Source organism: Nelumbo nucifera, chromosome 3, assembly GCF_055504915.1.
Source record: "Nelumbo nucifera cultivar China Antique chromosome 3, China Antique-T2T, whole genome shotgun sequence".
Taxonomy (NCBI): Eukaryota; Viridiplantae; Streptophyta; class Magnoliopsida; order Proteales; family Nelumbonaceae; genus Nelumbo; species Nelumbo nucifera.
Genome location: NC_142651.1, coordinates 39,140,821 through 39,201,768, shown reverse-complemented (window position 1 = coordinate 39,201,768; position 60,948 = coordinate 39,140,821). Strand labels below are relative to the sequence as shown.

Sequence of the window (60,948 nt, the reverse complement as noted above, 5' to 3'; positions counted from 1 at the left end):
GATTGCAGTACAAATGAAGTATATTAAGACATGAAGCCAAATAAAGTAAAACCCAACACATAATTGAAGGACAATTTGTATTTTTTCTATTTGCACTAATACAAATAAAATTGCACTGCAATCAAACACAGCCTTAAGTTCATTGGATTAACAATAACAACTTCAAACTCTACAAGGAAGTGCAACTAGCCAACCAGGCAAATTACATGGCGATGGAGGCTCAACGTTTCTGAACGATGGGATTTCGGTCCATCAAATTACACGGGTTTCCAGCCAACATTATGTACGTAATCTATTGAGGACACTCGACCCTGACCTAAGCCAAGGTCAGCCCAAGCTTAAGCCAGCTCAGCTTGGGCTGGGCTTAGGATCAAGTTAGGTCAGGCCAAGCTTGGGCCTTACTGCCTAATGCAGAGTAAAATTGATGTAAAGTATGCATATATTTTATTCACAAATGTACATGCACTGCTACGCATATTTTGTACATATATAAAAGTATGTATAATTAAAAAAATGTTCTTATATGAATATAATGCATATGCGTATGTATTTGTTTGGTATACTTGGGTTGGGCTTGAATTGGGCCTGAACCAGTTAAGACCTTAGCCCAAGCCCAAGCCAAGTTCGGGTCAGGCCCGAATTTTCTAGCCTATATCCAATCTGAAGCTCGAAAACCTAGGCCCAATCTATGAATCTGCAGTTGGGTTGGGTCAGACTCAAGTTACTTACATCCGCCCAAGTTGCAACCCATGAATATCTAGTTTTCTATCCTATTCAATTTTCAATTTTATCCTTCATCACTGTCTCGTGTCTCTCGTCTCTCTCTTAACGATTTCTTTTACACAAATGCATCATTATCATCAAAGCCTTATCCCAATCAAATGGGTCTACATGAACTAAACATCTGTTTAACGCCCTCTCTCTTCAATGACCATAATTCATAAGTGATAACGTACCACTCAATTGGTACCTAAAAAAATTAAAAAGCATGATTGCGTAAAACTCAATACAAAGGTGGGTATATGATTGATATGAAATGGGGGGATTGATAAAGTGGCCAATCGATCGAGTGCGTCCTTTTTGTGTTTGAACCTTGATGGAGGGTTTGAATTTAGGAACCACAAAGTCCACAAGATTCCTCTAGTGACAGTGACAGAGACCGACGGAGAATGGGGTGATGAGAGGAAACTTCCTACTTTGATCGGATTGGAACGAGGCCTTTCTCTCTGTCTGCACTCTCTAAAGATAGACTGGTAAATGGCGACCTCACCATTCACCAAGACCATAGAGCGTCCTGAATCTATTTGCTCAGGATCTGCTGCTATCGTTTGACTGTGTATCATCCACCTCCATTCGCCAACATATTTGCTCAAAATTTGCTTTGATTGGCCAAAAGTCAAAACTCATCGGGTACTATGCCTTTTCGGTATCATAGATTATTTGCACTCTCAATTTAAGTTCCAACTTCAAACAACGCAGAACGTTCATGTATTGCTTTATTAATATTGCATTTAATGATTCTGAAGTCGAAACAATAGGCTGTCAGTACTCGGTAGATGATGGAGGCCTCCGCCTTGAGCCCATCTCTCAGAAGTCAGAAATGAGAAATCTCAACAGGTGAGATAGATGATGTAGCGCAATTACTAGGCAGAAGATGGGGTTTCCTGTCTTGGCCCCTAATTTGCCACCTGTCCCAAGTTTTTCCCCCTTCTCCGCTCCGCAAGCTTGCATTTTTCCCCCTTCTCAGGTAGAGATAGGCTTTCTAAACTTTTTGTCTTCTCTTAAAAATCTCACAGTTTTTACGAGTCTTCTCCAGTAGTAGCAGTAGTTATCGCGGGTCCCATCTTCCCCTCTCCCTAAAACTTAGAAGTCTAAAGTCTAAACCAAAAGCCAAAGGCACCGATTAGATGAGATCATTAATGGGCCCATTTTGAAATTAGAAGGCCGGCCGAGCTAAACGATGGAGAATGAAGAATGCTGTTATGGTCCTTATGGCCTATGGGTTTGTTCTGTTCTTGCGTGTAACGTTCCGAGACTTGCGGTTCCAGAGTCCCGTCAGCACTCTGCACCAGTCACGCCGTTTGATTGATTAATTAACAAATTAAATAATCCGTTAATGAAAATTGAATGGCGCGACCCGGATTTCTTTTAATTATTTAACCATTATCAACTTGACATCACAGCACAGCAAGACCAAGACGATTACCGGAAGGAGTCAGAAGATCATCATCACTGCAAAACTAGCAGCGTTTGTCTTCATTCACATCAACACCGTCCTGATAATGCTATATTAATAATCCACCAACTATATTATCAGTTGGGCCCATCCAACACCAAATTCTCTAAGCTCAAGTTGATCAGACGGTTGTTGTTTGAACTTTTAACTTTGATGGTTACAACTAACAGCCTTTGTTCTGTCCTTTACTTGGAAAGAGTTCTCCCTCTCTCTCTCTCTCTCTCTTTCTACCTTACCAGCTGAACCACCAGTGGCAAAAATCGCAATCTGACCAATCAGCGGTGCTCGACAATATAAACTATACCTCCCTCTAGGCTCTATCGCTATGGATGGACTCGATCAGCACGATAGGTCTCTGAACTGAGTTAACTCCCTGAGCCAGCGAACACATACACGCATACCTATACATCTGGTTAACCATGATCTCCATTCCCAATTAATCCCATATCACATTTTTAGATGCAAACGAAGAACAAAGATCCTCTAGCAACAAAAGAATAAACAAAAGGAGTGAAACAGGAAACTTGGTTGAAGAAAGAGGGACAAAAAAAATGCATTTGTTTGTCGTTTAGTGGTAAACCATCAATCAACACATTTTTTAGGACAAATTTTTTAAAGTATCCTTACTATTTAGTTAATTGATAAACTGTAACTTACTGTTAATTATTGTCTTAAATTATTCCAAGTGTTTTAATAATTGTCATCATAGTTAAATATTAATAAAAAAATAAAATATCAAATTTATCCTTCATTATTTTTCAAATTTTAAAAATAAGACCCAAATGATGACCGACCCATTTTTCGGATGGAAGAGATTCCACATACAGAAACGGAGAGAGAGAGAGAGACATAGAGAAGCTTAAAACTTACATAAGGTTAGAGGGACAAGGCTCTCTTCTTCTTGGAGAGCCACATCGGGTTCGAGGAAAATCTGATTTTGGTTAAGAAATGTGAGATTTTGTTAGGTGAACTCTACTGTAAGTGTTCGTACCTATGACTACGTTTGGAAACAATGCAAATAGAGTGTAAATCTCTGTTCACGGTAAATTTGCACTCTAGCTCAATTTTGCCTGAATTTTGCAATATTATATTTATGCATTGACAAATGACAGAAAATACATTTTCCAATGCATGCTTACATTGATAATAACATCAATAAAAAAAAGTAATTGCATCCAAGTGGACTTTTGATAAAAAAAAGGCATATGCTTTATTGGAATTCGTTTTTGCATCCATTACAGCTAAAAGTCTGTTTGGTGAGAAGATAAATTTGTTAGTGTAAAACTAACCCAACTTTGCAGTTTATATGGACGGTTTTACACTCTACATATTTTCATTCACACTTATTTGCATCGTTTCCAAATGCAGCCTATGGGAAAGTGGAAACTAGGTTGAAAGATTTCATAAAGGGAGGTCTTTAAGGATTCTATAAGTTCTGATTCAAGGGGAAAACCTAAATATTTACAAAGAGCAATGTATTAAAATGAAGTATTCACCATAGAAACTGGAAAGAAAAGCTGCAAAGCGACTCATATTTTCAAGACATCCTATGCGGATGGCGTGAATAAATCGGGATATGGTTTTCCAGCCGATAAGATAAGGGTTTTTAGCAGATAAGGGCAACTTTTTGCTCTGAATATCAATAAAAGATAATATTTCTATAAAATAACAAAAATAGGGTAACTTTTTATAAAAATATCAAGGAAAGGCAATAATACTGTTCATCGTCTTCCTCCACCTACGACCAGTAAAAGAGTGGGTGGGTCAGCCCACATTAATGTAGTTAAAAGGATTTGGTCAGTGGGGTTTTGTGGGCCGCACCGAGCACTAGGCTGGAAGGTGCTCACCAATTCCCAAACTACAATCTCCCATTTGGCTGGCGGGCGGGCGGACGAGCGGTCGATCGGTCAGCAGAACCATCCTCCACCAGCTCCAACGACAACACTGCTTAATAAATACTACTCCCTTCCTCTCCCCTTGTGACCAGTTGAGAGAGGGTTACGCAAGCTAAAGAAATATGAGAGAAAGAAACAGAGGAAGAGCCCCAAAGAGACACTATCAATGGCAACCAAGCAGGAAGAGCAACAAAACAACCAGGCCAGAAGACATCAGGAGGTCCGCCACAAGAGTCTCCTCTAAAGTGATGCTCTCTACCAAGTAAGCAGCTTCTCTTCTTATCTAAATTTATTCTTTCTTCTCTCTCCATACTCATTCTGCTTTTAATTCGAGTTGTTCTTTTTCTTGATAAATCTACCTTTGTTCTGCAGTACATGCTTGAAACCAATGTGTACCCTAGAGAACCAGAGGCCATGAAGGAGCTCCGAGAATTGACAGTGAAACATCCATGGTGGGTCTCAATCCCCTCATCTCATATAATTTTAGGTCCATATTAAACATAGGTTTTCGTGGGACTGCAGAGTCAGGCAGCCATGAAGCTTAGACTTCTCGCCAAGAACAACCAGGACTTGTTTTGTCTTAGTCTAGTGTATTCAGTTGTTCTTTTGCAAGTAGGAGTCACGGTGGCTGTTATTTTGCAAATCTGCGAGGATAACTTGGTTTACCGAACTATGCTAAGCCATGAAGTGGCAATACCACCATTAGTGGCTTTGTCTCAGTCTGGCACGATTCACTTTGTCTCAATCCAGTGTATTCAGATAAATATAGAGGCAGAGGAAGAGGAAGACGATGAACAGTACCATTGCCCTTCCTTGATATTTTTTATAAAAAGTTATCCTAATTTTGTTATTTTATAATAATATTATCTTTTATTGATATTAAGGGCAAAAAGTTGCCCTAGAAACCCATAAGATAATAGAGCAAGGTAACATCAGAAACCTCAAACTTTAATTTAATTTCTTCAATTTTTTTTTTGTCTAAATGAAATCCAACCCATATGCAATTCGAAATAACACGACGGGAAAAATCAAGAATCACTAGCAAAATTGATATATAATCTTCCAAATTTCACTCTGGAAATAGAGAATCACTTTTTATTGATTCTCGAATCTGGAAAGTAGCCTAGCATAATTGCTATTGACAGGAATTAGAATTATGAGAAGAAGGTAAGGAACTATAGTTTTAGCATTTCAAAAAAGACATAAAAGGAAGAGAGAAAAGAAATAGAAAAATAGGTACTATGGCCCAAGAGATGGAGATATTGGAGGTGAAAGAAGACGGCAATGAAGGAAGAAAGTGAACAACACAAACTTCATGGCCATTGCGGGTGAACGTGAAGGAATTGAACCAAACAGAACAAATCGGTTTCAACAACAACAAATTCGACGGTGTCGCCCAAAAGAGGAGAAAGAACGAAGTTATGAGAGCGATCACAGCAAGGATCATCGCAGGACTTGGAGCTGACATTAACGATGTGATTGCTGTTCTGCCGCAAGAGGTTGGCTAGATCATCCTTCCATTTCTTTTCCAACGATGATTAGGCGATGTTATAAGATGTCGCGGTTGTTAAAAGAGTTGTTTCTCCATTCTCCATTCTCTAACACAATAGTTAAAGCTAAATAGTAGAGATAATTTAAAAAAATTGTCAATATTTACATATGGTTCTTCTTTTAGTATATTTAAATATTAAAAGGTTCGCCTTCAAAAAAAAAATATATATATATATATATAATATATATTAAAAGCTTCAAACTTCAAACTTGGACAACGAGAAATCTAAAACGTTTGGTAGATTTTGTGCCTTACTGGGTCATGGGACCCACCGGATGTTGATTACGGTGGTTGGATTCGGCTATTGCTACTGCTCAGACGAGATTTCTTAAAGCCAAAAACCGTACGAATATCTTGAGACCACGAAATCCAGCCGCACATCGGAAATATATTAAAATCACGGGGAGATATTCCCGATTTAAGGATAGATGCCCTGTTCTAAGGTATTCGTATGGTTTTTTGCTCTCAGGAGATCCGGGCTCACTACTGTTTCGCTTTTTTTATTTCTTTGAAATGTTATTCCTCTGAGACTGGTGCGGCTTCGGATTCATTCCAGTCCACCGACGTGCCCATAACCTTCATACTGTTTCTGTGTCTCTTCTTTACCTGTCTTCAACTCTCAACCCAGATAAAACACCTGACTTATCATCCTCCCAGCTCCCAATTCCAAACCAGAGGAGACAAAGTCAGACAGGCAGACAGAAGGAGAACGCTTTCTTTCTTTCCTTTTTTTGTTTCCTTCTTTTCTTCTGAAAAATCCTTTGGGTCTTTCACCTTTGAGGCGTGGTTTTTGATTCCCAAGTGAACGTTTGCATTGTGGCTGAAGAAGGGAGAGCAGGTTAGTCCCTCATATTCTCTCTGCCTCTTACGTGTGTATCCTCTTTGTTTTGCTGCCTCTTCTCACCCCCTTTTCTTTTTGGAGCTTTGTAGAATGTATTGGGAGAATCAATAAAAGTAAATCGGCTTTATTGGAATGGTTCCAGAAAAAGAGATCACTTTGCGTTCATCTTCTTCTCCTCCTCTTGTTGGGCTTCCTTTCATTTTTAGCGGTGTTGAGTCTATTTGCCTCCCAGAAAAGAGGAGCTCCCTGCAATATGGTTGTAACTTGTAAGTGCAGCCAGAATGATGTAATTCGTCTTATTTTTCCTTTGTCATTTTGGATTAACGGATCGATGTTTTCAGTGAGAATTGGGTTTCACGTACTTTCTGTTCTGTTTGCAGAGGGGAACTCGAATTTTCAATATAATTATGGGTTTTTGCACTTATTGCCATTGTTTCTGAGCTTCAAGAACAGAGTTGTTTCGAATGTGAAGTAGATTTTGATTCTTGCTGTAGTGCAGAAGTAGGAGACCAAGTTCCCGTTCTCCACCATGGAAACCATGCCTTCCTTTTCTCCACTCTCTGTCCCTCAACCTCAAGAGGCCTCCACTTATGATGAACTGTCCATGCAGCAGAGCTTGCTTTTCTCAGACAGTCTCAAGGTACTTTTTTGTATTCTCTTTCTTAGTTTATTTATTTATTTATTTTTGGTAAAACCGAATTGGGTATCTGTTATTTGTCAGAAACCAGGGGAATTTTACCTTGATCCGTCGAATGTGCATCAGATTGATGAAACTCAAAATTCAAAATAGGAGGTTATAGTATGGAAACAAAATTTGAAGATTAAAGTATGACATAAATGGCCAATTTTTTTAGTGTTCTCTACCTCTCTCAAAATGATAGCAATTAAGAAGAATTTTGTTGTGTATGGCTAAAATAAAAATGATATTGGACATTGATCAAAAGATTAATTTGCGTCCATCTCTAGCTACATCAGCGTTACCTTCACTATGATTGTGAGGGTTGCTATATATCCCATTTCTTACAACCCCCAATTTCGCCAAGTCATCAGCTAAACCAATGATCTCTCATGAAATCTATTTCATCTTGGTAGTGCACGACTCTGAAGTCAATTTCTTCTCCTTTAGCAGGCATGATATTGGTAGCCTCGAGGACCTCTGCAAATTGCCTTTCCAATCACTGAGCGCTTTATGATGAGTGCCGCCTCTTTGATATTAGATACACCCTCCTAAGCCAAATCTGATTTGCTCTTCTAACTTTTGTTTCAGCACATAGATCCCCACCGCCAGATGTGGGATAGGAAAGCATGGGTGTAAAATTTGATCTTCTAACTTTTGTTTCAGCACATAGATCCCCACCGCCAGATGTGGGATAGGAAAGCATGGGTGTAAAATTTGTTGTGCTTATAATTGTAGTATCCAGAAGCATTGATGATTATTGAAAGAAGGCAATCCATTATGGTTCTGGAATTTCCATCTATTTATTGCATTTGGATTTTCCAGGATTTGAAGAATCTCAGAGCACAGTTGTACTCTGCAGCAGAGTATTTCGAGTTATCTTATACAAATGATGACCAAAAACAGATGTAAGTTTTCTCTAGTTCCTCCTAGTAAGTGGTTTAATATGTTAGGAGAGGATTTTATTTTCTATATTCTTTATTTCCTTGTTCCGTTTTTTATTTTTCTGATTCAAGTTTTGATATTTTAAATATTTAGAGTGGTGGAAACCTTGAAAGATTATGCTATTAAAGCTCTCGTCAATACTGTAGACCATTTGGGTTCTATGACATATAAAGTTAATGGTCTCTTGGATGAGAAGGTTGAGGAAGTTTCGGGAACAGAACTTCGGGTATCTTGTATAGAACAGGTACTCTTTAAAACAGCATCCTTTTTAATCTCTCAATCTGATTTTCACAGGAAAAGAGAAACAAAACTACTCTTGATTTTGGACCTTCAGTATTCACATGCAAGTCTTGGAGTTCTGCATGAAGTTGGATCTGCTATGGAATCTTCTTCTTCTTCTTAGGCTGTGCCATAGATCTAAAATGGGATTAACTTTCTTGAAAAGATGATTTATTTGAATTAGCTTGTTCATAATAGGTTTGAGTCTGAGAGAGGCCACTTCGCTAAAAACAAGTAGGTTATGTCTATATCCAGTCTACCCCTCCCAAGTCTCTGTATAGCCAGGATCAGCATTGGTAACAACCAGTTGTTGATTAAAAAATACAATCTTGTAGCCTGAGCATAATTCAAAAGATACTATCATTGGTGGTTAGTCTTGGTTAGCGGTATAGCCTTTGATGAGGAAATATAACCCAACCCCCCAAATAAAGGCATTGTTATTTCTCATTGTTCACCAAAAATAAGAGGAAATGATTTTCAGCCATGAGAGTATCTACAAACCCTAAACTATCTTCCATATTTGGTTGAATGTGAAAGATTATCCGAGTGCATGGATCAGGAATGGAGGATTGACAGTCTGTCCTGTCATTCTATGCCATTCACTGTTCATTAACTTGGTGGAGTAGGCCTCCAATAATGGTGGTGAATCTATGGTATATGGTTTAGTTGGACTAGTGGATAATCAGCCCAACACAAACATCTATATTGTTAATGTAAGATTGCACACTAAAAAGCCTGTTATGCTTACAAATGATAAGTTACCTGGTCTGCCTTGCTTCATTTTCCACGGAAGACAAATCTACAACAATTGTGTTGAAAAAGATTCTTTTTAACTTGTATTTTAGCGACTAAGGTCGTGCCAAGCATATATTGACCATCAGGGGCTGGCACAACAATCATTGGTGATAACAACTCCAAAGTACCATAAGCGGTACATCCTGCCAGGCAAATATTCTGTACTTACTTCTTTTTCTATTTTATTGAACTTAAAAGTTTGTTTTGCAAAGAATTACTGATGAAAATTGATTACTTTTTTCATTTAATTTTGTGTAGTTGGGGAGACCATGCGTGGCTTAGGCCACCCTGTAACAAAATATCAAGGGTACAATCTAGAAAATGAAGATGGTTGGCATAAATTTAAGAATGGTAATTTTATCATCTTTTCTATTTTATTTCTGATGTTGCCACTGCTTATATGTTCATCCAAGATAATCTGTACTCTGTTTTATTTGTGCTTTGCAAAAGCTGTACGAACATCCATTCGAGAAACCTCAAAATCTTGTATTAGGTATGTAAGGATTAATATTATATTTCTGAAAGATCATGAAATCAAAATTTATTCACTTGTATGTTTTCATTTCTTCACCAATATCATGATTTAATCTATTGATTTTTCCATATAGAAGAGGGCGTTCTCCGTCACCTTCTCCACGGCCTTCCTTGCGACCTGGAATGTTTTCCTTTACAGGTAGTTTTATCCTCAGGGAATTGTTTCTTACAACCCTTTTTCTTTGTTTCTCTTCTAGCTCCCCTTAAAATGAACTACTTTCAGTATGGTGTTATACTTGATACATGTTATTTATGATTTTATTAGAGCATTTCTTCTTGGAATGTTGTACTCATGATTGTGCACTGGTAAATCAGAAAAAAGGACAGTCTCCCCATATCGTTCTTCATTTCCACTTTTACGTTCTGAATCTGTCTCAAGTAGGCCTGGTACACCAGTCTCACATAGGCCGACCACTCCGAACCCTTCTAATGCAAGACGGCGGGTAAATAGAGTAGGAAAAAAAAATTGAAGTTCAATGTTTTCAGTTCTTTTGGTTATTAAAGCCTGATCTTGGAGTTTTTTCTTTCTTTTGTTATAGTACCCTTCAGAGCCTCAGAAATCTGCTTCATTGCGTCTCCATTCTGAAAAGGAAAATCCAAAAGACGCAGAACAGTATCCCAGCAAAAGTAAACGTCTACTTAAAGCATTGCTCAGCAGGCGCAAATCAAAGAAAGATGATACATTGTATACTTACCTGAATGAGTACTAAGAAGCAGATTCACAAACAAGAGAGGGAGGGGAACAGAGAAATGCTCAATGATATGCTTTCCTATTTTCCTCGTCATTTTCTTTTCACTCCAATTTGTGGTTGTACCTATCTCTGTTTTACAGGTGGATAATGTTTTCATTTACCTCGATGCTTGTTTTTCTATCCCAATGAATGTATTTTCCAGTTGCAACTTGCAAGTATATATTAAATTGCTCATACTACGTAAATCCTACAATTTTCATTCATCTAACAATGGTGTATTTACGACCCATATTTTGGTTCATTTTCATCTGATGAAAAATTTATTCGCTTTGTAGGCCTTTCCTAGTTGAAGAAGAGATGCATGGGTTCAGTGATTAGTGGAATTGGTGAATTGTTCTATGCGTTTGGTTGCAGTGCAATTTTATTTTCATGCATTATAAATGCACGGGAATGCAAATTCTGGTTTAACTTTGTTTTGGGTGTTACTTTATTCTGCTTCATATCTTAATTTACTTTATTTGTACTGCAATCAAACAAAATAAGCTAAAATTTAAAAGAAAAATAGGTCAGAATTTACACTCAAATCATTTGCACTGCCATAGTTTTGTATCAGTACAAATTTGTTTGCTTTGCAACCAAACACAGCTGAATGAGATAAAATGAGCATGCCAAGGTGGTAAGACTGCTTGGTTCCTACTTCCTACTTCGTAGGATTGGTGGGTCTTATAAAAAGGGGGTTTTAACCGTTCAGTCCAGCTCTAGGGTGGAGTTAGGATTTCTAGGATGCGGTTTACAAGGCCCCAGGCAGGGTTACTAGTAGACTAGGAGTGGGCTGCAATTCAGATTTTTGAGGGGGATTGCAGTCCAAAAATTCCGAAAAAATAACATCAAGAACAAATTCCTACGAGTTTCAAGAGGCTTAGACCAAGTTTGGGAGTATTTATTTTAAAAATAAGTGCTTATTAGAACAAGTATTTATGACCGTTTGGTGAAAAAGCAAATATTTTAAACAGGGGTAGTATAAGTATTTTTAAAATGACATGGTGGGCCAAGGTAAGAGGAAAATAAGCATTTAAAAATAAATCCAAATTTTGGGCTTTTCAAATAAGTTCTTATTGGTATGATCCCGGCTCAAAATAAGTTGTTATTCAAATAAACACTTATTTTTAAGCACTCCCAAACTTAGCTTAGAAAATGGGCTAAAAGAATGTAAAACGATTAATTGAAGTGATAGTTTAAGGTAGAAGTTATAGAGAGTTCAGACAAAGTATTCATTAGACTTTCTACGCTTCTCGAATGAATCCAGATTTGCTGACTACAATACATTCTTGGCCATGCTCATTTAACCGCATATTGGAAATATTGGTGATGTAAAGTACAAATTCTTACTCTAATTGCGGAATGGCCATGGTAAGCCCTTGTAAAGTTTTATCATGTTTACAAGGCTATTATGTCTGCGGAACTCACAGCCATGAAGCTTGGGCCAGCTCAGTTTATCAGTGCATTACTCTATTATATCTCAGCTGCACATAAGGAATCTCTCTTACTTGCGTGTTGTTGTTTATGGAGAGATTTCCCAATGGATACTGCTGTGACTATGAGATTGGTGTGAGGAATGCTCTATGAGAAATAAATCCCGATTCATCATGGTGTTGTACCAGATTTATGCATTGGAAAATGCCCATTGGAGACCACAAGGCACCACATGGAGAAAATGCCCACACAACCAAAATTGAGTTTCAAGGGTTTTGTTTGCTGTTGTTGGAGGCAAAAGGGTTTTGGAAGAGGGTGGGGCGGCAGGTTTTAGAACTGAAGAATAAAAAAACTTTTACAGCCAGTTGCAGCTAAAAGTTTAGCTGAAATTAGCAATTAGCACCAGATGACATGTCAAAATGTGAGACACCTTTGTTGTGCATGCTCTCTTCAAAACGTCGATGGCTTGCTCTTTCAGCATTGGGTGGGGGGTGGGGGGTGGGGGGGGGGGATTGTCTAAAATTCATCATGGCTTTTCAGCATTTCTCTTAGGGGGTGTTTTTTTTTTGAATTTTGAGAGATAAGAAAGTTGGTCAATAGGAAATCCCATCTTCTTTTTTCAGATTTATGTGGAGACTAGGGAAAGTTTATTTTCTTGGGTAAGTGATACCCATTCCCTACGTGGGTATATAACTTTCCCATCTTGGGGAAAGTTACCAACACTTGAAAGGGACAAAAATGTCCCTTGTAATAATGGACTTTTATGGACAAAATAGTCATTACATTTTTTATAGGGAAATAAAGGAACATGGGTAAATGCACTTACCTGATTAAATCTTTCTTGGAAAACAATTAACTAGGTAAGTGCATTTACCTGGGCAGGGGTGGAGCAGGGGGGACCCAGGGGAGCCATAGCCCCCCCTATGGCCCAAAAATCCCCACTATTTCATGTAAATTTCCCCCTCCCCCATTCCCCACTCCAATGGGTTGGGCCCCCTTATGACCATCCATATTTGTTCCTCCCCCCTCCCCCCAATCCATCTTAGGTTTAGGTCCCCCTCATGAAAATTTCTTAGCTCCGCCCCTGTACCCGGGTAAGTAACTTACTGAAATGCGAACGGAACCTTAAATTCACTATAACTTTTAACGTCCACGGAACCCTATGTCAGTTTTTAGGACCAAAGTGTACATTTCTCTTAAATTCTCTTAGAGCACCGTTAGTGTACATTGGACATAAGTTGCCCATGTCACCATAATTGCAATTTTTATGACCAAACTGCCATAAATGTCAAGTCAGCCTTATTAAATATATTTTTTATGACTAAAATGCCCTTAAGTGCCCAACTGTCTTATATATAAGATTTCTACTTGTTGAGAGACGTTATGCTCTCATTGTGCTGCTTGAAAGTATTCCAAGGAAATTGAAAATTGGTTTTTGGGTCAAATAATAACAAGGGTATTTCTGAAATATTCAAAAATAGGTCAAATATAAAAAAGAGTAATATGGTAATCTACTAAAACCCGTTAGTCTATTTAACGTCAAGTTACTGAACATGGGTTCCCTGGACGTTTTGAAAACTCATGGTGTGTTCAAGAGAAATACTGAAAATTCATGGTGATTTTAGACAATTTCCCCCTTTTTTTGGAAAAATCATCCCTGGATTAAAGCCTATGTTGAGGGTGACCACTATGCTTACCATGGTTTTTAAAACTGACCCGATGATCGAATCAGTCAGAGGTCCAGTTACTAGGTTGAATGATCCGATTGTTCGAATCGAATGCTTGGCCTATTTTGACAAAAAAAAAAAAAACAGTCAAAACCGTTCGAACAGTTAACTGCCCGATTCAGCAGTTCGCTGACCATAATCAACGGTTTTGAAGAGAAATCCGGTTTTTCTAGTCCAACCGTCCGATCCGATCCGATTTTGAAAACCATGATGCTTACTATCCCCCTCAAATTGAAGTAATAAAATCCTTATTAACAAAATAAAAATTCCTCACACCAACCTCACAGCATATCATGGCCACACATTGGGAATATACTGTACTTATATTTATTATTTATGAGGAGATATTCTCAGTACACTGTGGAATGTGGAGCTAATCTTTCATCTTTGGCCGATTTTTTAGCAATAAAGACTGAACATGTACGATTCGGAAAACCTTTGGCTGTTTGGAAAACCTTTACCTAATTGGCTAATTCAGGTCCTTATTTGTATTTTAAATTAAAAAAATATTAATTTTACAATTATTCTTTTATCCACCCTCATGATAGCATGTCTGCTTGGACCTTGGAGGCTCTTACAAATTGTTTTCTCAAAGCAACCAAAACTAAAGTTGAGACAAAATCTATGGTCCATCCATGGTTTTCGAACCATCGTTGATTCAAATGGTCGGGTAGTTCAGCCTGGGAACCGTTTAATAGGGGTGTTAACGGTATTTGAAAATCCGATTTCGAATTCGATATTCAACATAATTGAATTGAATTCGGATAATTCAAATATTTAATCGGTTGAATTTAGATATCTTATTTTTATCGAATAATTAATCAGATTCAAATTCAGATATAACCTGATTCGATCCGATAAATATCTGAATTCGACCGATTATTTAATTCTTATATATAATATAAAATATTTTATATAATTTATATATAATATTTAAGTTATATAAATAATTTATATATTTATATACTTTATATCAATAAAATATTTATTTTATATATTTATTAATTATCTAAAATAATTAATTAATCAAATTTGAACATCAAATTTTCTAATCGGATTCGAATTTGGATATTGTCTGATCCAATTCGAATTCGATCAGTTTACACCCCTACAATCCAAGCAACCAGTTCCGTTTTACCCTAAACCTGATCCCTAGTAAAAAACCATTGAATCGATTAACAATCCATTGACTCGGATAATCAAACCATCAACCCGTTCAACGATTTTTATCATTTTTAATTTTAATTTTTATTGTCAGAATGAACCATGCATTCAAACCAAACAATCGAACCGTCAACCCAAAAACCGATGGTCAGAATAATTCCATTTCTGAATCGTTTAAAACCAAGAAGATAATGGTAAAAAATGTCATAGTTGAACAAATTTTGAAAATATATTTTTCAAAACATAATCCAATGAAAATTAAACAAACTTTCAACGTGCAGCGAATATTAATTAATGTGCTAAAACTCTAAAGTTCAACATATAATGAGTAGACATCATTATCGTTATCATCAGCGTTGTCATCGTCACCATCATTATTATTGTTATTTTGACACCTAGCGGCAATGAGTGTACTCATCAGACATTACCATTTTTAGGAGACATTGAAGACATTGACCAATTATACAAACTCAATCAGACTTTTTTTTTTGAAAAAGCCCTTTTTTAAACTATTTAATCAAGAAATCTCGGTTACATCAGCATCCAAACTGGACAAAGGAAATCGGGTAATATGAACCAAGTCCTTGTATTATGAGAAGAAAGAGCAAATTTAGTCAATCCGTGAACAGCAGCATCATAGGACCTAAGAGTAAAGGTAACTGAGATATTAGGAAGATGAGCTAAGTAACTTACGCAGTTGGTTATAAGCGTGAGAATGCTCCATGGAGGGTGAGGGAGTTACTTCAGTAACTCTGGAAGTTGGTTATGAGCTTGAAAATCCTCCATGGAAGGTGAGAATTAGGAAGATGAGCTACTTCAGTAACTCTGGAAGTTGGTTATGAGCTTGAGAATCTTCCATGGAAGGTGAGTATTAGGAAGATGAGCTACTTCAGTAACTCTGGAAGTTGGTTATGAGCTTGAGAATCCTCCATGGAAGTTGACTATTAGGAAGATGAGCTACTTCAGTAACTCTTGCAGTTGGTTATGAGTTTGAGAATATTCCATGGAAGGTGAGGGTTGTCCTCCAACAAGAGTTTGATCACGTACTGTGCATCACCTTCAAAGGCTTCAATAATGGCTCCGGTAAAAAGTGCGGACTTTAGCTTCCAGCGGAGTTGCACGGGCAAAAACCAAAGCTCCGCTTTCATCTCTTGTGACTATTTCAATCCCTGACTTGGATGAGGAGGTCGTACCATCGATTTTTATTTTCAGAAATCCAGTGGGAGGCTTACACCACCGGCACCGCTGTGGGGTGCTAGTCATTGGCATAATGGTGTATCATCGCCTAAACAAACCACAGTCAACCAGACGGTTAATTCTCCGACGGGTTGGCTTTTATTATTCTGAACGGTAGTTGATTGATTACCGCTTATACCATCACTGTACCTAATCATCTGGAAAAATATAAATGCGAAAATTTTGATTTAACAAGGGTCTTCCTTTTTTGGATTGATTTTAATGTTCTTTTAACACCATATCCCACCTTGAGTTGGAACAAAAGTTGCATATGCATATACATGTGTTCCTTTTTAACCCTAGAATTTGCTTAAAATGGTATACAGCTGTTAAAGAGGTGACACTACACATCAGGAGTCGAGATTCTTTCTTCCATGATCACATCAATAAGATGCTAAACGATAAAAATACATTACAGATAAAACTGAAAGTGAAATGGTACTCTGTAAAATGGTCATGAATGAAGAAATGCAATTACAACTCAAGCTCTGATATCTCATGAATGTGGGGGGTCTCAAATGAAATTACACTTGTCATTTCAAGAAATCAGTTCTGATCAGAAGCTAATTAATAGATGCTATAATTCCATTCCTGATCCAAATTCTTCGATTGTTTTGGTGGAAAGTGTCAGAATGTCCACAAATGCACTGAATGAGGCACGGAGAAATCTAGCTTCCACTGCCTCAAAATGTCTGAAACAAAAGACCATTAAAATAACCCGAGGAAAATGAGAATTTGCATTACATTTCTAAACTGCCATGGCATGAATGATCATCTATTTCATGTTCCCAGAACACATTCTAAACATGTCAAAACCTTGGGCAACAAGTGCAATTGCTCAGCTTATTTATAAACCATTCACAGGGGGCTCAGATGCTATGTGAAAGTAAATAATTTCATTTAAGTTCATAGCATTTTTTGGTAAGTATCTTCCATGGAGTAATTTCTAATTCTGGTTATGAAAAACAAAATAAAATAAGTCCTTGAAATCCCAAAAAGGATCATTGTATCTTTTCTAAACAATCAAAACTGGTTCCATTTTGGATGTTGTCCTCTTAACCAACCAGGAAAAGAAAAAAGATCCCTTCTCCTAAATGCAAATAGAAATTGGCTTCATTTTAGATGTTCAACTTGTCCTCTTAATTAACCAGGAAAAAATCTGCCCTAAATGAAAATAGAAACCCATAATGGAGTCATTTGATTCCAGTTGGTATCCACTAGAGTTCTTTTTCCTTGATCAGCAACACAAATCAGGAATTTTATAAAAGTATAAAATGGCACCCTTGCTGCCAGAAGCTAATAGCAAGGAACAATCAATTTATCCACCAAAGAAGAAAGAAAAAGAAGTACAAATATCTTAACTCTATCACCATTACACTTCATATAGTACAGCTTAAAGCTGACAGATGCACAGAAGTTTGAACAGCTTTAGATTAAATGCTGCAACCCTAGGCCTAGAGTTTCCCAATGTGAGCAGATCTTTCAACCTCATCTCTAGAAAGGAAATTAGCTAGTGCATTAGCAGACATAGGAACCCACCTGAATGAGGTTGGTCTCTAATGCCCTAGCTTCCATAAGAAAACCTTAGAAGCCTGGGACCAGACTGATGGCTTAACCCAACCCGTTACCACTCTGCTATCTCCTAACACCAAACCTGTCCAACATTGCTGCTCTGCAAATTTTAGACCTTGCAAAAGGGTTAGCAGCTCTGCCCTAATTGAGTTACCTTCACACACCAGGCCTGGAAAACTCAAAAGAATAGTGCCTTCATGATCTCTACATACTCCTCCAACACCTTTTTTTTTTTTATGAGTATACTCCTCCACCTTAAGAAGCCAGTTTCCTAAAGTGCAACCATCAATTAATTTAATTGTTCCCCAAACTGGTGCAACTTGGGCTGGTTTGAGGTTAACCTTAACCCAATCTAAGGGGGACTGTTGTCACAAAAAAGTGTGGTGTGCTCCATAGAACTGGGCCCCACCATAGTGTATTTAAAATCATGGTTCTGAAACTCACCACACCCTTGGTGGTGTTCTGCATGCTGTGGTGTGGTGTGTTCCAGAACTCACCACATAATTAAAGAGTGTCCTGTATGGGTGTATTGGATCAAAGAGTGGTGTGGCCCAACTTTTTCAAGGTTGGGTCAGGCTAACCTAGCTCAAGTTCTGCCCCAACCCAAAATGGAATTATTGATTCATGCATAACTACTCTTCTTTGACCTGAGAAATTAGCACTGTCTGCCATCCCCTCCGCAAATGGAGATCCAATATATTGTCCTCAATAGAGCAGCTAGCTGGAAGCAGTTTGTCATTAAAGATTCTGTTATTTCTATTGTTAACATTAATTAATATCTTAATTTTTCTTAATTTATATTTATTATTAATATTTTATATCATTAATAACTATTAATTATATTATTTCATTAATAATTTATTAATGGGTCACAGGTCTAATATTAACTCTAAAAATTACTACAAGGAAGGTGTCTTTTCTGTTAAACACATTTCCCCCTCCTTTCCCATTGTCACACTAAAATGGTGTGATTCCACTTCCCAAGATTTAAGAATTGTAATCCATTTTTTCCCACTCCATCTCATGAGATCCCACAAACAAACATGTAAAGGGAAGAATATTCCATTTTTCCCTTCCCATTTTACAAACCAAGCAGAATCTTAGGGTTCTCAAAAGGAGACGAACATTCTTAAAAAGTTGATGTCTTTCGCCTCATGCATGTATCCTTTTTTCAGGAGTGGGGAAAGTACCAACCATCTCCTCTTGCATTGCACCTAGACCTGTTCATGGGCCAGGTAGCCCGACAGGCCGGCCTGGCCCGTCCCGTTCTAAGTCAGGCTTGGTCATAATTTTAGGCCCATGGGCCCGGGCTCGGGCCCAAAGGACGCAGCAGTTGGGGGAAATACTCAGACAAGGTCTTCTTCTTTGTAGGTTGTCCAATGTGTTTAGTTTTTCAAGAGAGGCCTCCCAACAAAGGGCTCCCACTTCAGGGGGAACAGGTTTAGACCAGACCTCTTTACAAGGGAAAGGCTGAGAGCTAGGGACAGAGCATAAGGAAGAGAAAAAGGAGAAAGAGATGCAAGAGAAAGAGCCCAAAGGGTTAGGGGACCAAATACGAGCATCAGGTTTAGAAGGGTCCAGACAGATAGAATCAAGCAAGCAAAGTAACTGTGTTGTCTGGTCAAGCTCAGAATCTCTTAAGTCTCTCCTGAAACCCAAATCCGAACTGAAACAATAAGAAGAGGAAAATGAGACAAATCTTTGAACAGGCTCATTTTTAAAGCAAGAAAGGGAATACAAAGGTGGAAAAAGATTCTTGAGGGTTGAATTTCCAATCCATAAGTCCTCCCAAAAAGAATCCTATCCCCAGTACATACATCATACCTGATTAAGTTTAGGAATTGTGGAAGAACGCCATAGATTGCCTTCCAAGGAGAGTTCAACGTGGCCCTCCAAGAAGTTCCAGCATCCCAACCATTGCCTTCTGCTTTATGAATACTCTCTACAACTTTGTGCCCCAGTCTTTCCTCCTCCAAAGGCCATCTCCAAAGCCACTTAACCAAAAGGGCTGAGTTTTTCTTACCTAGGTTACCCAATCCCAGACACCCTTGCTCCCTTTTCTTGCATACTAATTCCCATCTTACCAAATGATCTTTCCTTCCCTCTCCAAGCTCCCACAAAAAGTCCCTCATCAATTTCTCTACTTTCATTACCTCCCTTTGCAGCATCCTAAATACTAAAAGGAAGTAAATTGGGAGATTCGCTAAGGTGGATTGAATTAAAGTAATTCGACCCCCCAGGGTCACATAATTTCTTTTCCAGGCTGCCAGTTTCTTAGCACATCCTAGGGAGGGAAGTTTTTTGAAACTAGCATTAAATCTTAATTACTACACTCTAATTAATTCCCCTAAAAGACTGCAACTTTAACTTGCCATACATTTCTTAGTGACTAAGACTTCAAGATGGTTGTTGACCTTCTATATGTTTCTTTAATTCCAAGAAACTCCAACATCAGCGTTCACTAAACATGCATCAATTCCCAATTCATGCTCCAAATTAATGGGTTGGCTGGCCACTGGCCACGGACGGGATTTTGGGTACAGATATGGGCTAGAAATATGAATGTAGATATGGATAATGGGAATGGGAATGGGTAAAAGACATGGGTTTTGACATGGGTATGGGTCTAATTATGGGTTTGGTCTTAGTTTGAGTTTTTTATTCTTCTTCCCAGCTGTAACTTTCAGCCCACCAAATGCTTTGGCATCACTTCCAAGGCATTACCATAAATGATATGTTAAGAGGATAGAAAGTTGAGGCTGATTTCCAGGTTAGGAGACTTGAAACATTGGCAGAGTGGAGTGCACCATCTGTGAGCAAAATCAAGTTTAATTTTGATGGATGTTGCCTCATGAATCCGGGACTCAGGTATTGGGGGTGTAATTAGGGACCATAATGAACAGATTCTGCTTAAGTTTTTCTGGCCTGATTGGCTTTGGGAACTCTCTAAGAGCTAGGTTGTTGGCTTCACTTCAGGGGTTAAACTTGATAACTATGCAGGGACCGAAAGAAGTGGAGGTAGAAGGAGATTGTTGAAATGCTATTTGCTGGATGAGTCACCAAGAACTAATCCCATGGGTGTTAATGGTGAGACAGGCACAAGTTATGGTCACCAATTTGAATTGCTCAATCAACTGGGTGCCTAGGTGTGCCAATGTAGCAAACTCACTTGCAAGAGCAGGGGTGGGAAGAAGCCATTTACAATGGAGATGTCTAGGGCCGGGCCTCAATCTGTAATAATCTTACACGAGTTGTTTTTGTTTGTTTGTACTGTTGTTGGCTTGTAATTTGTGCTCCAAGCCTTGGAGCAAGCTTTGTACTATCTACCAGCTGACTTATATTTTGAGCATGCTGGTTTTTTAATGAATTTAATATTGACTATAAAAAAATGATATCCTCTGGTATTATACAAGAAATTCCAAAGAAAGGGGGAAAATGGTTCCAAATGACACAAGGAGTAAGAGACAAAAGGTGGTTAACATCCTCTCCATTATTGAGTATTTCCAATATAATTCTTCATAGACATTTCCCCTAAAAATACTAAGTAAAATCTCAGGAAGCTTTTGACTTTACAATCAAACTGATTATATGTATATTGTCCTGATACATCTATTAAGAAAATGTGATCTCTTATTAAAAAAAAAAAAAACGAAAGAAAATGCGATAAAGACAATTCTGTACAATGTCTAGTCAATAGGCAATAAGATAGATGAGTCATGTGTATAGAAAGCCATATACTACCCTGGTATGGAAGATGAAAATGATGTTGACTTATAGTAGATAAAAATAGCCTGATGGCCTCACGATTTGAGAGGGAGAGAAACGGATAATGGTTATGTTCTTATTAACTTTCTTTACAATGATGGTGATGATGATATTGGAAGTAAGACCCATATGAAATTTAAAATTTGAAAATAACTTTTAGGTTGAAATGGTATCTTGAAAACCTCAAAAGTTCTGCTAAAATATAAAAGCATAGTCCCCAACCTTTCCAGAAGGGGAGAAGAAACAAGGCAATAGCTGTCAATAGAACAGAAACTCACACTGAGAGCTTTCCATCACCCACAGACATCTGCCTCCTTACTTTATCTGGCTGCAACTGGAATTGGAAATCAAAATCTAATTAAAACCAAAAAAAGGGGAAAAAAGGAAAACAATAATTCAAGGAATAGTGCTGTTCTTTTCAAAACTAATTATTGGCCACTAGATCATTACAACAACTATTAGATGACCAGGGGAAAATTGCAAGAATTGTAAGCTCACCTCCTTATCAACAGCTAATGCTGCATAGACCATGGATGCATTCTCCTCAGACTCATAATCCACTTCCAAGTCACTGCAGGAAGAGAGAGAGAGAGAGAGAGAGATGAGATGAGATACAAGCAAAGAATAGACTAGTTCTTGCGATATGGGCATGCAGCAGAAGATTTGAAATATAGATGCAAAGGGCAAACATTTATATGCACCATTCCACCTAGACCTAGAGCGAACATATTTTCAAATTAAGTCATCTAAAAATGGTCTGGAGTTTTTGCATCCCATAAATTTGTGGTTATTATCATGATCATATTGCTTTCTGAAGTAAGGCCTCTTCCTAGTTGGACAAATAGAAGTTAAGGGTCCCAAAATTTAGCAACCATGACAGATGACCTGATCCTGTTTATATGCCAACTATTGCCTCGAATAGTAAGACTGCTCTAGATAAGAAACCTGCATGATCTGCAAGATCATCCATTTCCATATATATAGTGACAAGAAAGGGGTTACTCTCCATATACAGCAATCTACTGTAGAATTGTCTGTACAAAAAATAAAAAATCTAAACATCAAATGAGGGGGCTCAACAAGCAAAGTAATCCTTGGATATCCACCATAATCTATGACTAGAAGTATAGATATTGTCCACTATTTCTTCAACCTGGTATTCAATCTTCATAAAATGCGTCAACTACATTCTTTCTAAAAGGACCAGAATAACACAAAAAAGAAGTTCCAAAAGATTGGACCCTAGCACTCAACCCCCTTATTGACCATGCAAAAATTAAGTATGGAAAAGATTGAGAGCCTCGATGTAAAAGGAAAAGGGAATTGAAGGTTACAAATCGATTCACAGTTTCCCTTGCATAGAAGGGAAGAAAGAAAAACATGTTCCAGATGAAAAAGTCCTGAAATGAATCCTGCTTCTTCACAATTCTACTCTAGTAGGCACCATGTCATCTATCAACTTTAAACAATTTCTTATTATTTCAATGCTAAGAATCTTGTGCAAAAACAATCCTGATTTGGAAACAAAACCACCTTTCTATGACACCCAGATAGCTGCACCTGCCTAATCCAGTGTCAGCCACAACACATACCTAATATGATACCACATAATGCATGGACACTCCTAGAGTATATTTTATAGCACTAATAATTTTAAAATGTGAATGGTATGTTTTAACAAATCATACCATAAAAAGCCTATATAATCAGAAGCTTAGTTAAATTTGGCAAAATATAAGTATTGAGAAATGATAAATAATAAAAAGCTTCCAAAGGTTAGATATAAAAGCACAGTTTAAGCATATTAAATGGGACATTAGTACTTGTATCCATGCACTGTATCACAGGAAATGTAAGAGTTGTATTCCATTTCATTTATCAATGTCTATGTGGCTGTGCCCATATCCATATCTGGGCACTGTAGATTGGTCAATATTAGTATATATATCCATACGAAAAATCCATTTCCAATTCATTAATGTTCCTTCAGAGACTAGGAAGTCAAGTCCCTATCCACCAAATCTACTATTATCTTGTTTGCCCCCCTTTGAAATCCAACAAGAAAAAGAGGGAAAAGTCACTTTAGATGGAGTCTTGGCACACTATACACCATCCAACAAACTAACATGATCCACATAAAAAATCTGGAGCAGGTTAAAAGCCTCAGCCACTTTTGGAGGATCGCCTGTGATGGCCAAGTAATAAATCAGGTGACTTCACAGTAAAATATATCTTTTCAAACTCGTCTCAATTGGATGAGGAGAAGGTTCCATGGGGTTGGATTTGGAAACAGAAGGTTTCGCTTCAAAGTAATTTTCTTCTTGTAGGCAGCAATTAAAAGCAGAATCTAAACCATAGATGTTCTGAGATCAAAAGGAATGTGTATTGTGATCGTTATAGTTTGTGTGGGTGGCTGAGGAAAACATTCAACACCTACTGATGAGGTGTAACTTCTCTCATGACATTTGAATTCATGCTGTAAAGTTATTTGGGGTCAGTTGGGTGGAGCCTCCGGATATTTAAATCTCTTGTTGCATCATAGCATCTGCACATCTTTAGCAAACAGGGTAATCTGCTGCCTCTTGCAATCCATTGGTGCCCATAGAAAGAGAGAAATAACAGATCTCTCAAGAACCAGTCTCATCCCATTAAGAAGATTTGTGCAAAGATTAAAAGATTAATTGTTAAATGGGCAACCATAAAAAATCTCTTTCAGGGCTTTATGTTCAATTGTTTCTAGGACCATTGGGGAAATATTCTGTGCAATGATGATTTTGCTTTGTAATGCATATTAAGGATGTCTCCTCAGCCTTGATGTATTGTACTGCATGGGAACCTCTCCCTTTGCAGTTTTTTCTATATTAATGAAATTATTTCTTCATCTTTCAAAAAAAAAACAGCTGAATTTGAAGAGAAGAGACAGACCACTAATAGAGCTCTTTCTAGATCTTTCTTATAGAAACTTGATATTATGTGCTTGCAGAGCCATATATGATCTGACCTAACTTGGCTCATTCATGAGAACCTTAACTTGAGCCTCAATTTAAGCTTGTTTAGCTAAAGGAGCCTGACCCAAGCTTGGATGGGCTTGGCTCTGTTTAATAGAATACTACAGTTTATATTTTGTATAACAATTATGTAGCACATAATAAGTATAAAAATTATAATTTTTTGTGATTTGATTCTTGTCTTTCAATGAAGAATTAGTTGTGTGCCTCAAGTCAAGTATTCGCTATTTAGTTATCAGACCCAATATAAAAACATTGACTTAAATAAGGTGAGTTGACCCTGGGTGTCACTAGGAAAAATGAGCCTGATATCAACTATTAATTAATGAGTCCAAGCAAAGCAGGCCAAAGCTCAGCTAGGGTGGTTAACAGCCTATCTAATTCCTATCTGTCAATGAGAATGAAGTAATGATTTGAACTCCAAGATTTTGGTAAAATCTGGATAGCAGAGTGGTAGACTCCATGGTATCATTGTTAGCAAATTTGCACCACTAGTGACTGCACACTAGTTGATTAAAGAGTTAGCATCAATGATCCCTTGGTACATTCTCAGTCCGATCTTTCTTTAGAATACCTAGACAAATCTTATCCCAGTTAGTGTATTTGGTGCCTTCAGTTCCTTTTAAGGTTGCATTTGTGGTTTGAACGGGAGAAAATCATCTCTTTCTGCATTACTGTTTGTCAACTCTTTGGTCCTATTTTTTGGATGTTTTCCCTACAAATATGGGCATAGTGGCTTACTGGCATTTGAAGGGCTCTAGAAAGAGAGGTTAAGCTCTTGAAGATTGCTCATTTCTGCAATCATTTAGTTAGTTTAGAGTGAGTATTTGAAAACTGATTAACTAGCAGGAAAGCATGTAAAGGATGACTCTGTGATTCTGTACCCTTGATCAGAAGTTAGCAATCAAAAAAGACTTCAGGTAATTAAAATCTATGTTTCAAATATTTTCATATCATTTCAGTACTTTCTTTCTTGTGATTCATTGTGTATAGATAGAAAGCAATATAGAATTCCCTTTAGGGAGTTGCTTGGCGCCATTATGTAACAGCTTTTTTATATGGTCTATACCGTGTATATCCTTATCTTTTTGGCATTGATGTCTTACCTCTTCAAAAGAAGATTTTTATGAACCCTCACTCATACCATAGAATCCATAAAGCTTTCCATTTGACTCGCACCTGAAAACAGTAATTTACTACCACAATCTAACTTTCTCCTTCCAATATCTCCACACCACTTTCCCAACAAAGTTTTATTCATGGTGACATGGTCCAAGGTTTAAGGTCCAATTCGAAACCTTGATCTTTGCAACAGTAGACCTTCTAATCTACCAAATCTCTTTCTAGCTTGGGAAGTTCAGTCCATCTGCAACAGAAGTAGAAAAGGATAACAATGGTAGATAATAGAGTAGAAAATTAGGTGGCTGAATATGAACATATTGCTACGATGAACAAATTAATCCTATTCTCCAGTTTTAGGAGAACAAAAAGAGTTCCTCTGAATCAAGTAAGAAAACCATCCCCACTAAGAGTCTCAATGGAAGGTTTTGGATTGGACCCCGTCCAAACCAAAATCAATTTGGATGGATTGGATGGACCAACAAGACATATTGAATTGAACCAATCCAGACTTAATGGTTCAAAATATTTATTAGATGGATTGGACCCGGTCCGTCCACAACGAATTTATATTGGATTGGGGTGGATTGAGCCAATATCTGGTCCATTGATATAAGATAAGAATATAGGTGTCAATGGACCAGGTTTAGGTTGAAACCAATCTAAATTAAAATGAATTTGAACAGATTGGACGGTCCAGACATTGAATTGGACCGGTCTAAAATGGTCTAAAATATTCATTGGATTGGATTGGATCTGGCCCATTTGTAATGGATTCAAATTGGACTGGATCGGATTGGACCAAATCCGGTCCAATTGACACCCCTATTCCCCATCCCACAAAAGAAAAGAAAAAGGCATAGGGGAAAAAGAATCGAAATCCTTTTCTTATGAAGTATAACATATGGGAAAAGGATCTTGTAGTGTAGCATCTCTTGTATATTACTAATCAGATCATACTGCAGTATACATTCTGTAATTGTCTTTTTGGTTGAGGGAATCTCTCCTTCCATTAATACAAATCTCATTTACCTTTCATAAAATAATAAGGCACTAATATTAACTGGTAAACAGGAAACACATCCATATACCATCTCAGCTAAAGCACCAAGAATCAGCATCGCTCCACCCTTTGCAAGATTTTCCATCCTACAGTTTCTTTCCACACCTTTCACTCACCAATCCAGATATGAGATGATTTATACTTTGTTCACAATGCAAAGCCCCGATATGATCAACAATATTAGGAAGATCACTTACTAAAGTTAACCTTTGAACCGCTGACCAGCTTAGAAAAAGAAAAGTAAAGAGGGTCACCCTGATGAAACCTTCTCCTCCCACCCCAAATTCGCCTTTTGCATCAATATACTGAAAGCCTTCAGTGTGATAATGAACAAAAAAGAGTTTTTTTTCTTTTCAGGTTGTTAAACCAAAAAAAGGTTCACCCTTGCCTGACGGATACTCTGGAACTTCTAAAGAAAGCTTTTCAATTAACCATTTAGTACAGAAATCTCATCTATGAGGTTTCGTTTGGCCTCGCGTTGCCATCTGGCAAACTAGATAATTCTTCACCTTTATCCATGCTCTTTAACAAAGTTATTGGTATTAATCCAACACCCTACCCCTCCCACCCCAAATAAAAATAAATAAATAAAATCACAAAAAAATTGAAACATCTATTTAACTTCATTTCTGAATCATGATTTTTTTTGTTTCTTTTTGCTGTCTGGTTTCTTTTGTATGCTGGTTTTTTCTTTCTTCGGCGGGTTGTTGCTTTGGGTTTAATGAATCACTTCTATACCAACAAAAAAAAAAAAAAGAATCATAGCCAGTAGCACTCAATTGTGACTTCATTCAAAGTTAAAATGTTTTGAAGACATATATAATCTAGTACTGTATTGACAAATGCCTTTCCTCTAATTTTCTACTTATAAATGATACATACCTATTTATCAAACACCTTTTACTGTCTAGGAATAATCATTGACAATAGTGAAATAAAGAAAAGAAAATAAAGGAATAAACATATAAGAACTAGAACATCAAGTGAAGAAAATAGTCGATAAATGCCATGTAACCACAAGCAGAAAACCAAAGACGAAATAAAAATACAGTAAATGCAGCACCCATGATGAGTTAGGTTCTCTCAACAAATGGAAGACAGAAAAAATGAAGTACGGGGTTTTCAAGAATGAACAAACGAGAGAGAGAGAGAGAGAGAGAGACCAGCTGAACTCCCACTGGGATTGGGATGCAAGAGTTTTATCATCTACCGCGCCACTCACGGCCGAATCCATCTTCTTGTACAAAAGTGTGGCAACTTATTCAAAACAAGGGTTAGGTAGCAGGAGCCTAGAGGGTAGAGGTTAGGAATGGCAACGGGGCGGGTTTGGGGCGGGGCACCCCCTTCCCGTCCCCACCCCGAAGTCACAATTAGACCTGGGCCGGGCCGGGTCGGGTTCGGGCCGGGCTTTTACTGTGTATTAACAAATTTTTTTAAGGCCCGAGCCCGAGCCCGGCCCGACCATCGGGCCTACAATTTGGGCCCGAGCCCGGCCCTCATAAAAAGCCCGAAGCCCGAGCCTGGGCCCGGGCCCGAAATTTAGCCTATATTATTATTATTATTAATGTTGAAGCAGCTGAATAAAGAGAGAGATAGATTGAAATTATAAAGAAAAGAATAAAATATATATATTAAATTATAAATATATATTTTAATAAATATTATATTATTTATATATTTTATATAATATATAAAATACATATTATATATTTTATAAAACATATAATACTGAGTCGGGCTGGGCCGGGCTTTTTTGACAAATCCCAAGCTCGGCCCGAAACACAGTCGGGCTTACTGTGTTAAGCCCGAGGTCAGGCCCGCGGGCCTAATTATATGACCAAGCCCAGCCGGTGCGTGCTGGGTCGGGCCGGGCCGTTGGGCTACCCGGCCCATGAACAGGTCTAGTCACAATACCTTGCCCCATACCCGCCCCCTCCCCGGTGGTGGGGTGGGTTCGAGATAGGGCATCCATTCCCCATCGGGGATAGGGAATCTCTAAATTTTCCCTGCTTTAAGGCAATTACTTAAAAATTATTTATTTTATGGATAATTTATACATAGGATATAGGAATTTGGGGGTATTTTAGAATTGAATTATAATACTTTAGGGGTAATTCAAAAATAAAATCATGGAATCCTATGATTTTAAAAATTTAGGAAAAACTTAGAGATATTTTACTAATTTACCTTTACGTTCGGGGCGGGTTCGGAGAATTATATACAAAACTCGTCCCCGCCTCGTACCCAATTCGAGGAAAATTATTTTCCCCGTCCTGCAAATTATATACAAAACTCGTCCCCACTTCGTACCCAATTCGAGGAAAATTATTTTCCCCATCCTGCGGGGACGGGGAAACCCGCCCCGTTCGGGGCAAGTGGGGTGGGGCCCCGATTTTATGGGGGAAATTGCCATCCCTAGTAGAGGCTGAGGCTCCATCAACGAACTGAATTTTGACCCCCTGTTTTCTATATATTTATCTAAATTATATATTTTATATTATCTATATAATGTATTATTTATTATTTATAATATAGTATAATATAGTATATGTGTTTCTAGTACTTTTATTATATATTTATATGTGGGAAATTGTCTAAAACTCACCGTGACTTTTCAACATTTCTCTTAAACTCTTATAACTTTTCAAAACGTTCAGGAAACCCATGTAAGTAAAGTTGATGTTAAATAGACTAATGGATGTTAAGTAAATTACTATTTTACCTTTGTTAAATGTAAAATAAAGCAAAACTTTGATTAAAAAATAATAAAAATATATCTCAAATATTTCAGTCTAAAAAAATATATGCCCATTTTACATATTTAAGTAAAAAGGGAACTTCAATTAATAATAATTGAGGGGTAGCCTAGCGAGTTGGTGCGCTGAATGAATTGTCCCAATGGTGGTGCGATTTCAAATCCTGCTACTATCATCTTTGTAAGAAATGAGTTGTGGACGTGATATTGCACTGATCACTTAAAAGAGTAACGACCCCTAAGGGGTGTTAGGCAATGGTTATAATAATAATAATAATAATAATAATAATAATAATAATAATAATAATAATAATAAGAAGAAGAAGAAGAAGAAGAAGAAGAAGAAGAAGAAGAAGAATGCTTTTGATTCAAATCAAATTCATTTGTGTATTGAATAAAAATTAGGTTGACATAAAAATATGTTTAATAAGTTGATATGCCATTCAGGGGCAGTTTGGTCATAAAAATTGCATTTATGCTAACGTGGACAAATTCTGTAAAACAAAAAGTCACTGACATGGGGTTTCATGGACATTTGGGAAAATTATGGTGAGGTTAAGAGAAATGTTGAAAAGTCATAGTGAATTTTAAACAATTTCCCTTTATATATTTATGTATACTATAAATATCAAAAAACTGAACAACCGACGAACCAAACCAATTGGAAACTGAATTGATTAACCAGTTAACCAGGGGCTTTGGTTCGATTTTGGTTTCTAGTTTTCCAAAAAGTAGAAAATAGCCCTACTTCAGATAACCAAACTGTTAGCACCCCTACATTTAGGAGTGCTTCATCTAGATCTCTCGCACTCGTTGGGGTGCAACACCATTCACCTTATTACGTGTCATCCATACACAAAATCCTAGGTTCGCTTGTGCGAGCTCAATAAATAGAGTATTTATTAATGTTCAGCCAACCAAACTGTGGAAAGAACTAGAAAAGGGAGATGTTAGCATGTCAAAGGTTCAACTGGAGTCAAAGAAGAGGTCAAATTGTGATGATGTTGTATATACATATACTAATGGGGACTTGTGTGATTCGCGAGCTTTGTTAAAAGAAATTGAGGCAAAAGGAGTTAGGGGTGTAGCTTGAGTAGGCCTAATCAAGCCGGCCGAACTCAACTAAAGATTTTACATAGGTTGGACTTGAATTTTCAAACTTCAAACTAGGCTTAGGGCCTGTTCGTTTGCTCTAAAGTCTGACATCTGAAAGTGCAATAATTACATTAAGAGGTATATTGGTATTGGTGAACTTTTCTTTTCTCTGAACTCTGAATACAAAGAATGTTGTTCTGAATTCTGAAATTTATCAAATATCCATTTTGACCCCATATATGAGAGTTTTTGTTTTTCTTTTTTGAGGTATCATTGGAAAACAAAAAGTTGCATGATTACACTTTAAGAGATAAAGATAAGAGGAGACAAATAGGCTATTAGTCCGAAAAAACATAAGCCTAACCAAAATTCAGGTTGGACTTGGGTAGCCCGAGCCTAATTTGTTCAATTTGTGATATACATATCTGCATATTATCATCAATATATTTTACCTAGAAATTGGGCTACAAAGCTCAACAAGTCTAATCCCAAGCCTAACCCAAGGGGTTGGCTTAAAGCATCAATTAGGGTTAGGTTGATAAGAGAAAAATTGCTGATAATTTAGTAATATATAACAAAAATAGAATGACAATAATTGTTGATAATTTATTAACGCAGGCCTGACTTTACCAACTTAGGCCCAACTCGAGCTTAACCAACACCTTGGGCTGGACTTGGGCTTGGGTATATTGAGCTTTATAACCCAATTTCCAAGTAGAACATATTGATAATATGTAAATATGCATATCATAAAATGTTGGCATTGGTTTAAATTGGGTTTGGTCGATCTCAAACTACCCGAGGCCTCAACCCAAGCCCAACTTGAGTTTAGGTTAGCCTTAAGTTTTTCGGCCTAAACCCAGCTTGAAGTTCAAAAACTTAAGCCCAATTTATGCAAAAGCTTGGGTTGAACAGGGTCAAGCTCGAGTTAGGCCCACACAACCCAAGGTACACCCCTAGCTCCTTTTGCCTCAAATTTTTTAACAAAATTGTACATCGCAGGGCCCCCGCTAGTAATTAATAGCACTAATTTTAATTTATAGTTATTAGTAGTAACATTAGTAATATTTATGGTATTTTTAATTATTCACAAAAATAGTTAATAATTATTTTTAAATTTTATATAATTAATATTTAAAAATATTAATAAATTTATAATTATAGTTAATAATTCTTAATTATGAACTAATAAATTTTATAATTCTTAATTTATAAAAAAAATATCACTATTATTAATAGTAATAATAGTTAATTTAATTATTCATGGAACAAATATTAATTTTTGAATTTTAATATTAATAAAATAATTAATTATTATTAGTAATTAGTTAATTTGTTGGTAATATATCATTAATTAATTAATCATGAATTATTAATATATCACTGATATTAATTACTAAAAATAGTAATATAGTTTGGTAATTTTTAATAAATTATGGATATAAGTAATAAATTTTAATTGAATTTTGATATCTTTCAATTAATCATCATCATCATTATTGTTAAGTAAATAATTTGTTATAATTAAGATTTTTTGTTAATTCATGAAAAAATAATTGCTGTAATAATTCTTTTAGTTTAACAATATTGAAGAATTCACAGTTTTATAATTTAATCACTTAAATTATACCGGGAGGATCCAGACAATTTGCTCAACCCAACATAAAGGTCTGTTGATAATCCAAACAAACACAGTGCAAGGAATTTTTGTAAGCAGTCACTTCACATATGTACTACTAAGCATTTTTTGTCTAGATCAGCCAATATAATCCAAATATAATCAAAATGCAAAGGAACAAAGAATGCAGAATATTAGCATGACAAATGGGCCAAATCATCATAGTCCGAAATTAGGGAGGATATGTGAGGAAAGCAGCCTAGATTATATCTGGATTACCCACTATAGAAAACCGGGAAAGAAAACACAAGTTCATCATTCCATTTGACAAACTTTTAAATAATTGAAAGCAAAGCTGTGCTTCAGATGTCATCAAAACTATATATTTTTTTTCCACTTCCATTTTCATTCGATTATAGTTGGGTCTTATGTTATAATTCATCAACCTGACAATGAAACACCTTAAAAAGGAAACAACAGTCTGAAATTTGCATAAAAATAATATCCAAAGATTTTTGCGTTCCTTAAGAAACCGATGGGACAATTGAAAAATCTGCCCCATGTGTCCGGTCGAAATTATGGGAATTTCATCATACGGAATTCTGAAAATTAGGCTAATAGAATGTGTTAAAATTGCCGTCAATATTCAATATTCGTAGTTAAGGAAAAAGGGGGAAAAAAGTACTTCTCATATACTTTCTCCAAATGTACCACCCCAAAGCCGCTTTCTGAACAACCCATCAGCGCACTGGTGCCCTTCCCAAAGCTCGGGGCCACCGGTAATGATCCCAGGAACGAAGACCACCGGGTGCTTCGCCCTCAACCCCTCTTTCTGCAATTTCACGCCAGGTGGATCGGGAAGTGGCCCGGTAATGGCTTCGGTGACATATTGAGGAATCGATGTCGGCATGGCATTATAGAGAAATTGTAGAAACCACCGAATCGAGCAGATACAGCCAATAAACCAACAGCAGCTATTAATGCAAGACCATTTCTTCTTCTTCTTTTTCACCTTCTCTTTCTCTTTCTCCTTCTCCTTCTTCTCATTACTGTCGAATTTGCTTTCGATCTCTTTACGATCATCCAAATTGGAAGTTTGCTCGATTTCGGAGGCTTTTCTACGCCGCAACATCGACATATTCGTCTGTTCCTTCCCTTCTTACGTTGTTAACGTTGCTGCTCCTATTGGTGGGAATTGGGAAACCAGACGAATATATTATACAAAGTTTATTTATTTTTTATTTTTATAATTTTAAAAATAAAAAATAAATAATAATTATTTAAATAAGACATAATTATTAATTATTTTTTCATTTACAGTGTGTGCCGATGCATGTTTTGTGGTTGGATAGGATAGTTGGGTTTTCCCATCCCTTAAAACTTAATAATTATAATTTATAAATTATAGTTAAGCATTGGGTTTTTTTAATAAAATTATAATTGACTATATATTTCTTCACAAAATCATTAGTTTATATTAATTTAATGTATGTACACTTATTAAGGCCTTATATTTAGTGTTATTAATGTATTTTTATGACTATTAATTAAGCGCGTACGTTGCACGTGATAAATTTTTCTTCATATTAATTACTTAAATTTTAGATATATCATAGTTAAGATAGAATTTGAAAATTAATAAAAGTAACAATATGATTAAAAATAAACTTAAATGCTTGTAGTAAATGTGCACATGCATTGCACGTGAAAATTTTAAGTTACAATAATAATTACAATTACTATTTGACTATAACATCATTTCATTTATAGGTAGATTTTAAATTTGGCATTTCATTTTCATCATTATTAAGAATACTTCTTACATTTGATACTTGTTTTTGTTTAGTTTAATGAATATACAATATTAGAGATATGCCATATTTTCTATTTATTTTGTATTATATATTTTACTTATTTTAATTTTTTATTATAATCCATTTGACTCCAAATGGTTGAATTGCTTATCCACCACTAGAGGGAAAAATGGTTTTGATTTCAAATTACTTTTCAAAATATCTATTTTTATATTATTAAAATTAATGTCATGAATTTAACTATTAGAATTTAATGATAAAAAATATATCTTAAATATGAGATTTAATGAGAGAGAATAAGAAAATAATTTTATTTCCAATTGATTTCAACTTTTACATTCCATTTTCATCATTAATAAAATCTTTCTTATTTATTATACTTATTATTGTTTAATATATCGAATATATGATGTTAAAAAAGTTCCCATATTTTTTTTTAAATTTCTATATTTTTTGCATTTGTCTATTTTTGAATTTTATTATTTAATTGTGACGACATGAATTTTTATTTTGACAATTATTTTTATTTAATATGATGAATATAAAACATTAGAAATGTTCCTAAATGATTTCAACAAAATTTTGTACCTTCTCATCTTTTGTGTTCTATCCTTTTTAAATATTTATTGTTCAATTATTACATCATGAGTTTCTTTGAAAAGTTGATCATTGACCCACCATATAGATAAGAAAATATCTTAGCTTTTGAATTATTTAAGTTATATATATTATCTATATTATATAAATAATTTTTACTTATCACAGTTATTTTTGTTTGACATATTTAATATTATATATATATATTCTTTTGATTACTTGTACTTTTTTATTTTTTTTCAAATTATTATTTAACGATCATATAATCAATTAATCCAATTGACTCAAACCACTAACTCACCACCCAAAAGAAAAAATAGTTTGATGTATCCATTTCCATCATTGATAAAATTATTTCTTATGTATAATACTTATTCTTTTTCAATATAATGAATGCATAATATAAAATATCTATCGAATATTTTATTTTTTATAAATATATAGCTTTAGATATGTGCCCAAATAATTTTTCTTTATTTATTTATTTTTGTGATTTTTTGTATTTTCTGTTTTTAAAAATTTTATTATTTGACTATGACACCATTTCATTTTTAGGTAGATTTTAAATTTGGCATTCCATTTTCATCATTAATAAAAATACTTCTTACATTTTATAACTATATTTGTTTAGTATAATGAATATAAAATATTAGAGATATGCCTAATTATTTTTATTTTTTGTATTACGTATCTTATTAAATTTAATTTTTATTATTTAATTATGGCATTATATATTAACCCATTTGACCCCAAATGGTTGAATTGTTTACTTACCACTGGGAGGGAGAAAATGGTTTTATTTTCAAATAACTTTTCAAAATATTTATTTTTATATTATTAAAATTAGTAAAATTTAATGTTAAAAAATATATCTTAAATATACAATTTAAATTTTGCACTCATTTTCCATCATTAATAAAAACATTTGGTATTTATCATACTTATTATTGTTCTATATGTAGAATATATGGTGTAAAAAATGTTCTCATTTTTTTTTAATTTCTATTTTTTTTTTTGCATTTTATCTATTTTTTAACTTTATTATTTAATTGTGGCAACATGGATTGACCCATTTGACCCAAAATGGTTTAATTTCTTACCACCACCTAGATAAAAATACTATTTTTTTTCTAGGTAGATTTTAAAAGTATAAGTTTTTTTATATTATTGGAATTATTAATTTATTATGTATGTATTTAATTAATAGAATTTAATGATGAGAAAAAATAAAAATGTCTTAAATATATGATTCAATGAAGACGAATTCAAGTTAATACCTTATATGTTAGATTTCATGAGAGAGAATTGAATGCGTTAAATATCTTAAAATTGCCTCTTTTCAACTCATTTAATATCAATAACCAATTACCCTATTTGCCCTCATTTTTTATCTATAAAATTAAATATGAACTATGGAGGCTATTTGTGCTTACCACCACTTAGATGAAAAACATTATTTTTTAGGTAGATTTTAAAAGTATAAGTTTTTATGTTATTGAAATTATCAATTTATTATGTATGTATTTAATTAATAGAATTTAATGATGAGAATAAACAAAAATGTATTAAATATATGATTCAATGAAGATGAATTCAAATTAATAACTTAAATGTTGGATTTATTGAGAGAGAATCAAATGCATTAAATATTTTAAAATTACCTCATTTCAACTCATTTAATATCAATAACCAATTACCATATTTGCCCTCATTTTTTATCAAAAAAATTAAATATGAAGGGATGAATTTTATCCTCAGAAAATTACAGAAATATTCTTGAGGCAATTCATGTTTTTAAAGTAGTATAAATTTATCAAAATATTTTATATTTCCATGTATATGTCCATGTATCTTAATTTTTCTCCTATACGTATTCAAGACACGCCCTTTCTTAAAATACTTTTTAACTTTGCATGTAAACTCTAACATGTTCGGTTCAAAGTGCATTTCCGCCCACACCGGAGATCTGGACTCCCACATTGGGAAGCTAGAGTTTTGTCACCAGCCACACCACTAATCAGTTTGTTCCGGACTCCCACATTGTATCGACCGATACAACTCAAAATAACAACATGCTATTAAAGTCAAATTGAATAATGCATTTAAGGCAATGTTCAAATTCGAATTTGAATTTGGCATGCCACTAGCTTGTCTATTTAAAAGAATAAATGGGGGCAAAGGGATTTAAACCCAAGTCATTTGCTTATAACGACTACAAGTCCACCACTATGCCATACCACAAATATTTGTCATATAAATTTATATTTTAATTCTTAATTAAATTCGTATGTTAGTGGCTGACTACCAATAAAAGCTAAAATTCATCATTAAAAAATATATAACAAATATCAATGTTTAGAGAATTGGGCTGGACATCGACCCAAAAAAGGGAGAGGTTCATAGGTTAGAGTTTCAACTGAGGTCAAATTGTGATGATGTAATATTATATATATATATATATATATATATTATTGGATTCTAATATATTCAAATTATATAATTATATTCTTTTATAACATATATTTTTTATTTTAATTTCAATTTTTTTATAAGGCACCAATGTTGAAGAGTTACCCAAAATAAAAACAAAGGTCACCCCATTAGGACATTTGAGCAAAAAGTTATGGCTTTTAGAAATTTGCATTGATGTGCTAAAATAATTTAAAAATCAGTTGTTTGTCTAAACCCAAGACTAATTCACTAGTTTTCGAGTTTGATTAGTCGGGTCGGCAATTTAGGTAAATTTTTAACCCAATTTAGTCATGGTCCAATCAGTACAATAGGCCAATCGGTCCTATTTTCTAAAAATGTAAATATTAATACAAATTATATTGATTCTTTAAATTCTATGGTATATATGCATACACAAACATTTTAATTCTTTCATCGTTTTTCAATAATTTTCAATTATGTCTCAATATTTTACACATTTTATAAATCATTGAAATATGGATTTTTATGTTTAAATAGCTTATTTATGATGATATAAAATTCATATTTATTGTAATTAACATATGTTTTTAGGATTTGTATAAATTTTTTAGTATATCCATGCATATCTTAAATGTATACTCTCTTAAATGTATACTTTAAACCTTGAACAAGAGCGAAGGCTGAGGCTCCATCAACAAATTGAAATCGGTTGTTTTTAAATTGCGAAAATAACCTTGTGGAGTCTAGAAATAACCCCCAACTCCAAGTAAGCTAATTTGTGACGTCAGGTCTTAGAAGAGTGAATATTCGATGGCATATTATAGACTTAGACCGGTAGAGAATCTTCTCTCCCGCATAGAATCTTTCGTTTCCGAAGCTTACTTTGCTTCCTTTCTCTCACAACTCTTCTTCACGAACTAAATAGAACTAGGGGAATATAAATGCAACGGAAAACAGTCACTGCAGCGCTCTGTCTATTCCTCTCTCAAACTGGTAAGCGCCTCTCTTTCTCTCTCATATCAGTTCAGTTTTCTCGAAAATATTTATGGTGTTACAGCAGTTTTACTTACGTATATCAATTTACTCTGTTACAAACATCTACTACATACTGAACTTTGTTGATTTTAAGGGAAAAAACTAATAAACAGGTACGCACAAAAGAAGGAAGAACATGGATTTGTTTAGTTACAACTTTCAAGGTTTGTCGCACAGACGGGGTTTTCATGAAAACAAGAATAACCGAGGTTATTTAGGTTATAATCTTTAGGGGTTGGTCAAATCCCGAAGTCTGATCCCTGTAAATGTATGCCATTAATTATGTCTTCCCGAGTCGATGACATAATTTAATGTCAGAACCTCAGATCAAATGTTACTAGTCGAGTTCGAGTTTTAAACCCTGCTCTTACAAGTTACAATTCAAAACCAGAGTTTGCATATTCCTGCAATCTTGGACTGCCAATTGTGAATGATGCCCGTTTCATTTTGTGTACCAATTGATCATTCTAGTCCATGCCAAAGCTATAGCTAGCTAAATTTTTTGGAGGCTTCATCACTGCAACTACAGCTTTAGTACCCCCATTAATTGGAGGATGAAGGCCACGTTTTCCTGAAATACAGGCCCTGGACAAGAGGATAACAATATCGTTGATTGGTGGATTAGAATCATTAACATCTAGTAGTCTAGTGGATCGAATAGCATATATTAGAGAGTTTCTTATCTATTATGGGTCATTTGATCCTCTTCCTGCAGTGGTCACGGAAGCTTTAGCAATTAGCATTGTTGGAGGGCATCATTATGGCCCTATGAATGGGGGTCATGAGTGAAGTTAATTCATATAGAGATGCAGGAATCATTGCAAGACTCTTGTTGGCATATAAAAAGCAAACATGAGTAAGAATGGAAGACTGTACATGGGGCAGAGAAGAAAATCAACTTTGCAACCCCGAGATATAGATGGGTATGCCGAACTAGGTTGTGTAGAAAGGCTTGGGCTGCTAGAGAAGTCCATCAGATGAAACGTTTATTCCAGCCTAATGGTATTAGTGGCATGAAAAGGAGGGGTAGGATTCTATGGAGGTGTACTAGAGCAACACTATTTTGGACTGTTTGGGAAGAAAAAAAATGCACGAATATTTGAAGGAAAAGAAAAATGTTAGGAAGCTGGAAGCATTAGTCGAAACAATAACATTGAGAGTGGCACATTGGTTAAAAAGCTTGAAGTTGTTTACAACTTTTAATGTTGAAGACTTTAGGGTTTGGGGACCTATTGTTACCTCCTCATCTACGAGAAAACAGTTTTGAGGCATGGCCTCCTCCAACAGATGGCTGGAAGAAGTTGAACTTTGATGGGAGTTGTGCGGGTAATCCAGAAAAATGAGGTCACGTGTTTGAATAGTGGTAGTGGGCTGTGAGATTTAACAGTAACTTCTCAGAAAATGCTATGTGTCTAGCTTTCCAGAAAAATGGGAAGGCCACATGTTTAAATGGTGGGGGGCTGTAGCTTGGTAGTGGGCTGTTAGCTTTAGCAAGAACTTCTCAAAAATTACCACATGTCTAGCTTTTCAGAAAACGAGAAGGCCACTTGTCTGAATGGTGGTGGTGGGTTGTGGGTTTTAAAAACAAGTTCTCGAAAAAATGCTACGTGTCTAGATTTCCAAAAAAAAATGAGAATGCTACATGTTTGAATGGTGAGAGATGTAGCTTGAAGACCTTCCTTTAATATATATACTAATGAATGACCCCGTACTAAGTATGGGGAATTAGTAATGTTAAATTTACATTATAGAATCAATAATGTTAAATTTATATTTATTAATATTTTAAATAATTATTAAAATTTCAAGAAATATTTATTTCAAAAAACAACTTTTCAATAATTATTAGAATATAGGTAGTTTTCTTTTGTTATGATAGGTAGAGAGTTAATGATTAACTAAGATTGATAGAATATAGACAGAAGTGGTTGTGGATAACTACTTTTGCATTTTCTACATTTTTTAGGAATGGATTGAAAATGGTGGTAGTGGGTTGTGGGCTTTAATAGCAACTTCTTAGAAAATGCCACGTGTCTAGCTTTCTAGAAAAATGAGAAGACCATGTGTCTGAATGATGGGGGCTATAGCCTGATAGTGGGTTGTGGGTTTTAACAGAAATTTCTTAGAAATTTCCATGTGTCTAGCTTTCTAGAAATTGAGAAAGCCATTTGTGTAAATGGTGGTAACGGGCTGTGGGGTTTAACAACAACTTCTTAGAAAATACCATATGTCTAAATTGAGAAAGCCATTTTGATAGTTTATTAGATTCACAGAACACTTAAGTAATTCCACATAATTTATAAAACAAAAGCAAGTTTTTAGCCTTTTTATTCCGAATGTGTATGCAGTACAAACTTTTCACTGTTGATACACAACTTCAAGTTTCAATATCTAGTTTAACAAGACCTACTGGGATTAGCTAGGAGAAGCATTCAACTCCCTAATCATACCCCCCTTCAGTGTGAGTTTAAAAATAATTCCACATAATTTATAAAACAAAAGCAAGTTTTTAGCCTTTTTATTCCGAATGTGTATGCAGTACAAACTTTTCACTGTTGATACACAACTTCAAGTTTCAATATCTAGTTTAACAAGACCTACTGGGATTAGCTAGGAGAAGCATTCAACTCCCTAATCATACCCCCCTTCAGTGTGAGTTTAAAAACTAGTAGGACCAAATACCATAACCTAGTTTTAACGTTTAAAGCCTCTTTGATCTTTACATCTGATCATGCTACTGCAATCCTGTCTGATCAGCTCCACAAAGCACACGCACACGATTATTGTCTTGATTAAGGAAGTTAGTTGCAGTCTTGTGTATGTATCTCTTTGCTATACATTTGGTACTTTGGCGGTTATATACTTGAGCTGATTACTTTTTGGAAGTGCCACAATGTTGACATGATGGATTAATCCCAGCCTGAAACAACAGAAGAAACTTTGTTTTAGCTCTTTCATTATTATAAAGAGAACCCTATCCTTGATACCCCAAGATATTTGGTTAACCACTACTAGAGAGGAGGCTTTAATCAAATACCTTCTATGAGAGGGAGGCCCCAACTCGAACTGGCTTTAAACTTCTGAAAGCTTTCTTTCCATATTCAAATGCCATCACAAAGAGACCAAAGAAATACAAAAGGCTAAGATGAAACTTTGTTAGAATGTCATACATGAAGTGTAAACACCTTCTGTCTTCAGTATTTCTTCTTCTTAATGATACCTGAGTCTCCATCTCACGCCACCCTGAGAGAGAACAGCTAAATTAGCAAAGAGATTATTCGTTATTTTCATTGGCTGTTATTATTGCTGATCTGATATCTGCTTCAGTCTGTCAAAAAAGTACCAGTTTCTTTCTTGGGTAAGTTTGTCCAATCATGCGGACTCAACTTTGATTCTGATGCCTTGATCAATTCTATAAGAGCTTGATTGACCTGAAAAGATTATTTTTTTAATCAGAGTTTGGGTTTCATTTCCAGGAACAGATTTATTATACAATATGCAAAACCATTAAAAGGGCATCCCAGTGCACGAGGCTCCTGCCATTCTAAATCAAAATATCGCATTAGCCTTAATTGTGCAAAGAAGTGAAAATAGAGGAAGTCAACACTGAAAACAGTTCACGAAGCAAGAATTTGAGGGATTTGTTTGAACATAACAAAATTAGTGGAGTCTTAAATAATCACAATTGAGTAGTCTGGTGTTACGTTTAACCATATTTTTCTCTGAAACATAATTGTATTTGTTACACAGATTTCTCTCTCCAAATGTGCCAATCAACATGGCATGTAAGTTATCATGCAGTGTGTCTGTCTGTATTGTCCACTTCCACATCTGGGTCCAGTTTCTTGAATCTCTTACTTACTTTAAGCCTCCCACTTTCTTCCTCTTTATTTTTTTTTCCTTTTTTCTTCTTTTTTTTTGTGTGTGTGAGTGGTGGGGGGATTCTCAATTAGGGAAAATCTTATCCCTAACTTCAAATACAGGGAAATTCTTCTCAATATCTCAAGCTTTAAATTTCATTCCTGTTCCTTGAACTTGTATTGCTCCTAAATTATCGTGATCCAGTTCTGCCTTTGCCGCACCAATTTATATTGCAAGTTATGTAGTTTTTCTTTTGTTTCTACTTTCTACTTGTACTGCAATGCAAACCTAAGGTATTTTGAACATTTAACTGAATTAAAACAAATAAAGGTGTAAATAATAAGTCTGACATTTTAAAGTTGAAACTCATATACATATGCCATCGTGAAAGTCCCAGATCAAGGAAAAGAAACAAAAAAAACTTGAAAAAAAAGGACCCTGACATCAGGTTCTTAATCTGAGTTTAGGTCTACATCAGAAAATCAACATGCAAAATGGCAAAAGGAAAAAAGAGTCCTGTACCTGTCTCCACCCCCGAATAATAAGAGAATTGTTTTCCATGTATATGAAATGACTAGGTATCTATATCCTAGTTCCATTGCAAATAGAATAAATACCTCTTCGGGCCTTTCATGGCTTACTAGATGTCCCCCATGGAGATCTACCATTCTAGCCATAGGTTGCAGCTTCTCTGCAAGTTTCCTTGCATAGTATATTTGAGCAATGATGTCATGCCTATTAAAATGGGAAAACATACATATTAGATGGAATAGTTCTCAGGGAGAGGACAGGCTACCAAATTTTTGAAGTTCAAGCATCAACCTGCCATGAATGACAGAAATAAGGAATCCAGCAGACCGGATCACCTCAAGTTCTTTTGATGTAATTTTGTGGGTCCAGCATGCATTAACTTGACCCTCAAAACCATAGTTAGATTGCATCCCAGTTGATGAGATCCCTCTAACATATTCCTGCAAAATATGGAGTTTTATCTTGAGTCAGTGCAAACACATAATGTGGAATTCTGGAAAAGAAAACTCCATATCAAAATTAAAGTACGACTACAATGGAAGCACAAGATAGGATTTGCTTCTAATTTATGCATGGCACCACTGCCTTTCATGTATAAGCACTAGTATAAATTAGAAAAGTTGTATAGGTGGTACACCCGTAATGCTAAAGTGATCTTCACACATATGCCAGTTGAAATATTCGATGTATGATTCTTGAATCAGAAGTAAAGAAATTCTTGTTTATCTTCCAATAAAACTCTTTTGCCAAATTTAGACACTGTAAAATCTCATGAACAAACAATTGTCGGAACTGAGGCAACTTTTATCTACCTTCTAAAAAATACTTTTTGCCAAATTTACACAGTAAAAATCTCATGAATAATCAATAGGCAATTCATACTAGATTTTATTCAAGGTCAAATAACCTAAAATTCTGATATATGGATCAATGCATTAAATTTTACATGAAAATTGAGTAGTAAATAACCAAGATGAAACTAGGCTTACACTGTACAGAACTATTGCAGTAGGGTTGAGGCAATGTAGTAAACAGGTAGGAACTAGGAAGTTGAGACCTGGAAATTCAAGTGCAGTATAACTCATTTGACTAATTTTCCCCCTCAAGTAGTAGCTTGTCGGCTTTCATGATCTATTTCACATACATGAACCTTGGTTTCAATGCTTCACAGCAGAGAGAAGAAGTTTAAAGTTAAACTCTTAAATAATTTTAACATGCTACAAGCACACACTTCACCTTTTTTGGGGGATAATTTTATCAAAGAGGGAATAAAGGAAAAAAGAAAATGGAGGAAATCCAAAAGATTGACTATTGGATGAAGCTCTTTTCATTGTAGAAGTCCCATGTCTATCAATTATTGGATTGAAAAGTTCAAAGTCTTTCTTTGGTATGAATAAACATGGTAGGTTCTCAAAGTGAAAATGTTCCTTCCAAATCATCACTCGACCCCTAAACCCCACATTTGATGCCATGCAGAAAAGTTCCTTGAATTTTGAAATTAAACAACCTTGACAATACTAAACTTCCCAATATTTCAAAATAAATATGACTCCTAGTAATTTCAAGCACCAACTGACCACTTGGAGTAGGGAAATGAAACTTGGCGAAACCCTCTAGACCACATAAACAATCAGACCTCAAGAAAAGCTATGCAAGAGGGATTTATCAAGGAGGTCAACCGATACATCTTCCCAGTCAAATCTAGTACAAACCTTGTAGATGGCAAACCTACAATTTTTTTAATTGGACACTATTGACCAATAGAGATCAACCAAATGCAATCACGAAGACTACTATTTTCAAGATACTTGTGAGTCTAATTCGCATTCACTATGGCAGAAAATACACTTGTAGAATCTTAGACCTTACAGTTAAAGGTTGACTGAAATGACATTTCAAATTTGATCAATAGACAGTGTATGATAACCAGATAGCATATTAATCACTTAAATGGAGATATGCTTTCAAAACTCTTAATCCTGAATTAAAAACTCTATATATAGACCCGAATTCAGATCCAAATATAATCAACAGATTCTACAAAAACTTGATCTTGGACTGGTTTAGCTACTTTCTGCCAGTGTTGCATGAACCCTGCTAAATGGATGAAGTTTTCATGTCAGACACACATTAAAACCTGATATTCCATGTGATTCTTGAAGGACACTTTATGTGATATTTTTCTCTCATTGTTTATTCACCATAAATGAACAGCTAAAATACACAATGAACGCCATTTTTCCTATGTAATGTTATTAAGTAATAAAAATGATCTTTTGGACCTATTCCTACGGATTTATAATGTCATATGCTTATATCAACATGTCCACGAGTCCCTTTTTTGTCTTTCCAAGTCAGACTCCTGAACATACATCACATTTTGATTCCCATGTTTGCATCCATGTAAGATGTAACACTGATTTCTGCTAGTGCTTTGTTTGTAATGCCTACTGAGAAACTTTTCTTCTCCTTCTTATTATCAAGTTCTTTATCATTATTATGCATTTCCAACAAGACAACAGGAACAGAAAAAGTATAGAATGCACCAAGAGCAGCCCAAGAAAAACAAGTAAGCTTGATTAACATATGGTTGTTGAAATACAAATTCGGGGCCTTAATAAAGAAGTAAATGTTATGTTGAATCTTCAAGTTATAATGCAAAATGTCAAGTTTGAAGTGCACTGATCCTTAACTTGATATAAGATTGTCCTTCTTGTGTGAGGTCCAACATATTCATCAAGATATTCCTGTTTATCAATATAATGCAAAAGCAAATAATCAGAATCATCTCCGATGCGTATAGAAACAACATGGGAACATATTCCACAGGTTAGAACATAGAATTTAACATAAACAGAAAACTGGTCTAAAACTATAGTGGGAATGGTTATAGCTATGGCGAGATCCAATGAGCACACTCCCATTGGTGGGTATCCACCATGTGTTTATCACTCAGTGGATAGAGAAAAAGTTTAAAAATTTACTTTTTCTCTCAACTTTTAAGCAAGTGGGCTATGAACATGGTAAGGTGCTCATGACTTAATGTGAAGTTTCGGATGTAAAAACCACTTCAGTAACTTCATATGGGAGAAAAATAAGCAAAGGCAAGATTATGCCATGGTCCTGAACCATGAAGATGAAGAGAACAAAAAGTTATATCATCAAACCTTTGTATAATGGGTTTCTAAGTCAACAGCCGCTCTCTGTTCAGGAGTCTTTGCCTTTAAGAAGCGGATTGCAATGGATACCATCTGGAAGTCAAGCTGTAGAAGAGATATTTGTTTATTCGTTCATCTTGCAAAGAAACAACATTCCGGTAAAACGTTTGCAGATCTCTGTTTTGAAGTGACTTAGAAGTTGGTCCTGCTTTATGTTCCATCCAACAAAGCACTTTGGAAGAGGGGCTACTCCTATGAGTACTTTTTTCTACTTCCACAATTAAATGAAGGATGTTATCACTAATCAACTTTATGTCAAGAGGGGAATCTATAGTTTATACTCATGTAGGAAGGAATAGAATTTAGATTGCTCTGGCTTAAATTTCTCAAATTTTAATGTATGCCAACTTAAATGTGAAAAACAAATAAATAGCTTGAAAAATAAGATACCCAAATAAATAACCAGAAAAATAAGATATCCAAAATAATAATGGCATGAGGAGTCTCTGTATTTTCCAATTCTAGTTGCTATTATCATTTAGCATTGCATGGCTCTTCAATTTCTCAATTACCATCTTGGTTTTCATTACCATGTTTTCTCCTAAAGACGCATGTAATCTCCCCTTTAGCATTATCTACAAGTTCCAGAAACCAAGAATTGCTCAAATCATGCAATCGCAGTATTCATGTTCTGTCTTTTCTCCCATGGATAACTAGGTGTTGAATTGTTTCCCTGCTTAATAAAGTTAACATCTGACAGGTCTGAAGTGATAACAATTTCTAGTTACAAGATTTTTAAACTAAAATGCCATAGAGATTCTGAAGAAATTTGTTCCCCTTGATTAAATCAGCTAATATAAATGCAATATGACCCATTATAACTACAATAGTGTTTTTAGGGAAGAAATACTGAAAAAACCAATTACTTCCTAAACCCCAGAGAGAACAACTTAACAGGCTTGAAAATATTTTGCATGCATCAAAAGCTCAATTTTGGGTTGCAGCAAGAACAAAGTATTGTTCACAAATTACAGTATCTCCATTATTGATCATCAGTACTCTTCCCACCCACAAATAATGCCCTTTTGGTCAGGGATCCTGCAAACATAGGTCTATAGTCCATTAGATGTAATCAAGGGATGTTTTGTGTATGACCTGAACAACGAAGCAGCTATAGATCTTATCAGATGAAGAATCTCAATGAACTAAACTGTTCCTATGTGGTTCCGTTTCTGTTAAGTCTTACTACAAGCTTCTGTCTGGTGAAGCTCCCAATGCCTTCATTGGTTCTAAAATCTGGAATAACAATGCCCCTCCAAAGGTCAAATTCTTTGTCTGGTCTATTGCCTTTAGCCCTTAAGGAAGTGCTTAACGAAGGATAAGCTTCTAAACAGAGGGGATGATACTGGATCAGACAGGCTGTATTTTTTGCTCTGCTGATTTGATAACAACTAATAACATCATTCTACACTGACAGCATGCATATAGGGTGTGGAGTGTAGTTTTGGGTACTTTTAATTGGTCTGGCTGCTTTCCATTATCCATTCTTTCCTTTCTTGAAAGCTAGTTTTTGAAAGGTTTGAATAAGAGAGGTAAAATCTCATGGGATTTGGTTCCAATGACTTTTTCGGTGTATTTGGAGGAGGGAAAGGAATGCTCAGATATTCAAGAATGTGAGCTTGATTGATCAAACCTTGTTGTCCAACATCAAGGGGATGCTCTTGTCATCTCATAGGGATTTCAATGGGCTGGACTGTCATAGAGATTTCAATGGACTGGATGCACTCTTTGGATTATCCAAATCATAAGGTACTCCATTTAAGTGAGTAAAAATCCAAAGAGAAACAGGATACTATAATGCTGTAACTCCATTTAAGTAGTAGTAGTAGTAGTAGTAGTAGTAGTCAGTTCAACTTGGACTGACATATATGGAAAAGAAAAGAAAAAGAATGTATATACTGCAGAGACAAAGAATACATATGTATGAGAGAGAACCTTTGGAAAACATTCAAAACCTCCACCAGTTGCATTGAGCAAGGCCAAAGACAATATCCTTTCAGGCACCATCGCAGCCAATTTGCAAGCAATCATAGCCCCTATTATCATGACAAACATGAATAATTGACATTAAAAGTCTCAATCAATAATTGAAACAAAAATAGAACCCCAAGAGTTAGTTAAAAGAGATTTAAATGACTAGAGCTTTATCATAAATATACACTTTTGCCTGAAATAGAGAAAAACAAAATAGGCTTACTTTAATTCAAGTAAGATAAACAATTTTTTTTTTATAATTGAAATGATTTTATAAATCAGCAATAAAATAGTACAAAGTCCTCATGGAAAGGTACAAGTTGCAACCTCTCCAGGCTAGTTAAGTACAAATTTCCGAATTAATAATAACTTACATAGAAGCACAAAAAAGATCTTCCCTATATACCCCCTGTTTGGCTAGAGCATCAGCCAAAGAATTAGCAGACCTACTAACCCGTTTTACCTCCACTCTCATATTGCTGGTTAACCACTTTACTTTTTTTATGAGATCTTTGTAGCCCCAAATGGTGGTATCCAAGTTTAGGAGCCACCTGGTTACCACCTGAGAGTCCCCTTCAACTAGGAGATGCTCTACCCCAAGCTGGTTGGCGATCTAAATTCCTTGTACTGCAGCAAGTATTTCTACCCTTGTGGAATCCCCCACTCCCACCGGTCTTGAGAATAGGGAAATTACGTTTCTGTCCTTATTTCTTAGGATACCCCCTATACCTGAAGGCCCGGGATTGCCTTGGCTGCTTCCATCAAAGTTCAACTTAATGACACTTTCCAAAGGCGGAACCCATTCTGACAGAATTCTATCCTTATTTGTTGAAGTGTTGGCTATTACTAGCCAATTTCTCCACAAATCATCAAAGGAGAAGTCATCAAAGATATCCACAGTTTTCAGCCAATGGATTGCTTTTGTTAGGATACAATCCTTCATTTCATCTAACCCTCTTTCCTTCTCTAAAAAAATTCTTGCATTCCTTTCCTCTCAAAGAGTCCACAGAGTGGCTGCCCTGACACATCTCCACATGACCTTACCTCTTCTAGTGTGCCAAACAAAGACAGATGGGTTGAATAACAAGCTTAAATCAGAAGGCAGAGACCACTTACCTCCAAATAGACAAAGGCTCCACCTCCATATAGCTGTAGCAAAGGAACAGGAGATCAACAAATGGACACAGTCCTCATTCTCGGCCTTACACAAGGAGCACCAATTTGGGGAAAGACAAAGCGAGGGTCACTTTTTCTGTAAATTTTCCAAAGTATTGATCTTCCCATAGAAGACTTCCTAGCAGAATACAACAATTTTTGGGGGAATAGGTCGCGCCTAGACTTCTTTGATAGGGAATCCTTGGGAAGAGGGGTCCAAATCCGTTGATCAGAAGAAGTGGGGTCCTAGCAAACGGATTCTAGTAAATGAATTAACTCAATAACACAATTTGACTCACCATCCCTTAACCCTCTTCGATGTCCTAATTTAAAGATAAGGGGTTTAACGGGCTTGGGAGAAAAGTTGCAATTGGCTCATATTTGTAAAGGAAAATGGAATAGAGCGAAGGGAAACAATCTTTGAGGGGTTGAGTACCCACTCAAATATCCTCCCAGAAAAGAATAGCATTACCAGAACAAGCATCAAACCTGATGAATCTGAGGAAGCGAGGGAGAATACCATGTATAGCCTTCCAAGGTGTAGTAAGGGTAGCTCGACAAGATATCTCGGAATCCCAACCATTTCCTGCACAACCATGAATGCTTGCCACCACCTCATGCCATAATCTCTCTCTCTCTCTCTCGGGGCCATCTCCATAGCCACTTCCCTAGAAGGGCTACATTCTTCAACACTATGTTCCCTATCCCTAAACCCCCTTCTTCCTTTGGTTTAGTAACTATCTCCCATCTGATCAAGTGATCCTTTTTCACCTCTCCTGGTTCCCATAGAAAGTCCCTCATTCTCTTCTCCAGTTTCTTAGCCTCCCTTAGAGGAATCCTGAACACAGAAAGGAAGTAGGTTGGCAAGTGTAGCCTTAATTAAGGTCAGCCTACCCCCTATTGAAATGTAATTCTTTTTCCAAGCCGCCAAGCACTTATCAAATTTCTCCACAATAGGGGCCTAGAAATTACTTTCTTTAGGGTTGGTTCCTAAGGGTAGTCCTAAGTATGTCAAAGGCCGGGAAGAAATATTACAACCAAAGCATTCTGCAATGGATTCAATCTCCCTATTCTCCAAGTTTACTCCAGCCACACAACTTTTATCAAGATTTACCTTCAAATTGGAGACCCTCTCAAAGGTACTTATTAAGATCTTAAGGTTCTCCACTTTGCTTAATTCATTCCCTTCACAGAAAATAACAATATCATCAACAAACTGAAGGTGAGTTACTGGAATGCCTCTGCTCTCTAAGAGGAGCTAGGAATGATTGGAACTCTTTACAACTAAAACATCTATAGAAATATGAATCTAGTTCATTCAATTCTAGTATCTTTTGTGGTGAAGAAACATTCTAGGCAACAATTCAGTTTCATTCTAATAAAAATGGATAGTCAGGAATAAAGGGTCAACTTTAGTGACCAAATTGGATTTTTTAAATATGGGATTGTTATTAGAAAAATCAAAAGCCTCTGGAACATAAGTAAATATTTCAAGCATACCCATTGAATGCCCAAAGACATGGGCCTTTTTCCAGCCCAAATGGTCCATTAAAGCTATTGCATCTTTCGCCATGATCGTCGTTCTGCCATTCATTACATACAAGTCAGCACTACTTGGGAAATTCTATTCTTAATCACCAATGTATCATCAAAACAGTACAATTTTTCTGTTGCCTTATTCTTTCCTTCTATGGCATTAGGGAGAGCATTGAAATATATATGTACTCTTTCTTTCTCAGTTTTTTTTTTATATTGCCAAATTTTACCCCCCCCCCAAAAAAAAAAAAAACAGCTAGAGTCAATTTAGAAAAACATCAGTAATGGAGTTACAGAAAAAAATGAAAAGAATGAAATAAAATCTAAATAGAAAAAAAAATAGGAACTTACGTATATTCTGATTTTTTGGTGGGAGCAGAGCTACGACCCATCCCACGATTATCAAACGAACAGACCTCTATCCCCGTGTTGGCATCACCATCTCCGGCTTCGTCTCGGTCACTGAGGTATTGGTCGCCGGTCGTCCAGGCGGCATCATTGGGCACCTCTGCACCCGTGAGGCCCTTAATTTGGGGACCCCAGGAATCATGAGTCCCTGCGAGACCTGATCGAAGTTTCATGCAAAGGTAAAAAAATCCAGAGATCATTTTGAGATGAAAAAATGAATTTCAAAGAGAAAAGAAGAATGGGAGAAAAGGACGGAACCAATAATGAGAAGGACTTTGGTTGTTCCATGACCGTAAGTTCTGTAAAAAATCTTAACTCCATTGTTTCCGCCGCCGCCTTGGTATTTGTTGACGTCGCAAAATGGCATCCTCTCTGAATTCTTCCGCGGACGAGAAGATGGAAACGGAGGATGTTGCGTCGTTCTCTGCTCAATTTCAGAAACGGAAGTTGATTATCCTGTTGGGGAGGGGGGGTGTTGGGTGTACGTGCGCGTGTCATTTTAAGAAGCAGGTGAGTAGTTCACTGGAGCCACGTAGCAGATTAGGACTGGTATGATGCCAGTCCTATTTGAAAATAAACTGCAACGCATTAATCAAGCAAAAATATCACAAACAAGCAAGTCATCCCTTATGCCAAATACAAGGATTAACGAAATGACAAAAAGCACTAGTTAAGCTATGGGCTACGGTGTTAGCTTGTCTTTTGATACAAGCTACGGAGAAGTTTACATCTTGCTATAATAACGAGGAACACTCATGAATGAGGGAGTCAAATTCGGACAAGTCCGAAGCTGGAGCACGAAGGGTTTTCCATACTACTAGGGCATTAGTTTCAAATACCACATTTTGGATATCTATACTGGTCACCTATTTAATTGCTGCTATAAGGGCCATTATTTTCCCTTCTTTCGAAGTGAATAGACTAAGAACTGTGAATGTGTAACATTTCACGAAAGCACCAAGTTCATCACGTATAACTATCCCAAACCCATTGAGGTTACTACTCGTGAAAGAGGCAACATCAACATTACACTTGAAGGAACCAAGAGGGGGAACATGCCAATTACCGTCACCTTGGTGGTTAAGATTAATAACTATGCCCAATGGCTTCTGTATTTGAGCTTGCTTCCAATTGTGTGAATGTGATTCCCCTTGAAAGCAAATTTGCCAGACCTGAGTGAGTTATTAATAGAGCAGTTGATGATGTAGTAAAATTCAGGCTTTTCCTCTCTATAGTGGAGTGCGGATCTCCTTGCAACAACACATTATTGGTCATTAGGGGCGAAGCCAGGAAATTTTTATAAGGGGCCAAAACTTAAATGAAGTATGGATGTACCCATAAAGACAACCATTGAGATAGAGAGTGGGGGAGGGGAAATTTTAGATAGAAAATGGAGTGGGGGGAGGGAAAATTTTACATAGGAAGTGGAGATTTTTCTGAACCATAGAGGGCCATGGCTCTCCTAGGTCCTCCCTGCTCCGCCCCTGATGGTCATGTCCATTATGTGTACATACGATGATACGAAATATAGGTGATATAAAATACAAGAAATTCTCCTAATATGTGGTTGGATGAACGTGAGCAGCAGTGTGTTGTGGTTAGGGGTGAGAAAGAAAACCAAAAAACTGAATCGATCAAAACCAAACAGAAATTTCGGTTAATCAAACAGGTCAGTTCAGCTTTAATTCAATATTTAAAGAAATCGAAGGTATTGGTTTGGTTTCGGTTAACCAAAATAGAAAATCGGCGGTTAACCAAATTGATCGGTATACATATATTTATATATATTTATATTATATACTATACATTATAAATTAATAAATATGCATTATATATAAATATATATTTATAATATATAATATATTATTTATTATTTAAATATAATATCATATAATTCTAGTAGTTTATTATATATTTATATATTTTTTTCTATAATAAATATTGTAAATAATAAAAAACCAAAAAATCGATGAATCAAACCGGCGGTTAATCGAACTGGTCAACCGGTTAACTGATCGACTTGGGTTCGGTTACTAAACTGATAACCCCGGTTCAGTTTAAAAAATTAGCCCATGGTTCAGTTAAACCAAACCATGAGCACCTCTAGTTGTTGTTAGCAGATCCAAATACCTCTAAACGAGCTTTTTAAGAAACACATTTTTATAAATAACTAGCAGGGACCTATGCAATGCACGAGATTTGTTAAGTTAAATATAAATAATAGAAACATGTAAGAGTATACAATTGTTTTATATAATAATTAATAATCATCTATATTTTATATACTACTTTTAATATTTTTTTTACAATACAAAAATACAATAGTTAATTTTAGATAGGGTTGTTTATCAAACTTGGGGATGGCAATTTTCCCCAATCCCTGTGGGGATCTACCCCAAATGGGGTGGGGATGGGGATGATTTTCCCCCCACGGGGATGGAGATGGGGAAATTTTTATCCCGTTGGTGGGGATAATGTGGGGACGGGGAGAGCATTCCCTGCCTCGTGTGGACCCCGATCTCCACCCCATGGGATCCCTACTAATATATATGTATATATACGCATACGTTTATATATGTATATATGTACACATACGTCTATATGTTAATATTTTTAAAAATATGGTTGAATATGTTTGAATCTTTTCTAATATAATTGTAAATTTTAATTGTTTTATTTTTATTTTTAAATAAAATAAAAAACAAAAACATAATGGTTGGCATTATAAAGAATCATAGGGAGTGGGGATCTTCATGGGGATGGGGATCCCCGTGGAGACACGGATGGGGATAACTTTGTCCCCATTAGTGAGGATGGGGGCAGAGACGTGGATGGGGATTTTCGTAGGGAAGGGGACAGGGAGAGGCTCCTCATCCCCGCCCTGCCCCATTGCTATTCTGAATCAAACTAATGAAGTTGACCAACCCGATTTCTAGTAGGCTTAGATTCAACAATTTCCCAACCCGATTGGGTTGGATCAATTTCGCTTTAGCCATTTGTAAACTAATTAAAATTGAATGACCCGGCCATAGATATATATTAATATTTTATATTTTTTAATACGGAAAAGTGGGAAAAATCCAATATTTCTTAGGTTAAAATAGTCTATATCATAAATTTAATTTTTAAATTTAATTTTTAAAATAATTCCATTATATTTTTTTAAAATTAAACTTAATTTTTAAATTTATTTTTTTAAGTTTAAATTTTTGAATCAACCGACTAAATCGAAAATTGACCCAAACTGATATAACTTGAGTGACCAACCCCCAACCTGACCAAGTCGATTTGGTTGGCCAAACAACCTACAACTGAACCGAACCAACCCGTGAACAATAGTTTAATCTCCAATAATTATTAAAAATTTTAATTAAATAACAAAAGAAAATTAGATCTATACATAATAATTGAAAATATATTTTTCAAAAAAAACAATAAATAATTATTGAAATACAATAAATATTAACTTTAGTATATATAAATATATAAAAAATAAAGATTAAGTTTTTAAAACTATTATTAATAAAGAATATTTTTTGAAAGCTATTTTCTAGAATTATTAATTGGTATAAATGAAATTAATTATTTATTTATTGAAATAATATCATTGTTTAAATTTTAAAACATTAACTATTTAAAATATAGTTATGTTAAATATTTTGTTATTTAAAATATTTAGTTACTTAACTAAATATTTAAAATCTTAATCTATTTTTTATAATTGAAAGTTATTCAGTAACTATATATTATTAATTTTAATATTTTTTATTAAAATATTTAAATAATATTTTTTTAATGTTATATTTTTATTATTTGAATAACATTTAGATTGAACAATCCAAAAAATCATAATTTATATTGTTTGTGATGGATTTTCTAAAAAATATATAATTAATAATAATATGAATATTATTAAATTAATTATAATTATTTTTATCTTTTTAATAAATATTTTAAAGTTATTATATAATTTTGTTAGAATCTATATATATACTAAAATAGAGGGATGCCAGCCTCATGGCCTGAGCGTTCTCCGTTACTCGAGTGGAGAACTCTCAGCCCCTCTTATTTTTGCTTTCCTTGTTTCCTCATAAACCACCTCATCACTTCCTTCTCCTTCTTTCATTTCTTTCACCTCTTCATGCTTGGCCCACCCCCTTCACATTTCCTAAATCCAGATCGTGAGAGGAGACATTATAGGCAGGAAAACAGGGTCAACCCACTTCTGTTTTTTACCTTTCTTCAAATATCTACTCTTTCAAATATTGTATCCAGGTATGTTTTAGATTTTGTGAAAGAACCAAAGCTAGAACGTCTCTGAAATGCCTGGTAGAGACAGTATCTAGAAAGGCTGGGTTGGCTTCCATTGAACCAAGCATTTTGTGAAAGTATCCAGGTATGTTTTATTTTAGTTTTCTCCCTTTTCGTGTTAAATCTCATATAGATAGAGAAAAAATTCGGGGGGGCTCTAAACTCAGACATGGCTGATTTAAACCAGTTGGGTGATGTTTAAATCTCATTTGAATCTACTGTGTTTGTCCTTTCGAGTGAACATTGTAGATATAAATACGGGTAAAGAAGGTGATTAAAATGGGTTGGTACGGTTTGGGATTATACTAATATTCATATTGTACCCGGTTCATTTATCTAAAGTCACGTAGCTTAAGTTAAATGGACCAGGTATCATATGGATATAGGTTTAATCCGACCCATATTCATACCATTTAAACTTTTTATAATTACGCAGTATAATAAGTACTGTTTAAACTACAAATTGCTATTAATAATAATTATTAAAATTACTAAATATTAACAGAATTATTAATAATATCCGAAAATAATAATAATTCACTGTAACATTAAACTACAGTTAATGTATTACCATCATTTCATATTAAACAACTCTTAATAATATTAAATATAATAATTGTTAATAATTAGTAGTTATTACTGTTAATAATACTAAATATGGTTAACAGTAACAATAATTATTAATTATTAATAATTTACCCTAACTATTTTTTTTGATAAATTTATTTACTGTTTATATTTTAATTTTCTATAATAATTATTGATTCACAGTTGTTCTTTAAAGAAAAAAAATATTAATAATTATTAATTATTTCATAAAATAAGAATAGTAATTATTCAAAGTTATTTAATTAATAAAAATTATTCATTAAATATTCTTCGTGAAATTCTTCATAATTATTAATCATTTTTTGTTAATATTTTAGGATCATTCATTATATTAATAGTACTGATAATTATAAAAAAAATGTAGAAATATCCAAAAACATAAACTTGGCATAAAATTATCATAAAATAGTAGAAAGTTACAAATAATATAAATTATGTTAAATTACTGAGACTTAGCATAAAATTACCAGTAATTGTTGATAAATTATCTTAAATTTCTAGAAATTGCATGAAATAACCAAAATAAATTACCATTATTTACAATAAATTTCCAATAATTATGAAAAATTATTAAAAAAATATTATAAAATTTCCAAAAAAAATAGCACAAGTTAATATAAAATGATAGAAATTAGACAAATTTTAAATGAAATAATTAAATTAATAGAAATTAACAGAACTTAGCAAAAAGTTATCAATACTTTTAGAAAAAATGATAAATTGCCAGAATTTAGCAAAATATTACCACTTAATCACACAAAATATGGTAAATTACCAAGACTTGATAGTCATCTTAAATTACTAGAAATTACCTGAAATTATCAAATTACCAAAATAAATTACCTTTATTTATCATAAACTACCAATAATTAAAAAAATGTCATAAAATAGAAGAAATTTCCAGAAATGATCACAATTTATCATAAATTAGTAGAAACATTTACAAACGTTAAAAAATAATTTTTACATGTAATAAGTAAAATAATTAAAAATACCAAAAATTAGAAGAACTCAGCAAAAAATTACCACTTATTTCCACAAAATATGCTAAATTACCAGAAATTACAAATAAATTGTCATATAACAAATGACCAGGACTTGGCACAAATTACCAATACTTATTGATAAATTATCTTACATTTCTGGAAATTAACTAAAATTATCCAATAACCAAAATAAATCACCGTTAGTTACCATAAATAACAGATAATTCTAAATATTTATCATAAAAAGAAGAAATTTTCAGAAATCATCAGATATTAGTAATAGTATCCAAAAACAAAAATTACATAATTTTTAAATTAAATAAAAAAATTAATTAAAACTACCAAAAATTAGAAGAAATTGCCACTTATTTCCAAAAATAAGATAAATTACCAGAAACTACAAATAAATTATCATATAATAAATTAACAGGAGTTATCACCAATTACCAATACTATTGATAAATTATCTTAAATTTGTAGGAATTACCTAAAATTATCAAATAACCAAAATAAATTGCCATTATTTACCATAAATTACCAATAATTATAAAAAATTGTCATAAAATAGTATAAATTTCCAAAAATGATCACAATTATTATAAATTAGTAGAAGTATATAAAAACATTAATAAAATAAATTTTAAATGAAATAAATAAATTAATTAAAATTCCCATAAATTAGAAGAACTTATCAAAAAATTACCACTTATTTCCACAAAATATGACAAATTACCAGAAATTACAAATAAATTATCATCTAATAAATTACCAAGACTTAGCACAAATTATGAGTACTTATTGATAAATAATCTTAAATTACTAGAAATTACTTGAAACTATCAAATAACCAAAATAAATTACCATTATTTTCTAAAAATCAGCACAAATTATCATAAATTAGTATAAATATCCAAACACAAAGACTTAGTATAAAATTATCATAAAATTATAGAAAATTACCAAAAAATTATTAAAAATGTACTAAACCTTATCATAAAATTACCAATAATTATGGATAAATTATACTAAACTACTAGAAATTGCACTAAATTACCAAATAATATAACTAAAATAAATTACCATAAATTATAAAAACTTATTTCAAAATAGTAGAAATATTGAAAAACATAAATTACACAATTTTTAAAGGAATGATATAGATGATTGGTTTGTTATACTATATTAACTTCTATTCTGGATCATCTTATATATTTCTTAGTTGATTAGACCCAAAATAGGTTTCATCTGATTTTTATTATTTTATTCTTGCTTAATAAAGCCCGTGCATCACACAGGTCCCGGATAGTATTTAAATAATTCTTAAAATTTTTAATTCAAACTTTCTTTAGATAGATGTAGATAAAAAGTGGGGGAGAAGATAAAATAAGAATTAGAGATAATTTAGAAGAGAAACTCTCTACTAAATTAGAGATAACTTAGGAAAAAGTTGGAGATAGTGGGGAGAGGTTGTTTAGGAGAAATTTTAGGATATTAGATTATTTAGATTATTGGAACTTGTGGGACATATATAGATAGATAGATAGATAGATTGATAGATAGATAGATAAAGAGAGAGAGAGAGAGAGAGAGAGAGAGAGAGAGAGAGAGAGAATTTAGGAATATTTTTTTGGGGAAAGTAGAGTTTCTAATTGGTAGTTTCAAAATAACATGGATTAAAAAAATTAAAAAAATCAAAAAAGGAGAAAATTTCTAGACTTCATTGTTTTTATCTATCTATCTATCTATATTAAGAAAAGCAGTTAATAAGTGTTTAGTGAGATACTTAAGCAACTTTTTCTCTTTAAAAATCACTTTATAACATTGTTGCTTGGGATAAAAGGGGCTTTTGTTGTTAGAAATATAATTTTACCCTCATACAAAGAAATAAATTTTCAATTAATATACAAACCATGGTTTTGAAAATCGGACTGGACTAAACAATGATTTAGTTGACCTGAGAACCAGTCAGGCAACTGGTTCCGTTTCACCTTAAAGCTGTTCCTGGGCCAAAAACCGTTGACTTAGTTAATGAACTGCTGATTCGGGTGGTCAAACTGTCAACTCAGACAATAGTTTTGGTCATTTTTTATTTTAATTAATTATTGTTTTTTTAATCAGAATAGTCAATCCATTCATACCGGACAATCAGACTGTTTGACATGAGAACTGGTGGCCAAGACAGTTCCGTGTCTGATCTGATTCTTAAAACCTTGATACAAACAAATATTTTTACAGACCACATTCAATGGAATATAATCAAAATACATCATTCAATGAAAAACACAAACTACTAACAGATTACATATCATCAAAATATTTCCATTATAATGTAACCATTAATAGAGTCTACACCTATGGTTTGAAATGAAACCCCAAAATCAAGAAAATGGATCTTGGATGGATGAAAATGTAGATAATAATCTACTAGAAAAAGAAAAAACATATTAATAAATGCATATTTGAACATGATAAATTTTGCATAAAGAAATATGATCACAACAAACGAAAATAAAGACAAAAATAATGAAATAGGGGTTTAGTTTCTATAGATCTGAACTATAGAAAAGTAACGAAAAAAAATAAACAAACACAAAGTTTACCCAATCTCAGATGCTTTTCTGCCGCAAACCATCGTTAGAGTAGTAGGGTTTCTTGGATTAAAGGGCGGTTTTATCATTTAAAAATTTTAAATAAACAAAAAAAACCAAAAAGCGCTTTTGGAAAAGCAAAAAAGCGAAAAGCGAAAAGCGGTCTCAAGATGGCTTTTCGGAATGGGCTTTTATGACCTGAAAAGCCCGTTTAATATACTTTCTGAGAACTATTTTTGAGCCCTTTTGGCTTCTGGAACGTGAAAAGCCCCAGAAGTGCTTATGAGAAGCTGCAAATGTGTTTGGTAAGTCCGTCTGATTTATTTTTCTTTTTTTTATTTTTTATATTTTGAAATACCAAAAATCCAGGAGACTCCATTCCAAAAAGCAAAAGACCAAAACACCTAAACTCAAAAAATCTTGAAATGAAGTCTCTTGGTTTCCAAGCTTTTAGAAACCCTTTCAGCTTCTAGCACACGTGTACCTCTCAATCTTTGTATCATTCCTAGAAATTTAGCTTTTATTTGCTTTTGTTACTTTGTGGGGCATGCTACCCTCATCTTGTGTAGCACATTTTATTTCTATAAAAAAACACATAATACACGTGTTATGAATAATAATAGTAATAACAATAATAATAATAATCATCATCATCATCATCACGTATATTTTTTTTTGATAGAATGAAGCAAGGTTTTTTCACCCATAACTTTTCCCCTTTACCCTTTTTCCCCAGAGTACTGATTGTGTGACTTGATTCTGCGTCAATGCTACAACAATCCAACTAACACACCAACAAGCCAACCCTCAGTTGGTTCATTACATGTGTGTTAGGTGCACGTGCTAGTAAGTTGAAAAGGGTTTTAAAAGCTTGGAAACCAAGAGGCTTCATTTCAAGCATTTTTGAGTTTAGGTCTCAATGGAGTATTTTGGATTATTGGTATTCAAAATACAAAAAGAGGAAAAACAAATCGGACAGACTTATATTATTATTATTATTATTATTATCTTCATATTAAATTAGTATAATAATATAATATAATTTAAAATTATTATAATAGCATTATAAATATTAATGTTTTATAATTATTTTTGCACATTAATAGACCTTTCAAAAATTTAGACTAGCGTCAATTCATGGGGGGGGGGGGGGGGGGGGGGGGGGGGGGGGGGGGGGGGGGGTGGGTGACTGTGGTGGCAGGGTATGAATCCCACCAAACCAATAAATGGCTCCGATACAAATAATTAGGAGCTAAAAGACAGCATGATCAACCAAGTATGTATTTTATCCATTATGGGCAATGTTTTGATAAATGACAATGACTTGTAATCGTTGCACTTTCATATTTATATATAGCAATTTGTTTTTTCTTTTCTTTTTTTGTGGCATAAAGTTTTTTTTTTTTTTTTAATTGTGATGACCTGACACTAAGTTTATAATCTTATCAAATAAATTTACACCACTATAGTGGCTGAAAAAAAAACACGAAGTAATCTTGTACTCATCAAAGGGGCGTTCTATAACATGAATGCTTTGTTTTCATTTGTTTTTGTAATCACCATATCAGTAAAACAAAAATATTTTTTTGAACTCTGTTTTTGTCTTCAAATAGAAAAACAAGTTAGTTTTGTTTCAAAAAACAATATATATTTTTGGAACCAATAAAATAATGGTTTTTAAAATAAAAAATAAATTTTCTAATATAGAAATTATATGATTTATGAAATATGATGTTAAATGATCAGACAAAAACATGTTTTGAAAATAAAAAACACACAAATATGGCATGGTTATTGTATTTTTGTTTTAAGAAATAATCTGTTTTCAAGCTAGATAGTTTTAATTTATTTT

At 34.6% G+C, this 60,948-nt stretch overlaps 3 protein-coding genes and 1 long non-coding RNA gene across 10 annotated transcripts; 2 read left to right on the top strand and 2 right to left on the bottom strand.

The window, feature by feature from the left end:
- The first annotated feature begins 4,221 nt into the window (after positions 1-4,221).
- LOC104604048 (protein ABIL2) lies at positions 4,222-11,027 on the top strand. Of its 5 annotated transcripts, XM_088900010.1 has the most exons (13): positions 4,222-4,393; positions 4,504-4,583; positions 6,341-6,521; positions 6,614-6,790; positions 6,905-7,164; positions 8,026-8,108; positions 8,239-8,389; positions 9,270-9,369; positions 9,478-9,570; positions 9,670-9,712; positions 9,828-9,892; positions 10,069-10,196; positions 10,293-10,710. In XM_088900010.1, exons 5-13 carry the CDS (start codon positions 7,054-7,056, stop codon positions 10,461-10,463), a joined length of 945 nt encoding a protein of 314 aa, XP_088756136.1. In that variant the 5' UTR covers positions 4,222-4,393; positions 4,504-4,583; positions 6,341-6,521; positions 6,614-6,790; positions 6,905-7,053; the 3' UTR covers positions 10,464-10,710. The 5 variants fall into 5 exon arrangements, 4 of the variants coding, with proteins under 4 accessions (XP_088756136.1, XP_010266575.1, XP_010266572.1 ...); XR_736322.3 differs by lacking the exons at positions 4,222-4,393; positions 4,504-4,583 and adding an exon at positions 10,781-11,027 and having other exon boundaries at positions 6,129-6,521; positions 10,293-10,585; XM_010268273.3 differs by lacking the exons at positions 4,222-4,393; positions 4,504-4,583 and having other exon boundaries at positions 6,129-6,521; positions 9,831-9,892.
- Positions 11,028-16,389: 5,362 nt separating this feature from the next.
- On the bottom strand, positions 16,390-27,888 carry LOC104604049 (uncharacterized). The gene is made up of 4 exons (XM_010268274.3): positions 27,736-27,888; positions 21,881-21,953; positions 21,661-21,716; positions 16,390-16,737 (listed from the first exon to the last, which is right to left on the bottom strand). Exons 1-4 carry the CDS (start codon positions 27,804-27,806, stop codon positions 16,623-16,625), a joined length of 315 nt encoding a protein of 104 aa, XP_010266576.1. The 5' UTR covers positions 27,807-27,888; the 3' UTR covers positions 16,390-16,622.
- Positions 27,889-37,739: 9,851 nt separating this feature from the next.
- On the top strand, positions 37,740-42,219 carry LOC148801137 (uncharacterized). The gene is made up of 2 exons (XR_016084577.1): positions 37,740-37,877; positions 41,396-42,219. It is a non-coding gene; the product is annotated as an uncharacterized LOC148801137 (long non-coding RNA).
- Positions 40,407-51,057, bottom strand: LOC104604050 (alpha/beta-Hydrolases superfamily protein). Of its 3 annotated transcripts, none has more exons than XM_010268276.3 (11): positions 50,861-51,057; positions 50,546-50,750; positions 50,159-50,241; positions 47,465-47,565; positions 45,479-45,574; positions 45,005-45,058; positions 42,603-42,751; positions 42,398-42,515; positions 41,263-41,350; positions 40,957-41,162; positions 40,407-40,839 (listed from the first exon to the last, which is right to left on the bottom strand). In XM_010268276.3, the coding sequence occupies exons 1-10, from the start codon at positions 50,967-50,969 to the stop codon at positions 40,960-40,962; spliced, it is 1,206 nt and encodes a 401-aa protein (XP_010266578.1). In that variant the 5' UTR covers positions 50,970-51,057; the 3' UTR covers positions 40,407-40,839; positions 40,957-40,959. The 3 variants fall into 3 exon arrangements, with proteins under 3 accessions (XP_010266578.1, XP_010266577.1, XP_010266579.1); XM_010268275.3 differs by having other exon boundaries at positions 50,546-50,759; positions 50,861-51,055; XM_010268277.3 differs by lacking the exon at positions 45,479-45,574 and having other exon boundaries at positions 50,546-50,759; positions 50,861-51,056.
- Positions 51,058-60,948: the final 9,891 nt, after the last annotated feature.

What these genes read in the sequence shown, in the direction of transcription:
- LOC104604048 (XM_088900010.1), top strand. Translation starts at nt 7,054, where the DNA reads ATGGAAACCATGCCTTCCTTTTCTCCACTCTCTGTCCCTCAACCTCAA. An exon ending in GGGTATCTTGTATAGAACAG is followed by an intron (nt 8,390 to 9,269) that starts GTACTCTTTAAA and finishes CTTGTATTTTAG; the next exon opens with CGACTAAGGTCGTGCCAAGC. An exon ending in CTTCTAATGCAAGACGGCGG is followed by an intron (nt 10,197 to 10,292) that starts GTAAATAGAGTA and finishes CTTTTGTTATAG; the next exon opens with TACCCTTCAGAGCCTCAGAA.
- LOC104604049 (XM_010268274.3), bottom strand. Translation starts at nt 27,806, where the DNA reads ATGGATTCGGCCGTGAGTGGCGCGGTAGATGATAAAACTCTTGCATCC. An exon ending in TCCCAGTGGGAGTTCAGCTG is followed by an intron (nt 21,954 to 27,735) that starts GTCTCTCTCTCT and finishes CTCTTCCTGCAG; the next exon opens with TGACTTGGAAGTGGATTATG. An exon ending in CATTAGCTGTTGATAAGGAG is followed by an intron (nt 21,717 to 21,880) that starts GTGAGCTTACAA and finishes TTCCAATTCCAG; the next exon opens with TTGCAGCCAGATAAAGTAAG.
- LOC104604050 (XM_010268275.3), bottom strand. Translation starts at nt 50,969, where the DNA reads ATGCCATTTTGCGACGTCAACAAATACCAAGGCGGCGGCGGAAACAAT. An exon ending in CAAAGTCCTTCTCATTATTG is followed by an intron (nt 50,760 to 50,860) that starts GTTCCGTCCTTT and finishes AACTTCGATCAG; the next exon opens with GTCTCGCAGGGACTCATGAT. An exon ending in TAGAAACCCATTATACAAAG is followed by an intron (nt 45,059 to 45,478) that starts GTTTGATGATAT and finishes ATTGATAAACAG; the next exon opens with GAATATCTTGATGAATATGT.